The sequence below is a fragment of the Triturus cristatus genome, chromosome 7, assembly GCF_964204655.1.
Source record: "Triturus cristatus chromosome 7, aTriCri1.1, whole genome shotgun sequence".
NCBI lineage: Eukaryota > Metazoa > Chordata > Amphibia > Caudata > Salamandridae > Triturus > Triturus cristatus.
The window spans coordinates 1,265,263,988-1,265,336,076 of NC_140590.1; positions in this window are offsets into that span (position 1 = coordinate 1,265,263,988).

Consider the following 72,089-nt stretch of genomic DNA (forward strand, 5'->3'; position numbering starts at 1 on the left):
AATGCTGGTTCTGTTGAGGATTGGGGAAGCCCAGGCCGATTTAGTTCTCTTGAAGGCATCAAGGGCTTCACCTCACACTGTCCTGGCCAGAAACAGACACTGTGAAAACGGGGAGCTACCACAACAACTTTTTGAAAGGGGGAGTGTTCACACCAGTTCTTTTGAGCTTCAGCAGATCTAGGGGTGTGGCCGACAGCTGGAGCCTCACAGGCTTGGCCCGCCCCTGATTGTATGGTAACAGGACCTCGCTTGGGGGCTCTGCATGGGTGTATGAATGGCAGTGGGTGCCTCAACAGCACTCCTGCCTAGAAATGTAGCATTGTGTTATGCAACTGGTGCTTATGTAAAGCGTTCCAATACCCTGGGGCTACTTCACGCTATAAAAAGTTTCCGACTCCAACTTCTGGTGCAAAGATTTATAGAGCTCTAGGGAGATAGATGGAGTCCTTTGGTCTTCTCCGTTGCCTTGCAGCATGGCGCCCCCTTGTAGCGGAGGTGTAAGCAGCTGCATGCAATGGATTTAAAGCAGCTCTTCCCACGGTCACGGTGAACGAGGACTCCCCAGGTCTGAACAGGGTGCTTTTAAAGGCTGCTTTTCACACATGCACGAGTAGGTACAGGGATTCCCATTCCTTTTGTTCAGATAGTACGTAAAGCCGGCATTTAATAAACACTTCCCAGAGATGGCTAGACTGGAATAGCCCAGACAGAAGATTGTGTGCGGAAGCAGTGTGCAGGCGAGACAGGTAATTACAGAGTGCCCGAATGAGGAGGGCAGGGCGCCAGCTGCCTGTCCGCGAGACAGTAGCGTTTAAATCCCAAATTCTGGCAATGGTGGCAAAGGGCCCAGCGCACAGACGGACCAGACTGGCACTCAAGAGGAAGCAGGGTAAACTGTCTCCTGCCATAGAGACCTGAGCAGGGCACCAGCAGGCTAGACTCACAACACTGACGAGACACAATATGAAAGCCGTGCCGCTGCTGAGACGGCCACAACGTGACTAATACTCTGCTCCCGCCCATCCTGTAATATTGTTATAGATGTATAAACAAATCCTGCGCACACGTTTAGAAATAAAGAGACATTAACAATAAAGAGAATCAGGAGTAAGTCAGCATTGATGGTTCCCGAAATGTTGGTTTAATGCAAGTTTGAGATTTATTAGAGCATGCGGCATTTCGGCAACGAGATACCAAAGATCCGGACAAGCCTACACTAGGCTACCTTAACATGGACGCACCCGCCCGTGTGATTTCTATCAGCTTCTTTTCTGAAACAGACCATCTTTAATTTCGAATCCTTTGGAATCTTCACCGTTACTTCGATACTTGAACGATTCACCTCCATCAGCCCTGAAGAGTCACAGGCCACTACCTGTAGACGAAACACGTGTCGGCTGACGTTTGTGCTCTCATAAATCTCAAACTTGCATTAAACCAACATTTCGGGAACCATCAATGCTGACTTACTCCCGATTCTCGTTATTGTTAATGTCTCTTTATTCCTAAACGTGTGCGCAGGATTTGTTTATAAATTGTTTTGGTATGGGTTTCTAGCCCACACCTCACACTGGGGTTTTGGGTTTTCTCCTGACCTGTTTGCACCATGAAGCTTTTGTTCTTTGTTTTCTCTCTATACCCTACTGTTAACCTGCCTGAGCGCCAAAATTTCCTGTTCCCTAAAACCCTTTGCAGAAAATTCACAATATTGTCATAGATGGCCTGTGCCTCTTCCCGCCTCATTCATTCGGCGTCAGAGGAGGGTCGAGCCCTTCACCCACGGAATGTACTCCAGATAAGAGATTCCCTCCATCCCAGTCCTCCAGCCCCAGCTTGTACTGGGGGCTGCGTACAGTACGGCAGGCAGAGGAAGAATGGGCGCCATTGTGTCACCGTAAGCGCCCATGTCGAAAGAGCACACACACAGCTGCATGTCTCGTAAATGTTTATGCAGAAGGGGTGATGGGGCTTGGTGGGGTGATGAAGTTTGTACTAAAAACACTACCTCACATGCTCTCCTCTCACCCCCGCTCACCCGTGGCGCTGCATTCCTTTCATCTGGGGGCTTTAGGTTTCTGTCATTCTGCTGCAGGCAAAGGAAAAACCCAGTCATTGTAATAGGACTAAATATAACAGGTCACAATGTTACAAGCGCGGCCGAAACGGACCGCGCTTGTGCAATTACGTAAATAACAATGAAAACCAAAAAGAGTGCTTCCAGGCTTTTGAGGAAGACCATGTAACTCCGCCAGTAAACGATCCAATCCTGGTGGGCGGGGCCAATAGGAGACAAGGCGGCAACAAGGAGGGACTTAGAAGCCTCCTTTGCAATCAGAAGCTAGCGTTTTGCATTGAAGAGGACGCTGGCCAATTAAATAGATGGGCGGGGCTTCAACTCTGCCTCCGAGAGCTTTGGAATCTGAATTGATTACAAGAAGCTCTCGAATGCCAAGAGAAGCGCATGCGCTGCTTTCGACAGCCGAGACCTAAAAAGGGGATGGCATGGAGAAATGAGAGATTAACAAATGAGAGGAAAAGAGTGAAGAATTAAAAACTTTCTACAGCCAAATAAATATGCCATATATTTTTACTTTTAAAAAAAGAGACATGTTCAGTTCATAAACAGTTTTTCTTAAAGATGAGCCTCCTTCAAAATGACCTCGCCTTATCTGTGGCTGCCTCTAAGCGTGTTTTATAGTGGGATTACAAAGCTCTTTCGTACTGGAAAATAATTAACACAATACATATGCTCACGGCTAATTCTTCCGGAATGTGAGAGCCACCCAAAAAGCACGGGTCTGCTTTGCTGTTACGCCACCTGGTGGTTGCAATGTGTTAGGAACTTTCCAAGTAGGTTGAATTCACAGTACGGGGAAAACAGAATTGCTTTCTTATATGATGCAAAACGTAGAAACATATTTTTATGGCCTAACGTCCCCCATTTGAATCTCTAATTAAAATGTTTCTATTCGGATCAAGTATCTGCCTTATTTTTAACAAGTCATCTAGACAAAAAAAATAAAAACATGAACGGTCACAAAAAACATATGCACGTTTTTGTCTTTTTTTTCAAAGGGGAAAAGCAGCATTACGCACGAGGAACAAGATAAAATGCTTTAGATTAGTGAAAGGGGAGTCCCCGCATTTTACTTTGTAAATGATACTGTGCAAGTAATGCCAAGGTACGAATGATTTTACAGCGTGTTACGGCTGGAAAAAAGGGGATGGCTTGGAGAAATGAGCGACTAACAAATGAGAGGGAAAGAGTGAAAGTTAAAAAACACAAGCCCGGGAGTTGTGTGCGCGCGCGGGCTGCAATGTACTGGGGGCTTTACAGAGAAGTCATCACACTAGGAGGTAAAATGTCATTTAATTAGGCTAAACGCTTGAGTGAGCATGCTCATTAGTGGTTCTTGCTTGTGTTTCATTGTTTCAACTTATAACCTATAAAACCCCATTAAATAGTGCAGAACATTCTCAGGGACTTTCATTTTTAAGTGTTGTGAGAACTTGGAAAATGTAAACTGCAAAAGATACACGTCACATATAACACCATGCCCACATTCACATCTCGCCCCTTATTTCTAATTGCTCAACTTAACATGTTTTGGGCACAAAATGAGAGAACTAAAATGAGGATCAGAGCGACAGGAGGAAAAATTAAATGCCTTTATATTTTATGACTTCTGAAGAAAATGCATAACTTATTTGGACACAAAACAGTTAATTGTTACATTTGGCATGCATCTAGAAGTATATTCCCATCCAGAAAAAAAGCACAATGCGTTACAAGAGAATGCTAAAAACACCCTTGCCTTTCAAACTTCATGTGAAAGCATCAGGATTCTTGGTCTGCACTAAATAAATTCCATATGAGTTTTCAGGTGACCACATGACATCAAGGGTGCATGGTTTCAATCCCTGCGTCTCATTTACCAATCTAATGCCTTCTGGGAGTTGTAGTCTAGGTTCTCGCCCACTTAATGCATTTTAAAAACCACACCTGTAAGCAATGATTTGTAAAGGAAATCCACAGAACTGGAGCACTGCGGCGCTGCTAACATGAAGCAATCTCGTAACATTTTCCACACACAAGCTCTCCAGCCAGAAGGGGGATTTTAGAACTATTCATAACACAGAATGAATCCAGCGCTCGTTGGAGCAAGGAACACATTTTAGGTCTAACTTCCAGGACTTGTCTGCTCCGTAAGCCCTATGGGGTTCGAATGTAGGGGCACGGTTTGCTGAACTGTGCATTCGAAGAGAAGCCGTGGGGCGGACAGGAGTGCCTCTTCAGCACTGACAGCAGCTCCTTTTGCCTAGCTGCAGGCCCTCGGTTATCGGCCATCACCAGGCCTCGGGAGCAGCCCGTGGCAGGCGCCAGAGCCCCACAGGAGGCACGTGACCCGTTGCCATGGCCCTCGCTTACAAAAAGCGAGTGGACACTTAAGGCACCTCCCCGCCAATCATACTACAAGGACTTCACTTGCCAATCTACGTGTCTTGTGGAAATAAAATCTGCAAGAACATGGCTAGAATTAAGCCACATTCAGCACAGTACACATTTTCTGCACGATATTTATCGTAAATAATTTATGGAATTTTATGTTCAAAGCAGTACGTCCTTGATTATGTATAAAGTTTTGTTTAAAAAAAAAATGTTTTCATTAAAGATACAAGCCCGGGAGTTGTGTGCGCGAACGCTAAACCGAAATTTTTAAAAAAACACGCGAGTGGTGACGCCATCTGTGGGGGGGAGGGGGAGGGAATGGAAGCGCAAGCACGGCGGAGAGAGGCACACAAGGCTTAATGAGCCACGACACAAACCCACATGGCGGCTGCACGCTTGCGTGACCGCAAGCTTGAGGCCAGCAAAAGTCTCTGGTAGCACTTTGAAAAGCCCCTTACTAAATGTCTCGCAGAGCAGCACATGCACTGGCTCAGGCGAAACCTAAAAATGGAGGGGCAGATTTACAAGAAAGTGATGCATCTGTACAGATGCGTCACTTTCCCTGCGTCATCCTTAGAAACCCTTGCGCCACCAAAGATGCGCCGTATTTACAATACGGCGCACTATGGCGCAAGGATTGACAGATGCGTCAGAAATTCTCCCTAGATGCGTCATGTTGTAAAAAGGACGCATTGTTTGCGCCGCTGTTGCGTCAAAAAAGTGATGCAACTGCAGCGCAAAAGTCACGCAATGGTTTTGTAAATCTGCCCCGGAGATTAGAGGTCCACAACCGATACAGATTACTCTATCTCGGTTCCTTATTTCTTATTGTAATGTAATTAAACGTATTTAGTGCTTTCTATCCCTGGCGAGGCGCTAAAATGCCTGTGAAAAATGTATTTCCTTATTACTTGATATTTCACGATCTCTGTCTCGCCATGTGACAGGAGTAGACCGCAGAGACGCCCGCGCGCGGAGTTATGATTCGAAGCCATATCAGAGATTTTCGATTCTATAGTAAGCCCTGCCTCCTTTGTCCGCCGCTAAGCTTTCCTCCTCATTAGACAGCTTTTATTGGCGTAAATGAGGCTCTGCGACGAGAAAAACCTCTTCTCCCCACGCCAAGCCCTCGGCGCGGAGTCCCCCGGGCGCCTCGACCCCCTCCGTTCACAGATCGAGGCGCGCTCTTTCCTCCTTCTTTATTTACTAAAGTAGGGTTTTTGGAGAGGCGCCCGGGACCAGCGCGGTTTCAGCTGTCAGGGGTCTAATTAAAGCTCGCCTCTTTCCAGACAGGTTACTAATGATAGGCCCGGCTACACGGGTGGGGGAAGGGCACGTTAAAAACAGTAGGCTGGCCAGATAATAGTGGAGATGTCCTCGGTCGCTTGTTCCCTAGCCAAGCTTTTTTCAGTCATTTCTCACACCTCACTTCTTTCTGCCAGTGCCCCTATATTTTCCATCCTCGCCGCACAATACCTCTTCCCAGTACCTTCATCATCTCTCATCCCCCCTCGAGTCTCACATGTCTCTCCTCGAGCAGTTGCGCCCCGCCCCCGTCTTCGTCACATCTGGCTCCTCCTCCTGCTCCTCTACCCGCTATGTTTCTAGCCTTGCCTCTGTGTGGGTCATTCCTCATCCTAAAACACCTCCAGTAGTAGTGTAACATTAAATGAGCTCTCCCCCTCCCCCGCCGCAGTGTTAGGCGGGGGCCACGAGTATCCCATATCTCACAGTTATTCTTCTTCGTTGACCTTAAGTCGAATGGGCCCCATGAAGGTTTGGCGGCCCCGGACGGTCGGAGCCCCACTGCGCCGCAGGGGCTGCGTTACATCTCTGCCCTCCACTCGTCTCTCTCTCTCGCCACAACGCCTTATCATGCTGTCCCCGACCCTAATGTATGTCTCTATCGCATTTTGCCCACTATTCCTTTAATTCAGTTGCCTCTTTGTCAGTCCCCTCTGCCCTCTTTCCGCATTGTGTCTCAGTCCTCGCTCTCCCTCTCCGCTCATTGTGTCTGCGTTCTCAGCGTTCCTCTCTTTCTGCCTCGCTCCCTCGGGCTCTCCTACCCAGCTGCCCCTTTGGGTGTCCCTTTCATTAGACAGGAGGCCCTGCTGTCAGTGCGCGATTCGACAGAGCGCCCGCTACTATCAGTGCCACCGTTAGACGGAGCGCCCGCTGATATCAGTGCCACCCTTGAACAGAGCAACCGCTGATATCAGTGCCACCGTTAGACGGAGCGCCCGCTGATATCAGTGCCACCCTTAGACAGAGCGCCCGCTGTTATCAGTGCCACCCTTGGACAGAGCGCCCGCTGATATCAGTGCCACCCTTGAACAGAGCAACCGCTGATATCAGTGCCACCCTTGGACAGAGCGCCCGCTGATATCAGTGCCACCCTTGAACAGAGCAACCGCTGATATCAGTGCCACCGTTAGACGGAGCGCCCGCTGATATCAGTGCCACCCTTAGACAGAGCGCCCGCTGTTATCAGTGCCACCCTTGGACAGAGCGCCCGCTACTATCAGTGCCACCCTTGGACAGAGCGCCCGCTGATATCAGTGCCACCCTTGAACAGAGCAACCGCTGATATCAGTGCCACCGTTAGACGGAGCGCCCGCTGATATCAGTGCCACCCTTAGACAGAGCGCCCGCTGTTATCAGTGCCACCCTTGGACAGAGCGCCCGCTACTATCAGTGCCACCCTTAGACAGAGCGCCCGCATATATCAGTGCCACCCTTGGACAGAGCGCCCTGTTATCATTGCAAACCCTTGGACAGAGCCAGAGTGGATGGTGCACATGAGCCAGGTGGCTGCGTTACATCTCTGCCCTCCACTCGTCTCTCTCTCTCGCCACAACGCCTTATCATGCTGTCCCCGACCCTAATGTATGTCTCTATCGCATTTTGCCCACTATTCCTTTAATTCAGTTGCCTCTTTGTCAGTCCCCTCTGCCCTCTTTCCGCATTGTGTCTCAGTCCTCGCTCTCCCTCTCCGCTCATTGTGTCTGCGTTCTCAGCGTTCCTCTCTTTCTGCCTCGCTCCCTCGGGCTCTCCTACCCAGCTGCCCCTTTGGGTGTCCCTTTCATTAGACAGGAGGCCCTGCTGTCAGTGCGCGATTCGACAGAGCGCCCGCTACTATCAGTGCCACCGTTAGACGGAGCGCCCGCTGATATCAGTGCCACCCTTGAACAGAGCAACCGCTGATATCAGTGCCACCGTTAGACGGAGCGCCCGCTGATATCAGTGCCACCCTTAGACAGAGCGCCCGCTGTTATCAGTGCCACCCTTGGACAGAGCGCCCGCTGATATCAGTGCCACCCTTGAACAGAGCAACCGCTGATATCAGTGCCACCCTTGGACAGAGCGCCCGCTGATATCAGTGCCACCCTTGAACAGAGCAACCGCTGATATCAGTGCCACCGTTAGACGGAGCGCCCGCTGATATCAGTGCCACCCTTAGACAGAGCGCCCGCTGCTATCAGTGCCACCCTTGGACAGAGCGCCCGCTGATATCAGTGCCACCCTTGAACAGAGCAACCGCTGATATCAGTGCCACCGTTAGACGGAGCGCCCGCTGATATCAGTGCCACCCTTAGACAGAGCGCCCGCTGTTATCAGTGCCACCCTTGGACAGAGCGCCCGCTACTATCAGTGCCACCCTTAGACAGAGCGCCCGCATATATCAGTGCCACCCTTGGACAGAGCGCCCTGTTATCATTGCAAACCCTTGGACAGAGCGCCCGCTGTTATCAGTGCCACCCTTAGACAGAGCGCCCGCTGTTATCAGTGCCACCCTTGGACAGAGCAACCGCTGATATCAGTGCCACCCTTGGACAGAGCGCCCGCTGTTATCAGTGCCACCATTGGACAGAGCGCCCGCTATCAGTGCCACCCTTAGACAGAGCGCCCGCTGATATCAGTGCCACCCTTGGACAGAGCACCCAGATATCAGTGCCACCCTTTGACAGAGCGCCCGCTGTTATCAGTGCCACCCTTGGACAGAGCGCCCGCTGTTATCAGTGCCACCCTTGGACAGAGCGCCCGCTACTATCAGTGCCACCCTTAGACAGAGCGCCTGCTGAGATCAGTGCCACCCTTGGACAGACCGTCCTGATATCAGTGCCACTCTTGGACAGAGCGCCTGCTGCTATCAGTGCCACCCTTGGACAGACCGTCCTGATATCAGTGCCACTCTTGGACAGAGCGCATGCTGAGATCAGTGCCACCCTTGGACAGACCGTCCTGATATCAGTGCCACTCTTGGACAGAGCGCCTGCTGAGATCAGTGCCACCCTTGGACAGACCGTCCTGATATCAGTGCCACTCTTGGACAGAGCGCCTGCTGCTATCAGTGCCACCCTTGGACAGACCGTCCTGATATCAGTGCCACTCTTGGACAGAGCGCCTGCTGAGATCAGTGCCACCCTTGGACAGACCGTCCTGATATCAGTGCCACTCTTGGACAGAGCGCCTGCTGCTATCAGTGTCCCGCATACAGTGCGCCCCCAGCTTTCTTCATCCTGCACACTGCGGCCCTGCTGCTAGTGCTCGCTGTATCAGTACAGACCACCCCACTGCTCCCAGAGTCCCCCAACCCAGATCTCATCTCGAGCCCCCCCCCCCCCCCCCCCCCCTGTTTCCGGCAGCAGCCTCTCGTAGACAGCACTCCCACCTCTTGCACGCGCGCCCCCGCCTGCTCAGTGGTACAGCGCCACGTCTCATTACGCTCTCCCCCAGGCCCTCGAGGCACATGCCCACCCCTCGCTCATCCCTCACTCATCAGTGGCATTATTCTAGCCCCTGATTGGCTCCCGAATCGCAGCAGACCTTCGTGAATACCAGAGCTGGCTCCACAGAATGTCAGATGTAATTAATAAGAAATGTAACTCTCAGTGCCTGTCCCCTACTTCTTCTTTCACCCCTTGTTTTCCTACATTTTTCTGTCTGCCTTTCTCTCTTTTCCACTAAATAACCTCGTGTGGGGTTAGCTAAACAAACGTGTCATTATGTCTCAGGGCACTGATGTATAAACTAAGATTGGTACAACCTATGCTAACCCTGTACGTTGAAATTAAATAAAAAATATATGATAGCATTAAATATACCTCAGAGGAGAGGCCTCTAAGAGGATAGAACTGTGCGGCGGGGCTAAAGGAGGCGGTCTCCCACACTGAAGAAGGAACAGTGAGTCCACTTACTTCGGGGTATAGCGGCGGCCGTCGCTCCTACTACCCAAGAGGGAGTTCTGTGGCTATTTACTTCATTTAAGAAGGGACATAAGGCAGGCCCCTGCGGCTCAGGATGGCACCAGACCTTCAGGGGGGCCTCATTCAACCCAAGGACACTAAATATTTGTGAGATATAAGAGACAGGGTCGCTCATCACATTCTGCTGTGGTGCCTTATGTGGCCTTACGACCCTGAGTTGGGGAATTGTGGAAATAACGTCTGAACGCGCGTATTTCAAATTGTGCGTCCCAGTGGGGTCCCCGATTCCACCTCCACTCAGTTTCAAATCTCAGTGCTAGAGTCACAGGAGGAGATGGTGGGTCTGGGAACATTTAAAACACAAGAACCATCTCCCAGAACTATGCTATGGCACCACAGTAAATATTTCTTATTATTAATACATAATAACTGTAATATTGGTGAATTGCTCACACGCTTTATAATAGGCAATACTACCTCTAACGAGGCATGGGCATTTGACTAGATACAATTACAATCGGGTAATATTCATTTGCAAGGGGGGCGTGGCCTCAGGCAAATGAGGGAACACTTTGCCTTTGCACCTATGCTGTGTCACAGCTGTGAGGGTAAGAGGGACAATGGTTCCTTATGACGTGCTCAATTTAAATATGAAATTTAACACATATGTAATCAACCAATCCACAAGAGGTGTCAAGGTTGTAAGATATTCAGAATCAACAAAAGAGCAACTATGAGAACTTAAAAAGTTAGGGTAGCACAGAGGAAAAAAGTGTTTCTTTTAAAAGAACCCTCACTCACCAACCTGGTTGGTGACATGCTTCATCATCAAGTTCCCACCAAGGAGGCCGAGTGCCTCCCTGGTGTGCTACGACGCCTGGTTTACAGCGGAGCTGGTCTTTTTGGGGCAGGTCCAGGGATGTGAGTGTTTGGGAGTGAAGTACAGTTTAAAAGGTGACGGGTTCTATCCAAAAATGAATTTTAATGGTGGAGAAACCAGTGACCGTTAAAAGAGAGTGACGGATGTTAGCTGGCTGGTTAGGTTCACCAGGACCATCCGGTTTGATAAAGTGAATATAAACAAATGGTCGACATGTTTCAGCTTATTTTTGCACGTTCGCTAAGCTTTCTTCAGGACCGAAAAAAGTTCTATGGCGGTATGCGCTCGCTAAGGCGCATCCTAACCTATGGAACGAAGTAAATGGTAAAACTCACGGTTCTACCACAGTGGACTTCCTGGGATTTCCTAGGCCACTAAACTATAGAAAGGAGACTTGCTTGGCGTCATGGGTCCGGGAGGGGGGATCAGTATGCTGATAGGATTTCTATGCTCACATACTCCCGCAATGTACCTAACGCTGTCCTCCTCGGCCCGGATCTTTGTTGTAAGATAACAATAAATGAAGAATAATACCACCTGCAGACTTTTCATACACATGTTAATATTGAGTAAGTCGATGTCAATATGAACAACAATACATTCATGTATGAAAACGAAATCGCATCTTTATTGATGAATTCACTCACTGTGAACTCTACATCAACCCGACTCAGAAACATAGCCAGCATACAAACACGCAAACAGGAAATCCCAGATCGATCCCATAGATAGGTGCAGTGATACCACAGTGGTTCAGGGAAATTGGCCCCAATAAAGCGCACCTAGCCGGAGGAGTGCACATGTTCCCAAAACACCATAAATTAGGCCTGTGCGGAGTTTTCTATGTGGAACTCCCCGAAGTGACTGAAAAACTCTGCCATGCTATGTGGCGTTTTATTGAAAATTGCACTTTTATGTTGAAACCCTTCATATGCAATGTTCTTTCTGTTTGTGAAATGTTCATTTGTTGATTTATCTGTACATAGTGCTGGGCTCATTGTTACGTAATCAGAAACAGTAAACCAAGTGTATATTTTCCCCACAATTCAGATCGAAACCAGAGAGTCCTTAAAAATAAGAAGCTAAGGTATCTTGTCCCCTAAGACTATCAAACCGATCATGGAGGCACCATTAAAACACATGCAAAATCAGTTCCCCACACAAGCTAAAACACTTAATAAGGGTTGCCAAGAATGGCATGCACACATGAAGGCACATACATTTCCCTGGGCAAAGGGGGGAACTTTTGACACTAACGTACTTGAACACATGGGAACATACATACAAACCAAATACACAGGTCAAAAGAAAGATAAGAGAGAGGCATTATTAGAACTGTGGGCCATCTTCGAGGAGGCCCTAATCGACAGTACTGCACTACCGATAGAAAACAAGGTGACAGCACCCCCTCCACCATATGCAGGTATGGAGGTGCTCTCGCCCGTTCTCCTCGCATTAAGATACTCTAATCCTCTAGTTGAAGAAGTAGGTAGGCCACCTACCGAACAACAAGTGGTTAGGCTCATCGATGCAAGACTAACAGGCCAGCAGGCCAGAGCAGTCACAGACCAATCCCAGTCTGGTTCAAGGGCTCACAGAAGTTTGACCCCCATCCATTGCACTCAACACATAGAATCCCAGCGGTGTGGACAGCACACACCCTCACTGATTTAGGCAGCCACACACGCGTGGCAGGGAGAATTGTAGCAGTTCTAGACAGTGAAATCTCTAGCAGGAATGAGGAAGGGGACCCCAGTCCTCTGGGGTCCGATGACGAGGGTGAGGCTACAGGTCTTGTCCAGTCAACCAATGGAGAAAGATGGGAGCCGATGCTCGAGGCAGAAGGGGCACACAATGACATGCGCCTTGCACTGTCAACCACTAGCCAACCAGAGGAAGAAGCAGTAGTCATAGCCCTTGTGAACAATATACCATACAACTTTGTAACAGACACAAGAGCACAAGGGACCGCTGAGCCTCCCCAAAGGCGAGGTCGCCCCACGCTCCACTGCCTCCTGCCTCCTGACCTGCTTCCTGGATTGCGCCCGATTGCCGCTACTCCTCGAGGGCGACCCAGCCTTCGCTGAGCCACCCACCTCCTCTTTTCCCGCCGATTCCTGCCGCCGGATTTTCCTTTTCCCGCCGCTGCCTCCCTGCGGCCCCGCCCCCCCTCCTGCCCATTCGCCGCCCCGCTCCCGCCACCCAGCTGACCCTCCCTCCCGGCTCCTTACTTAAGGGGTCCACACCAGAGACAGGTAGCGACCGCTGAGCCTCCCCAAAGGCGAGGTTGCCCCACGCTCCACTGCCTCCTGACTCCTGACCTGCTTCCCGGATTGCGCCTGTTTGCCGCTGCTCCTCGAGGGCGACCCAGCCTTCGCTGAGCCACCCACCTCCTCTTTTCCCGCCGATTCCTGCCGCCGGATTTTCCTTTTCCCGGCGCTGCCTCCCTGCGCCCCCGCCCCCCCTCCTGCCCATTCGCTGCCCCGCTCCCGCCACCCAGCTGACCCTCCCTCCCGGCTCCTTACTTAAGGGGTCCACACCAGAGACAGGTAGCGACCGCTGAGCCTCCCCAAAGGCGAGGTCGCCCCACGCTCCACTGCCTCCTGTCGTACTTTAGAATTTGGGACCGCGTAGGAGGCAGGGCCCTACCCCTGTCTATCCCGGTATTAGCGAACCGCGAATGGTCAATGCGGTATGTACAAGTGCTTTGTGTAACGTTTCAGCTATGAATGCACTATGTATACGTTATTATACATCACTACGTGGGTTCCATCTTAGAGCGGTGGCCATCTTATGGTTGCCCTCACATAGGCTACATAACATGAAGCAAATACGGGCCTTTTAGAGCACATGTGCCTTCCTTTGACTTCTCTGTGACCTGGGCAGCTTGGCTCCGCTGCCCCAGGTCAGTCCGGTCCCACGAGCTCCCCGTCCTTCGGCCACCTGTGATTAGCATCAGGGCTTGACACACCATAAAGCCTTTTCATCCTACACAAGCCTCCAGCTAATCTCTTTCACACCTGACTGTTCCTGCTTTATGGCTTGTTTTCCAAACAGGAGATGCTCATGTTTATTGGGGCCTATCGATATCTGATGTGGGATCTGAGCCTTGCTGGGTAAATAATTGCGGGCTGGCTTAACTGGAATGTGGGATGGTCATCATGACTCTGCTTTTTCGTTTGTAATGTATACCTTTATATGGCCATATCGTAAACCAAGGAATGTGTGCCTGAAGCATGATATTTTGTATTTAAGGAGAAGCCAGTTTCTGTAACTTTTAGCAGTCTCCTGAGAACATACACGCTGTTGTACTTCTAGGATACCTGTAATTGGTCTGCAGCCAATAAACTGATCTTTGACTTCACCTAGAAGACTCTGTGTTTCTGTAGGTCTGAAACAGGAAGAACCCGAAGTCATAGGGTGTGTTCCCCTGCACCGCTGGGCTTAAAATTCCCAGTACTTCAGTTGGCGCCCAACTCAGCGCGATTTCAGCGGTACCGGTCCAAGCCAGAGGTTCGTGAGGAGCTTCGTGTGGAAATTCTGGAGGAAGGCCGCCACTTCATCGACCCCTGCATGTCGACGTGGTCCGAAAGTCTTTTCTGCGAGGTTCTCCGCGTCCCCACGGCTACGAAGGACTGCTGCCCTGATTAATCGCCCTGTTTTGGACCCTTGACGATTTTGGTAGAGCGAAACAACCGAGAGAGTCTTCTGGTGAGGCCATCGATCATTGATATTCAGTTAAGTATAAGTGGAGCATCTCCCAATTTGTTTGGTATCCTTCGGGATAATTTTGATTTGGAGTTTGCAAACCCCAAAGCCAGAGGACTCGTGTATTCACGAGACTATCGTAATCGATAATCCTTTGAAGTTGGGAACTAGACTAGTGAGCGAAGATGCCTGGTGCTAGTGTATTTGGTAATTGGTTTTGTTTAAGTTGTAGAAGGGATTTCCAGTTAGAGGATTCATGTCCGGTTCCTCCAATTGGAACTCCAACTTATGAGCTTTATGTAAAACATGGCGTGGGCCCCATTGCATATAATGAAGTATGGATCCGATACACCAGAAAGGACGGTGTTTTAAAATGGCCCCAAAATGGTAGTTTCGATACAGATATCTTAGATAATTTGGAGGTTAAATTGTTTAAAAAGAAAGCCCGGCCGGCGATGTTTGATTCTTTCCGCCTATGGCGAAAGGAAGCCAAACAGAAGGAAATTAAGCTAGCAAAGAGGAATAAGAGAGAAAGAGGTATGTCAGTGATGCAAGCAGCTGTGCAATTTAAAGATAATGAGGAGGAACAAATGAATGAGCAATTGCACAGACAGCGCAAACTAGGGATCGATAAATGTTACCCTGTTTTGTCACCCCTTGTGCAAGATGAGACAAAAGAGAAAGATTCCCTAATGTCCCATTTGTTAAGTTCACCACCCCCATATGCGCAAAATGCCACAGCACCTCCACAGCTTGTAAATGTGCAGCCTCCAGTAAATATGCCGCAAGCCTTCCCACAGCCGCCAGCTCCTCCTCAGCTGGCTCCTATCCCTGCAGTGCAGCCCTCTCAAGGGCCGCCAGTTTTGTTACCTGTTACCCCCGCACTTCCTGCGACTTTGCCTGGCACGCCAGCGGCTTCCCCTGGCGCTCCTTCTTACACTATCCAGGTACCTGTATCTGAATCTGTTTTTCTTCCCTCTGTCTATCCCCCCGTTTTCGCCTCAACTTCTCCTTCAGCACGACAACGACTAGCTAATGTAGTTACTAGTTTAATGTCGCCTCTCTTTGGGTCATCGAGTGCGACTCCTGGCTTACAGCGTAAGCAATTGCGCAGTCAGCTGCCTGGTCCTGACGAGAAAGAGGTGTTAGATCATCTGGCGCGTAGGTGGATTGGTTTCCCTTTACTCTATAATGTGGAATCAGTTGTTACCGTTTTTCACCAATGGGATGCCCCAACACAGAGGTATGTCTTTGACAAAATGTGTGAATTCCTCTGTGAGGAATTGGAGGATAATGGTGCAAACCCAAACCCACAGGAATTGTGTTGAGTGCGATTTGATTTTGAAAAAGGTACAATTGTAGGCCCCAATGTAGATAAAGCAGTTGCAATTTTACTGTCCTTCAGAAATGGTGATTGTCAGCAATCGTTGTTTGAGCAGGATTTCCCTGTGGGGAAGAAGGTAAAAGCACGCCAATATCCAATGCGTGAGGTTCCTCCAGTTTGGAGAACTGGTGATTTAGCTGCTAACCCGCCTGTTCAGCCATATTTTCAGCGTGTTTGGGTGCATGTCCCATGGAAGCGATCTGAGGTGTTAGCGCTTAAGCAGACATTGCCTGACCCCCGCAAAAACCCTACGGTTATTATAAGGAGTTATCATGTGTAATGAATTTGGCTGACATAGATATGCTGTTTGGGAATGTGGTTCCACAGCCTTTATGGGATCCATTCGTAATGTAGATCATGCTGCAGAATTGGGTAACACATGGGCTAATATCATTGCTGCAGATGCTGGACAAGTTGGTGGCGCGAAGCCTGACCCTTTGGTAGCAGAACTCCCTGGTAGAATTATCACATACATGAAAACTATAATGCCCGCGATGCGCGTAAATTGGGATAAACTATCCGCATGTAAGCAGAAGAACGATGAGACAGTGTCCGATTTCTTTACCAGGTTTGAAGAAACGTTTATCGACCACAGTGGTCAAGACATGAGCACTGAAGGTGGCCAACGGTTATTTGTTGATAAATTTGTGCAGAATCTACTTCCCGAGTTGTGTAAGAAATGAAAAGACTCAGAAAGTTCCTGGGCTGTTTCCTCTTCAGCGCAAATACTGGCTACTGCACAGTATTATGAGAATAGAGACAAAGATGAGAAGGATAGAACAGATAAGAAAACGAAAGAACTGAAAACAAAGGTCCTCTTGCAGCAGGCCTATCCACCACGTGGAGGACAGAATAATTATAGGCAAACACAAGGTATCTATCAGCAGCCCCAACAATTTCAGAATAACCAGCAAATGAATGGGTATTATCAACCACGAATCCCTGTAGGTCCCAACCAATGTTCATATTGCAAAGAGGAAGGCCATTTTAAATATAGTTGCCCTAAATTAATGCAGCGTAACAGTAATGCGTATGGCGCAAGAGGTAGAGGTGGTCAGCAAGCTCCTAGAGGCAGAGGGCGTGGAAATGTTCCCCAGAACGCACGTCCTCTTCCGCCTCAAAATACCATAAATAGCTTTGATCAGCAAGCCAACGCGACTGGTAATACAGCTCAGTACTACAATAATGATTATTATGCAGAAGATGACAATGTAGAAGATAATGATTACTAGGACGGCCGTAGACAGAGAGAGGGAGTTGTTTCAGTGCCAGTGGATCAGAGCGGACCTTATGTTAAAGTAACTACAGCAAATGTAACGGAGCCCTTTCTGCTGGATACTGGTGCTGCAAAGAGTTCAATTATGCATTCAAAACTCCCTGGCGCGCCTTTGTCTGGCGAAATAAATGTTTCAGTAGGTTTTTCTGGCGCCCCAGTTAGGAACCCGATTTCTAGTCCTATGTCACTTTCTGTTGGACCTTGTGAGCTAAAAGCACCCCTCATCCTAACGACAGGTTGTGGTGAAAATTTGCTAGGATTAGATTTGCTAAAAAGATTGCATGCAATGCTATATTGTTCTCCCTCAGGAGTACAACTTACATTAGGTAAGAAAGTGATTTCCCCAATGTATTTGTCTAAAAATGCAATGCCACCTGAATTATCATCCCTTCCGGATGTCCTTTGGGCTACTGGTCCCAATGATGTGGGTCTTTTGGAAATACCGCCATATGTGGTCACTTTAAAAGCCAATGTCAGATTGCCACGTATTCCCCAGTACAAGATCTCCAATGAAGGTCAGAAAGCATTGTTAGCAATTGTCAGTGATTTGATTAAAAAGGGTGAAATTGAAGAGACAAGAGGCAACGTTTGCAATAGTCCTGTTTTACCTGTCTTAAAACGAACGGGCCCTTCACAGCCACCTGTTTACAGATTTGTGATTGATCTTAGAGAGGTTAATAAGATTGTTGTGCCACAGTTTCCAGTTGTCCCTGATATAAATGCCTTGTTAACCATGATCCCAGCATTCGCTGCATGGTTTTCAGTGATCGATCTGAAGAATGCTTTCTTTAGCATCCCACTTGCAGAGGAGAGCAGAGACATTTTTGGCTTTAGTTTAGGAGGTCGCAGCTTCCGCTTTAAACGCGCTCCCCAGGGCTACTGTGAAAGTCCATCAATATACAGTCAAGCTTTAAAAGCGCAGCTTGATGTACTGGTTTTACCCAGTGGCGCTATCGTTATTCAGTATGTTGACGATTTACTAATCGCCGCGGATACTGAAAAGATTTGCAAAAACGCTACCTTGTCATTGTTGCGTCATTTGTCTGCCTTCCATCACAAAGTGTCTCTCTCAAAGCTGCAATATTGTCGACAAGAAGTGACCTACTTAGGTCATCTCTTATCGAATGAGGGAAGGAAACTGACCCCAGAGAGAATTCAAGCCATTACACAGTTGAGTGTGCCAAGAACACAGAGAGAAGTGCGTGCTTTCTTGGGCATTACTTTATACTGTAGGCATTGGATTCCCAATTTTTCCTTGTTGGCAAAACCTTTGTTAGCATTAACATGCAAAGACACACCGAATCCTATTCCATGGTCTGAAGAGTGTCAGAAAAGTTTTTTGGAATTTGCGTAATGCATTGTGTTCAGCTCCTGTGTTGGGTACCCCTGACTACAGCAAGCCTTTTACATTGTATGTTCATGAGAAAGATGGTTGCGCATTATCAGTGTTAACACAGCCCTTTGGCGATAGACCGCGTCCATGCGCATATTTTTCGTCAACCTTGCACCCGGTAGCGAGGGCATTGCCAAGTTGTCTGAGAGCCACAGCCGCCGCAGCTATGTCTATTCGACAGTCTGCTGGCCTAGTAATGGATCATACATTGATTGTTATGGTTCCACATGCTGTGGATACATTGTTAAACAGGACCAAGACACAACACTTAACTAGTGCGCGATTATCTGGTTATGAGCTGACACTGTTAGCAAATCATATACACATAAAGAGATGCAACACATTGAATCCAGCTACACTATTACCAATCCCAGCAGACCTAGATGAGATTGAGCAACATGATTGTCTGTTCAGAACAGAAGAAGAGACGAAAGGGAGAGTAGATCTTAAAGATACTCCCCTGACTGAGTGTGATGGTACTTTATGGGTGGATGGTTCGTGTTTCAAGCTTCCGAATGGTGATACGACTGCTGCATATGCTATCACGACTTTGCACACGATTGTGGAAACTGCACGTGTGCCACAGAATTTGGCTCAAGCAGCAGAACTGATTGCCCTTACGAGAGCATGCGTGTTGTCTGAAGGAATGAAAGTGAACATATATACGGAGAGCCAGTACGCCTTTGGCGTGGCGCATAATTTTGGGCGATTATGGAAAGAACGTGGGTTCCTGACTTCGCATGGAGCTAAGATTCAGAATGGCAAGTTGGTGAATGATCTTCTTGAGTCGCTGACCCTACCGTTGCAAGTTGCGATTATGAAATGCAGTGCGCACAAGAAAATCACTGATGATGTTGGTCGTGGTAATGCGTTTGCTGATGAAACCGCGAAAGAAACAGCAAAAGATGTAAAGACTCGAATGTATGTTGCAGGCCCTGCAAGATGGGTTGATGATGTTGGAATGTGTGAAAACACAATAGAGAGTGTAAAGTCCCTTCAAGCTGAAGCCACAGAGAAAGAGTTGAGCAAGTGGAGAGAAAGTATGGGTAAGTTGGATGAGAATGGTTGTTGGATTGATCTGTCAGAACATAGGCGATGGTTGTTACCTGATGCATATGTGCTTCCAGTGGTTACTATGGCACATGGAATGGCACATATCAGTATGAAAGGAATCTGTAAGTTGTTGGCTCCAGTATGGCAGAATGCTGGAATTCCCAAGTGTGCAGAGAATGTGGTCAAGAATTGTATGGTATGCTTGAAGTACAACCCTGGTAGGGGAACCCCAACTCCAGCTGGTCATTTTGCGCCTCCATCATATCCATTTGAAGTTTTGCAGCTAGATTTTATCCACATGGAAAGGTGCAACACTTGAAATATGTATTGGTGGTTGTCTGCGCTTTTTCAAAATGGATAGAGGCCTATCCCCTAAAAGACAACACTGCTCTATCCACAGCCAAAGCCCTTGTGAAGGAATTTTTCCCTAGGTGTGGAATGCCAAGAATGGTGTGGAGTGATAATGGGAGTGAGTTTGTGGGTCAAGTGATGAAGAATGTGTGTGAGGGATTGGGGATAAAGCAGAAGTTCCACACTGCAAATCACCCCCAATCAGCTGGATTAGTAGAGCGCTACAATGGCGCTCTAAAACTCAAGCTGGCCAAAATTCAAGCGAGCTCCGGTCTTAAATGGCCTGACGCTCTGCCTCTAGCACTCCTGTCCACCAGAATGACCGTACACTCACGAGTGGGACTTAGCCCATACAAGGTTATTTTTGGCCGCCCGGCCAATGTATTGGGTGTGCCAAGACCGGCGAAATTCAGTGAAATCGAACATCCAGTACTGCTCGATTACTTGTACGAATTGACGGCTAAATTGCGTGTTTTACACCAACAGGTGCACGATACTCTTCCCCAGGCCTCTGAAGCTCCAGGACACCCTATCGACCCTGGCACGTGGGTTCTGGTGAAAAATTTCCAGCGCAAAAGCAACGATGAGCCTCGTTGGATCGGCCCTCATCTCGTACTTCTGTCTACAAGATCAGCTGTTCGAGTAAAGGGGAAGAAGAACTGGATCCACGGCGCCCATGTTAAAAGGATACCTTTGCCTCTGCCGTATGACCAGTGGGTCCAGGAGGGTATCGCAGACACTGAAACAGACACTGTACCTCGTTTTGTGCCGTTCAGTGATGCACGCATAAAAGGCACAACTTCAGTACAACAGAGTGACGATATTTTGCAAGAAGCTGTGCCACCGTCAATTCAATTGGACACTACAGAGCCTGAACTCTTGTTTCAAGATCAAACAGTACCTGGCCGTCTCCACTATAATCTAAGACCAAGGCCTATGGACAAATAAATATTCTTTTTCTTTTACCTTTTTATTTTTTGATAACCAGAGCTCTCCCATCTGAAGGACTTTCTTGATTTTTGTTTTTCGAACCACCATCCGGGTTCAGCCGCAGGGTCGCGGTGCCAAGACTTTGGGGTACAGGCCGAAGACGTTAGGTCAACGGTTCTGGTTGGTCTAGGGCGTTCCCTGGACTGACAGGCGTACTCCTTAGCAGAAGATACTCACCCGCCGCGAGCGGCACGATTTGAGGATGGAGTTTTTCAAGATGGAGAGACCCGCTGAGGAAATGAACTTTAAAGCAAGAATGTGTAAAATAATGAAGAGCAAACGTTTTGTATTTTTATGTCTGTTTATATTATGTAGTATGGTAGTGTTTACCGTAGGATTTGTACTCTTCTCCTCTCAAGAGCCCATTGCACCCACTGTACAGCCTATACCTCCTCCTGAACCTGCCTTTTCACCCTCTGCCTGAACACGAACAAGCTAGACGATCAGAGTTTGTGAATAACTCGTTTATTCAGCTCCTACATCAGCACCAACTAGTTATGAATACCACCAATTGTTGGGTGTGTGGTTTAATGCCACATACCATTAATAAGGGTATTCCTTACCTAGTGCTGCCGTTTAGTTACAATGGATCGTCATGGGCATTCCAGACCATGTTTCTCTTTGCTCTAGATGCCTACTCCCCGCGACAACCGTGTTCCATCAGACCTAGCACCAATAACAAAGCTTTAATGAAAGGAGTTACCGATATGAGCAGAGATATCGATGCATACTCATCTATTCCCAAAGAAGAGTTGAGAGCTTATGTAGGGTGGAACGCGACGGAGTATAGTATTAGTCTGGGTGAAAGACAGCGAAAAATCTCATCCCCAATCTGGGTCGTACCCCACATAGGTCGGTTCTGTTTGCAAGGTAATGGTCAGAATCCAAGAGCTCAACTGGGGAGAAGTGACTGTACTGAAACGTACACCTTTCCGTCACAGTTTTCCCCTGCGTTTTTGGCTGCCAAGGGTACATATTTTATCTGCAATGACCGAGCATATACATGGTTGCCCCCTGATTTCTCGGGCACATGTTATATTGCAAATCTGCTACCGCCAACATTTACTGCCGCCTCTGACTATCACAAGACCAGAGTTGTGAGAGGCGTGATTAGTAAGGAGGATACTGCCGGTCAGGAAGCGGGAGATTTCTTTTTGGGTTTCCTGCCGTTTTGGGGACCTATGGTCAATAGTAGGAACCTGAGACAACTGACTCGTGTGGTTGAATCCACTGTTAATGTTACGGCTGGTGCCCTGGGTAATTTGACAGCTGAGCTCCAAGCGGATCGCCTCATGACTTTGCAGAACCGCATGGTTCTAGACGACATACTTGCAGACCGCGGTGGGGTATGTAAGGTTATCCAATCTAGTTGTTGCATTTTCATACCAGACAACGCTCCAACAGTTTATCAAGCCATCTCCAAACTGCATAAAGTATCTGAGTCCATACACGTGGATAAAGGAGATTGGTCACTGGTGGGGTGGTTCTGGGAACTGATATCTGCCTGGGGTTGGAAAGTTCTGATGGTCATTGGAATGATCTTAGCCATCCTTTTCCTGTTCTGTCTGTGCATACAGTGTGCTCCTGCGATATGTGGCCTCTGTGCTACATTATGTGTAAGGAAACCTGTATCGAGGGACGAGCTAAGTAATAGGATGATGCTACAGCAACATCTCCATGACTTCATGAATATTGACCTAGACTCGGATTGATGTGAGTATAGTTATTGCCTATGTAAGGGCAAAAGGAGGGTCTGTCGTACTTTAGAATTTGGGACCGCGTAGGAGGCAGGGCCCTACCCCTGTCTATCCCGGTATTAGCGAACCGCGAATGCTCAATGCGGTATGTACAAGTGCTTTGTGTAACGTTTCAGCTATGAATGCACTATGTATACGTTATTATACATCACTACGTGGGTTCCATCTTAGAGCGGTGGCCATCTTATGGTTGCCCTCACATAGGCTACATAACATGAAGCAAATATGGGCCTTTTAGAGCACATGTGCCTTCCTTTGACTTCTCTGTGACCTGGGCAGCTTGGCTCCGCTGCCCCAGGTCAGTCCGGTCCCACGAGCTCCCTGTCCTTCGGCCACCTGTGATTAGCATCAGGGCTTGACACACCATAAAGCCTTTTCATCCTACACAAGCCTCCAGCTAATCTCTTTCACACCTGACTGTTCCTGCTTTATGGCTTGTTTTCCAAACAGGAGATGCTCATGTTTATTGGGGCCTATCGATATCTGATGTGGGATCTGAGCCTTGCTGGGTAAATAATTGCGGGCTGGCTTAACTGGAATGTGGGATGGTCATCATGACTCTGCTTTTTCGTTTGTAATGTATACCTTTATATGGCCATATGTAAATGTAAATGTTGTAGACTTGTAAAGCGCACAGCTGCCCCAGCAACGGGGCGTCCCGGCGCTGTAGACCGCTGGGGAACCCGTCCTGGCTATCCCTGTGAGATGGTCCCTTTCTGGGTATCTCCAAGGTGTAACCAGGCATCCCCGGCGTCTGTGGGGGGCCGTTGTAGAGATGAGGCAAGCTTAATGCCCAGAGTTGCCGAGTGTGTTCCTGGTTAGAGTAGGTACCGAGGCGAGAATTATCGAGTCCGTTTTGACCCTGGTCCACGACCCTGCCGCGTCGGGAATTGAACCCTGGTCCCTGGCCGATTCTCTGCTTACGGGTCTGCCACCTCTAACCAGTGAGCCACACCTCTCCATCGTAAACCAAGGAATGTGTGCCTGAAGCATGATATTTTGTATTTAAGGAGAAGCCCGTTTCTGTAACTTTTAGCAGTCTCCTGAGAACATACACGCTGTTGTACTTCTAGGATACCTGTAATTGGTCTGCAGCCAATAAACTGATCTTTGACTTCACCTAGAAGACTCTGTGTTTCTGTAGGTCTGAAACAGGAAGAACCCGAAGTCATAGGGTGTGTTCCCCTGCACCGCTGGGCTTAAAATTCCCAGTACTTCACTCCTGCCTCCTGACCTGCTTCCCGGATTGCGCCTGATTGCCGCTGCTCCTCGAGGGCGACCCAGCCTTCACTGAGCCACCCACCTCCTCTTTTCCCGCCGATTCCTGCCGCCGGATTTTCCTTTTCCCGCCGCTGCCTCCCTGCGGCCCCGCCCCCCCTCCTGCCCTTTCGCCGCCCCGCTCCCGCCACCCAGCTGACCCTCCCTCCCGGCTCCTTACTTAAGGGGTCCACACCAGAGACAGGTAGCGACCGCTGAGCCTCCCCAAAGGCGAGGTCGCCCCACGCTCCACTGCCTCCTGCCTCCTGACCTGCTTCCCGGATTGCGCCTGATTGCCGCTGCTCCTCGAGGGCGACCCAGCTTTCGCTGAGCCACCCACCTCCTCTTTTCCCGCCGATTCCTGCTGCCGGATTTTCCTTTTCCCGCCGCTGCCTCCCTGCGGCCCCGCCCCCCCTCCTGCGCATTCGCCGCCCCGCTCCCGCCACCCAGCTGACCCTCCCTCCCGGCTCCTTACTTATGACGCCCCCTAAGCGAATGTGCGCCGAAGGTGCGCCAAAGGTAAGCCCGTCTGCGCCCGTCCGTGCCTGGACCACGCCCAGTGCCACACCCCCTGGCCCTCGTTGCCGCCAGCGCACCCGACTCACCTACGACGCTACAACCCTCCTCGCACTCAACGCCGGACAAAACAACGCCTGCCACCACGCCACCCCGAGACGCACCCACGGACCCTTCTCCTGCCATGCCTGCCGTTTCTCCTGCCTCCGACCCCGCACCGCACCAGCCAAACCGAGCCCCAGCAACAACCATCTGAAGTGCATCCTGCTCAACACCCGCTCCATCCACCGTCACGCCGTCGAACTCTGGAACCTCCTCGACTCGACATCACCAGACATCGCCTTCCTGACGGAAACCTGGAAGAACGCCTCCTCAGCGCCCGACATCGCCATAGCCATCCCGGACGGCTACAAGATCACCAGGAGGGACCGCGTCAACCAGACAGGAGGTGGCATCGTCATCGCCCACAAGAACACCATCCGCATCATGACCAACTCGGATGACACCCTCACCTCCGCCGAACACCTCCACTTCCAGATACACACCGACCCCAAGACCACGCTCAGGGGAACCCTCGTCTACAGACCACCGGGACCACGCACACAATTCAGCGAAGTCATCACTGATTTTGTCAGCCCACACGCCATCAACTCCACCGACTACATCCTCCGAGGGGATCTCAACTTCCACCTGGAGAACAACAAGGACCGCAACACCGTCGCCCTGCTGGACAACCTTGCCAACCTCGGACTCAAGCAACTGGTAACCACCCCCACCCACTGCACCGGCCACACGCTTGACCCAGTCTTCTCATCCAGCAAGCACGTCGCCTTCAGCCACTCCACCAAACTCCAGTGGACCGACCACAGCTGCGTCCACTTCAACTTCAGAAAAACGACGACCCACCACCACCCGCAACAAGCCCCTCGAAGGAACTGGAACAAGATCACTAACGACCAGCTCACCACCTTCCTCAGCCAGAACCCCCCCACCAGCTCACTGGACCCCAACGAAGCCGCCAACAACTTCACGCAGTGGATCACCAACTGCGCAGACGCCCTTGCACCACTGAAGAACCCACCCAGCAGACACGGCAGCAAGAAAACCTCCTGGTTCACCGACGAACTCATCACCTCCAAGAAGAACTGCCGCTCCCTGGAGAATACCTGGCACACCAACCAGACCACAGACAACGTGACGGCCCTCAAACACGCCACCCGCAAACACCACCAACTGATCCGCGCCACGAAGAAGACAGCCTTCAAGGAACGATTGGACAACAACACCCGCAACAGCAAAGAACTCTTCACCATCGTCAAAGAGCTCTCCAACCCCGACGCCGGAAACAACTACATCACTCCCTCGCAGGACCTCTGCGACTCTCTCGTGGCCTTCTTCCACGACAAGATCGCCGACATACACAACAGCTTCGGCCCTCCAACCACGAACCCCACCACCGAACCGATGCCCCCCACCGCCACCCTCCGCACCTGGACCCCGGTCAGCACCGAAGACACAACACGCACGATGAACACCATCCACTCCGTATCCCCCACGGACCCCTGTCCACACCACATCTTCAACTCGGCCGACCACATCATCGCACCCCAATTCCGCGACATCATCAACGCCTCCTTCAAAACCGCCACCTTCCCGGATTGCTGGAAACACGCCGAGATCAGCGCCCTGCTGAAGAAACCTACAGCAGACCCCACCGACCTCAAGAACGTCCGCCCCATCTTGCTCCTCCTGTTTCCCGCCAAAGTCATCGAGAAGACCGTCAACAGACAGCTAGCCGCCTTCCTTGAGACCAACGGCTCCCTCGAACACTCGCAGTCCGGTTTCCGAGCCAACCACAGCACGGAGACCGCCCTCATCGCAGCCACAGACGACATCAGATCCCTACTGGACAACGGGGAAACAGCGGCCCTCATCCTCCTGGACCTCTCCGCAGCATTCGACACTGTCTGCCACCGCACCCTGGTACAACGCCTGAACAACACCGGAATCCAGGAGAAGGTCCTAGAGTGGATCACCTCATTCCTCGCCGGAAGAAGCCAGAGAGTCCGCCTCCTCCCGTTCCGGTCCGCGGCCACTGAAGTCATCTGCGGCGTTCCTCAGGGGTCATCGCTCAGCCCCACCCTCTTCAACGTCTACATGAGCCCCCTCGCAGCCATCGCACACCAACACAACCTCAAGATCATCACCTATGCCGACGACACCCAGCTGATCCTCTCCCTCACCAACGACCCGGACACCGCCAGAGCCAGCCTACACGAAGGGATGAAAGACGTCGCCGAATGGATGAAGAACAGCCGCCTGAAACTGAACTCAGACAAGACGGAGGTTCTCATCCTGGGGTCATCACCCTCCACCTGGGACGACTCCTGGTGGCCCCCTGCCCTGGGCGCCACCCCCAAGCCAACGGACCACGCACGCAACCTGGGCTTCATCCTGGACTCCTCCCTCTCAATGTCCAGACAAGTCAACGCCGTCTCGTCCTCGTGCTTCAACACCCTGCGCATGCTGCGAAAGATCTTCCGTTGGATCCCCACCGAGACCAGGAAGACGGTCACCCAGGCCCTCGTCACCAGCCGGCTGGACTACGGGAACGCCCTCTACGCCGGCACCACCACCAAACTCCAGAAGAAACTCCAACGGATCCAGAACGCCTCAGCTCGACTCATCCTGGACATCCCCCGTCACAGCCACATCTCCGGACATCTGAGAGACCTTCGCTGGCTCCCTGTCAGCAAAAGGATCACGTTCAGACTCCTCACCCAGGCACACAAGGCCCTCCACGACCTGGGCCCCAAGCTCCTCAACAACCGCCTGACCTTCCACCAGCCCACCCGCCCACCCGCCAGCTCCGCTCCGCCAGCCTCGCTCTTGCCGCCGTCTCACGCATCCACAGAGCCACCGCCGGAGGAAGATCCTTCTCCTACCTAGCGGCCAAGACATGGAACTCCCTCCCCATCCACCTCCGGACAACCCAGGACCATCTCGCCTTCAGGAAGCAACTCAAGACCTGGCTGTTCGAGCAGTAACGTTCCCCCCCCAGCGCCTTGAGACCCTCCGGGTGAGTAGTGCGCTATACAAATGCCGCTGATTGATTGATTGAAGGTCATGCCGAAGGGAACGGATGGTCCACAAATCCAAAGACACCATGGTTATGCAGGGATTCTCGGGTACGATGTCAAGGATCCCCTTAAAAAAACTCTTTGAACTAAAGGTAGGAGGGACTCGAGTAAGAGGATAGGTATTATATTCCCTCACATCCCCGACTAATCTATTAGGACAAGATCTGCTGGCCAAACTAAGAAAGACCATCCAGTTTACCGATAATGGGACCATGACCTGCTTTTCCCCAGGGGCTCCCACCCTAGGATCTGTAGCATTGAAACACCCCCTCATCACAAGTATACCAGCAAACACACCACCTACCAACCAGACCACCTTTACTGAGGCATTTAGGAATAGATGGGAGGACTCCTAGGTGTAGGTGAACTTGTGGCAATGGGCGTGTCGTGCACACAACCTCCTAGTTGAGAGAGCTAAACAGCCAAAAACCTTTGCAACTAAAGGGTAGTTAAGAATGAAGACAGTCATAATTATGCTACACACACATCCACTGGGTTCCCTGGGAAAAAGCAAGAACAGGAGGTTAAGCATGTAGGGGCAATGGCCGTAACGGCTTGATCCCATACAGAGTTTGAAAAACCGAGCTCAGGCAATACCGCCACCACAGTCTCTCTGCACCTGGGTGCAGTGGAGACGAGGTTGCCTGGTGCAATGGGGTACGTCCACCTTGCCTAAGGACCCCTCTCAGCTTTTAAGTGAGATACCTGAACAGGTAGTTTTCATAAAGAATACTGCTCACAAGGAAGACAGAAACCCACCGCAAAGAAAGATCCCCGTTGATCGCAGGGAAAGGAAGGCTGAGTATGAGACAAGCGGGCAGGCACATTCACATCCCACTCGGTGACCCACTCGGGTGATCCCCGAACAGGTGCAAGCCCAGAGATACACTGGTAAATTGGTCCAACACAAATTGAAAAAGACCGCCCTTTAGGGGGCTCCGTTGGCCGCAAATGTGCAAATGGCACCATTCTTAAAGGGGGTTCCAACGCAAATCCCCGAGGGTTTTAACCTAGCTATAGCAGTAGAGGCCAGGGAGATTGGCAGCAACCAGACCATAGGGAATGGTACTATTGCGACAGGATGGGCCACCTGGCAGACCGATGCCGGTTAAAAGCATACCACGAACAGAGATCGATGGGCCAGGGTCAATCACCACAAAACCCTAATCTCTAAAATCAAGCTAAGGAAAATCAGAATACACCTTAGATTCAGCCACGGGGAGGCCAGTCAGCTGCTGCACCCTCACAACAGGGATCAGGTAATTGGACGAATACGTGGCAACAGCAGACAGGGAACTCAGCCCAGCAGGGACCGGGACCAGAGCCTCGGCAGGGAGGGGTAACTGTCTTGGGAGGTTATGCCCTCACACAAACACAGAATCCAAATGAGCAGTAAGATAAAACCCCAGTGTAAAATACTCTCTATTTGCCCACATCCCAAGAATTAACAGTACCAAAAACCAGAAGAAAGACCAACGAGACAATGCTGGGAATACAAACTTTTACTTGCATCTGGGTATTCAAGGCTGCTACATATGCTCTGTCGATCAGGTATACTCACCAAAGTTCACCAATAAGGGCACCTGCAAGAGCCACGGCCCTACTCTGTTGCTGATTCTCCAGGGTAGGATTGGCTGGCCACACCCCAGGGGGAGGGCAGTCTGACAAGGTGGTGGGGCGACTCCCAGAATAAGCACATAAAAACCAGGCAGCCAGGTTTCCGCATCCAAAGTCAAATTGGACGGGTTCCAATTACTAAGTCGACATATCCTCATTCTCGGGCACTTCTGGGACCCATGTTTTCTGTATGGTGTGTAGTTCCAGCAGCGCCCCAAAAAAAGTAGAAGCCTCTGACAAGATAGAGGCCCTCTTTCAGTTCTAAAACAATGCTGTCCTGAAGTGGCTGAATCCAGTATTACCGCCTCGTCAGCCCTCCCTGTCCCAGTCCTAACTACATGAGCATAGCTCCTCCCACCAGAAACTCCCAAGCAACTTAAAACCCATCCCTTCCCTCCAGGCCACACCCATACCCTGAGGCATATAATCCCGTGACCCGCCAGTCCACCGCCTGTTTGTTTTTTCTGCGGTATCACTTCCGGGCAGACTTCGTCGTGGGAGGTGCTGGAACTGGCCTCCTGTCGGGTAAGTGTGAGACGGGATGTTCAGCGCCCGTTTAAACCCCTTATGTGCCTTTTTGTAATTATGTGCATATACTTTCAGTCCCTGCTTTGGCGGGACCATGGGGTTGGGGGGTCCGGACTATCTGGTGTGGGGTGGTGACTCCCTGCTGCGGCCTCCCCTCTTCCGGGTTCGTTCCCTGCTCTAGCGGGAACACCCGGGGAGGGAGGGGAGGTGTGTGGGGCGCAGCTTGCTTTTCTGCGTGCCGAGAGCGTGGCGGTTTGGCTTCTCCATGAATTCCCTGTCACGGTGCTCGTGTTGAGCCCGTGTTTTCCCGTTTGTGGTAATTCCTGCTTTCCTTCGTGGACTCTTGAGTTTGGTTTCTTCAGTGGGGGCCCGATGTTTGTGGATTTCAGTTCTTATCTCCTGATTAATTCAAGCCAATGCGTTTATTTTGAGGTGTGCTCCCTCTACTGGCAGATCGGTATACGAATTGCCTTTTTTTGAGTTGCTGGTTGAGAGTTGCTGGGGCTTACTCGGGTCTTTGACTCTTGCTATCATGGTTAGATGTTCTTCTCCTGATGATTGAATGGAGCTGCTTTGAGGGCGCCCTGGTGTCCTCGAGTCTGTCTCTGCTGTCTGTGGGGGTCGTGTGGGGTTTTTGTGGCTCTAATCACCTGCAGATCTGCTGGGGCATTGGGGAGTTTCTTACCTCTGTTTTCGCTGGTTCCTGGGGCGGGGGCTTCTGGGTTCCTTCGTATCCTTAAATTTGGGCCCTGTTCAGTCTTTTCCTTTTATAGGTTTGTAGTGGTCTCTGATTGGCCGGTTTAAGGGCCGGCCTTCGGTCCTGTTGGGGATTGGCTGGGGATCCGCGGGGCATTCCCTGGTTGGCCCTTGGGGATTTTTTTCTTTGTTGGTCTGGGTATTTCTTGGGGTCTGGTTCTCTGTTCTCCTGTTCACAACATGGAGGATGGAGGTGCGTACGTACGTGAGCTCGGCTGTGTGGATGAGGTGGTGGTCGCTGGGTCTTCCACTGCTCCTTCCTTGGCGGATATTCAAAAGATGATTGAGGCTGCTGTGGCGGCGGCCTTTGTGGCTCGTGATCCCAAGGGGCCTAAGAAACAGAAATTGGATGCCTCGGCGGAGGTCGATCCAGACATTGACTCTGATGAGGAGGCGAAGGGTCGTTTTGTCCAGGGGTCAGACCTTCGCTGTGTTCTGCAGCATGTTCGAGACAATTTGGGGTTCCCTGGTCTTGTGGCGGGTGGAGAGTCTGAAGACTTCTTCGCTAATTACCTGAAGAAAGAACCTGAAAGCCTCCCCATTCATTCTTCTGTGCGGAGGGTGCTGGAGGGGGAGTGGAAGGATGTTGACAAACATGCCTTTCCCCGGTTTCTGGCTAGGAGGTATCCCTTACAGGGATTCACAGAGGAATTTCTGGTCGTGGTGAAGGTGGATTCCCTGCTTGCTGGTATGGCGTTGCAGAGCCTGGTGGTGTCTGAGGATGCAGTTCCTTCTGATCCTGGGGACAAGCGAGTTGAGGGGGCCTTGAAGCGGTCCTTTGCTGCCTCTAATCTTGCAGTTAGGTCTGCAGCTTACACCAGCTATCTTGTTCAGTCGCTTCTTAAGGACTGCCAGGGTATTTCTGAGCAGCTCATGCAGGATGAGGATCCCTCAGAGTCTTTGTCCATGTTGGAACAACAGTTGCGTTTCTTGGCAGATTTGTCCTTCGACTCCCTTAGCGCTGCAGCGGCGGCTGCTGGTGCCTCTGTTGCTGCTAGGAGGCAGTTGTGGCTTAAGTCTTGGAAGGCGGAGGCTGCTCAGAAGACGGCTGTGATGAAGATTCCCTTCACGGGCTCTAAGCTGTTTGGGGAGCCGTTGGAGGCTTTGATAAAGAAGACAGCTGAGGACAAGAAATTGTTGGCTCCGGTCCGCTCTTCTCAGAAGGGGAAGTTTGTGGGTTATAAGCAGGCTTTTGGGCAGGCGTTTCAGTCTAAGATGGCAGCCCAGCCCTTTCGTGGTAGTGGACGTGGCGTCCCTTCCTTCCACAAATCCTGGGGTCAACAGGGTGCTTCCTCTTCTGCAGGTCCCTCCAAGTCATGACTATGTGGTGAGTTCCTTGGGGGTACCTGTTGGGGGTCGCCTCACTTCTTTTTTTCCAGTCTGGGAGGTGTTCGTTCGGGATCAGTGGGTCCTGCAGGTGGTCCGGCTGGGCTACAGGATAGAATTTGGAACTCCTCCGGTGGATGTGTTCAGGACTACCCCTGTTCCCAGGTCTCAGGCGAGATGTCGTGCTCTGTTGGACGGAGTTCGGGACTTGGTGTCCAAGGGGGCTGTGGTGAAGGTCCCTGTGAGTCAACATGGTCGGGGGGTTTACTCAATCCTATTTTTGATCCAGAAGCCAAATGAGGACTTCCGTCCCGTCCTGTCCTGGATCTGAAGGCGGTGAAGTTGTGTATCCCTCATCGGTCCTTCAAAATGGTGACTCTACAGTTGATTCTTCCCTTCCTGTCAGTGGGGGATTTCCTGGCTTCTCTCGATCTCCGGGACGCATATTTTCATGTGCCAGTGCACGCGGATTCGTAGAGGTTCCTGCGTTTCTGTGTGGGGGTGGATCATTACCAGTTCCTGGTATTACCGTTTGGCCTGTCTGCCTCTCTGAGGGTGTTTACTAAGGTGTTGGCACCCTTGGTGGGTTTGTTGCATGCTCGGGGTATACAGGTGTTCCCTTACTTGGACAATTGGTTGATTTCTTCCTCTTCTTTCCATCAGGCTCAGGCACATTCCCTGGAGGTTTGCAGTCTCCTTCAACAGTTCGGGTGGATTCTGAACTTGGAGAAGTCCCATCTTCACCCCACTCAGGAACTGCTGTTCATTGGGGGGGTGTTCAACACCAGGTTGGGAAAGGTCTTCCTGTCGGAACCACGCAGACTGACTCTTATGCACGAGCTGAGGAAGGTGTTGGGGGCTCAGTCTTCCACGGCTCGCCAGTAGTTGCGTGTTCAGGGGCTAATGTCAGCTACTGTAATGATTGTTCCTTGGGCCCGTTTATACTTGTACCCCCTGGTGAATCATATTCTGGGGCATTGGGATCCGGCCTCTCTGAATTACGAGCTGTTGATACCAGGGGGGGTGTGTCCATCTCCCAAGAGTTGTCCTGGTGGCTGGTGGATCGGAACCTCTTACAGGGCTTGCCCTTTGTGTCCCAGGAGAGGTTGGTCCTGATGACCGATGCCAGCGAACTGTGTTGGGGTGCGGTCTTGGGTCAGGAGTCGGTGCAGGGTCTTTGGTCTGTGCCGGAGGCGGAAATGTCCTTGAATTGGAGGGAGTGGAAGGCGGTTCAGTTGGCGTGGACTCATATTCTGCCTTGGGTCCTCCAGATGGATGTTATGGTACGGTCAGACAACACGGTGGTGGTGTGTTATATCAACCACCAGGGGAGCGTGAAGGTGGCTTCCCTCAATTTGTTGGCACAACGTATCGGCCTGTGGGCGGAGTCTCACTTGTTGTCTCTGAAGGCTTTACATCTACCGGGGATTTTGAACACGGAGGCGGATCGCCTGAGCAGGGTGTTTCCCTCCCTATCGGACATGTGCCTGTCGCAGGATGTGTTTGGTTGCCTGATGGCCCGGTTCGGGGTCCCGGTGGTGGACCTGTTTGCAGCCCCGGGGAACGCCTTGAGGGAGAGGTTTTGTCCTCTGGTTCGGTCTACCGCGGTTTGGAGGGTGGATGCCCTGTCCTTCCAGTGGGAGGGGGGCCTGATGTATGCCTTTCCCCCTATTGCTCTGCTTCCGCGTGTTCTGCTGAAGGTCAAGCTAGATCGGGCTTCGGTGATCCTGGTGGTTCCGGATTGGTCCAGGAGGCCTTGGTTCCCTCTGTTATTGAAGTTGGCAGTGGGGCCTTGCTGGAGGTTGCCGGTGGTCCCTTGTCGTTTCCCCCTCTGTCTCGGGAGTGTCTGGTCCGCCTGCGACTAGCGGGTTGGCTGTTGAGAGGATGAACCTTGTGGCTTTAGGGTGTTCTCCTTCAGTGGCGGAATTTATTCAGCGGTCCAGGCGCCCTTCGACTCTCAAGTCCTATGCCAGGCATTGGGTTTCTTTTCAGTCTTGGTGTACGGCACGTGGGTGGTCTGCGTTGGAGGTGGATCCAGTGCATGTCTTGGAGTTTATGAAGGATGGGTTTGACTTGGATCTAGCTGTGTCCTCCCTGAGGGCTCAGTGGGTTGCTGTCCTGGCCTTTCGGGGTTTGGTCTCTGACCCGGTGGTTCCCCTGGTGTCCCGCTTGTTGCGGAGTTGTTTCCTTCAGAAGCCTGTCATTCGGTCCTTTGCTCCTAGTTGGGATCTGCCTCTGGTTTTGGGGGCTTTGCAGGGGGCTCCCTTTGAGCCTCTGCATGAGGTGTCTTTGAGGTTTCTGACGATCAAGGTGTTGTTCCTTGTGGCTGTTACCTCGGCTCAGCGGATTGGGGAGTTGGTCTCCTTGCTTTGTTCGGTCCCTTTTTTACGTTTTTTTCCTGATCGGGTGGTTCTGCGATCTGATCCTTCCTTTGTTCCCAAGATCCCTTCCTCTTTTCAATGCTCTGCGGATCTGGTTTTGCCTGTTTTCTGTCCTGGTCCTCTTTCGGAGGTTGAGGTGCGGCTGCACTGTTTGGATGTAGGGAGGGCTCTGGAGATCTATTTGATGCGTACTGAGCGTTTTCGTAAGGTGGAATCCCTTTTTGTGACCTTTGGGCTGGCTGGTCAAGGTCTGAAACCTTCTGGGGCTACCCTCAGACGTTGGCTGTGGTGGGCTGTGGGTGCTGCGTACGAGGCCTGTGGGGTGTTGGCTCCTGGATCTGTTCAGGGGAGATCGACTCGGGGGGTGGCGGCTTCCTGGGCTTGTTTTCAAAGGGCTTCCATGGCCGAGATCTGCAGGGCTGCTACCTGGAGTTCTCCTCACACCTTTATGTCCCATTATCGTTTGGTGGTAGGGGGAACTGATTCTGCTGGGTTTGGGGACGCTGTGTTGCGTTCTGCTCCTGTGGTGTGACTTTTTCTGTGCTTTAATAAAGTCTGTTTTTGCTACTGAGTGAAGCAGATTCTTGCTTTGGTATCTGCTCATGTAGTTAGGACTGGGATGGGGAGGGCTGATGAGGAGGTAATGACCGGTTACTCACCGGTAATATTCATTACTCCGAGTCGTAGCATTCCCCGTCCCAGTCCAGGTTCCCATCCCTCCCTCCCTGTTCGGCTTCTCGTGCTTGGTTGGTACAGGAGGTGGATTGGCGGGTCACGGGGTTATATGCCTCAGGGTATGGGTGTGGCCTGGAGGGAAGTTAAGAATGGGACGGGGAGGGCTACGACTCAGAGTAATGAATATTACCGGTGAGTAACCTGTCATTCCCACATGCCTAGGAGAGTGAAGGCTCCACAACCTCCACAGCACATACATAAGAGTCAATAAGTTGTGAAGCGCTCTCACGGCTTCAGGTCCATCGAGAGGTTTGTCAGGTCAGCCAGGTGTTCCAGAGTTGCGAGGCAGTATCGGTTCAGTCATCATCACTAGGCAAAGTTTGGCAAGGATTCTTGGCCTAAGCCACGGGCCCCGCAAGTCCTTCTTATCTTGGCGATGGTTTTTATTTTTTCCGCTGGGTTTTTCAAATATCCAAAGGTTGGGCACCATGCTATACCTCTAGCACATACCTCTAGCAAGTCCCTGGCCACAATCAAGGAACTCTAGATCCAAACACAACTGGGAAGACTTGGTCTGAGGGAGAGGGGGGTGCCTGGAAGAGAGGAACAAAAGGGGGTGGTGATGGACGGAGCATCAGAACCAATCAAACACTCACACCCAGTCAACAGATCTGGGTTTGATACATCACCGTTCTTTAGCCCACTCTGCCAACCCAGTTCAGACATGGCCATATGCAAATCAGTCGTACCCTGTGCCTCATGGGAACAGTCCAGCCCGAACTGCCAAGCCATGCCTTCCCTGGACCGGAAACAAGCTTCCTAGGACCGGTTTCTGGCATTTCAGCCGTCTTCAGCCAGGCTTGCTTGAATCCAGTGACAAAGTGAGCAAGGGACTCACGTCTGAGCATACCCTGCCAACTTATGGCGAACAAAGCGGTACAAAAGGGGGTGGTGATGGACGGAGCATCAGAACCAATCAAACACTCACACCCAGTCAACAGATCTGGGTTTGATCCATCACCGTTCTTTAGCCCACTCTGCCACCCCAGTTCAGACATGGCCATATGCAAATCAGTCTGACCCTGTACTCAGACGTGAGTCCCTTGCTCACTTTGCCACTGGATTCAAGCAAGCCTGGCTGAAAACGGCTGAAATGCCAGAAACCGGTCCTAGGAAGCTTGTTTCCGGTCCAGGGAAGGCATGGCTTGGCAGTTCGGGCTGGACTGTTCCCATGAGGCACAGGGTCAGACTGATTTGCATATGGCCATGTCTGAACTGGGGTGGCAGAGTGGGCTAAAGAACGGTGATGGATCAAACCCAGATCTGTTGACTGGGTGTGAGTGTTTGATTGGTTCTGATGCTCCGTCCATCACCACCCCCTTTTGTACCGCTTTGTTCGCCATAAGTTGGCAGGGTATGCTCAGACGTGAGTCCCTTGCTCACTTTGCCACTGGATTCAAGCAAGCCTGGCTGAAAACGGCTGAAATGCCAGAAACCGGTCCTAGGAAGCTTGTTTCCGGTCCAGGGAAGGCATGGCTTGGCAGTTCGGGCTGGACTGTTCCAATGAGGCACACGGTCAGACTGATTTGCATATGGCCATGTCTGAACTGGGGTGGCAGAGTGGGCTAAAGAACGGTGATGGATCAAACCCAGATCTGTTGACTGGGTGTGAGTGTTTGATTGGTTCTGATGCTCCGTCCATCACCACCCCCTTTTGTACCGCTTTGGAAGAGAGGAGGCTGCAAAGTTCACCACAGCTATTGGCGAGAGTAGAACGCAGACTGTGCTCACCTAGCAATTGTTTAACCCACCCAGCCTCACATACACCATCTGGAGAAAGCAGCAAGCCCCCACCTCGGACCGACAAGATGGTGATATGGGGTATATGGGAGCCACAGAATGACTTTCTGACCCCCCTTGCCTCATGATAATTTAAATAGCAGATTGCGTAAGATCTGGGGAAGTCAAAAACCCAACAAAAATAGCACAAAGTTAGCTAAATAAAGAGAAGCCTCTAGAGATAGTGTGGAAGTGAGATATTTGGCATGACCTGGGAATGGCACGTTGCATGCCGCATGCCGAGAGACACGTGATCTCTGGGCCATGTTACAGCCACCACACAACACTCAACAACAAGATGCCCCCTCCTTGTTCAGTCCAGCGCATGTGTAGATTGAAAAAAACCTGCACCAATGGCACCCCAAGGACGAGAAAGCAAGAGACACTCAGTTGATGGACGGAATGCAGAACCAATCAAAACATTCACCCTCAGTCAAGAGATCTGGGTTAAATCCATCATTCTTTTGCTCACCATGCCACCCCAGTTTAGACCTGGCCATATGCAAATCAGTCTTGGCGCTGTACCTCATGGGAACAGTCCAGCCCGAACTGCCAAGCCTGGTCCTCCCTGGACTGGAAACAAGCATCCTAGGACCGGTTTCGGGGTTTCACCCCTCTTCATCCAGGATAGCTTGAATCCAGTGGCACAGTGAGCCCGGGACCCACGTCTGGGCATATCCGGTGCACTTAGGACGAGAAAGCAAAAAGACACACAATTGATGGACGGAATGCAGAACCAATCAAAACATTCACCCCCAGTCAAGAGATCTGGGTTAAATCCATTATTCTTTTGCTCATCATGCCACCCCTGTTTAGACCTGGCCATATGCAAATCAGTCTTGGCCCTGTGCCTCATGGGAACAGTCCAGCCCGAACTGCCACTTGTCAACATAAAGATAAAAAATGTCTGCCTGATGTTTTGGGAGGGAGTGAAAATTGATATTGAGAAAGGGAAAATTATTGGTAAGAGGCGGCTTATATTTCATGTTAGACTGTGTTTGCAGATGAGTTAGAGTGTTGGATGATAAAACATTACGTAATCTGCATAAATTAGTACGCACGGTAAAGTTGCAGCCTGGGCATGGGACAATAGTACCACCAGTATTAAATCGAGTGCAATTGAGCTGTGGATTGGTGCGGAGGTTGAGTACTTTATAGTGTCGCAGTTAAAAGAGGCAGTGGTCGTGGCCCCGGGCCCTGGCCAGACGGGCTTTCCTTTGGCGCGCCAGTGGCGCGTCCGCTGCGTGCTTGTGCCAAAGGCTCTTTTTGTAGTGCCCGCCTTGGGAAGGGACCAGAACAACTAGACCGTCCCTTTCCCCAAAATGGCAGAGGCGTGTAGCCCAACCCGGAAGGGAGTTGGAAATGGAAAAATTACCCCGAGACCTCTCTCCACTCAAACAGTCTGCTCTGGACTGCGGTGGACCGTGGGGGTCTCCTGGTAAGAATCGCGCTGATAACAACAGTTCCTAATGCGTGCAAAAGTGCAAGACAGATTAAAAAATGCCTCCAATTCCGCAAATAACAATAAAATTCTGCCCCTCAGTAGTCTCAAATATCCTTTCTAAATGATTCCAACATTTTAAATATATAGTTCTAAAAATAGCAGCAATTATAGGAAAACTCGTTAAGCTCACGCTGTTGGGTGTTAATTAGCACAAAAGAAAGCATTAGTATCAATTACTTCAGCCTCTGTAAAGCCTCTGGGATTCCACTGGACTCTCTGCACATTATACATCATTTTGGTATAGTATATAGAGAACCAGCTTCCTATAGACAGGGTCTCAGGAAACTGGCAAAGCCCATAAAACCCTAGGAAAAACTGATACATCCATCCCCATAATCACAAGAATACTCCATAAAACACAAATTCAAGCTCCCAGTAAAGCACAAGGTCTCATGAAGTAGATTAATCCACCTGATTACCCATAACCCACCTTTTAGCTTTTAACCATCAAAAAGATACCATGACCGGGGCCACCTTCCGGTGCCCCAATAAAAAATTGGATTAATGGAGTGTGGCGAACACACCCCTGTGGGAAATACAGGAACACCGAAAAAAACTATTATTAACCATGGTGCACATGCAATGTTTTTCTGAATTAAAAAACAAACCAAGGTCTTACCCAACAGGTGGGCAATCGAACCACCAAGTGTACCACCTTTCAGCTGCCACGTCACCACCCTAACGCAGATCTAAAGAATGTGAATCAAACTTATGAAATGTACTGCAAACTGTTTGATCGAACTATTGAACGAAAACACCCAATAACCAAAAGACCACATACATGTCCCCTGGATCCATATCCAATACCTGCAGTATTCCATCTCAAGTTATGTATTTTTGCACTTTTATGTGCCCTCTGTCTGGTTTGGGTGCTACTGCACCTATTCGTTGCCAAAGAGCAACCTGGCAAGATGGAGTCTGTTCAGAAACGATCACTATGCTTGCGTAAGGATCTCTCCCATGTCACTTATAATTACACCGAACCAAACACTAGTATTCTACATTAGCTACACAGCGCCCTTTTATGCAACACGTGGTATCGGCACATGACCTCCATGGGCTCTAAGACATCAGCCAGGTCATATTACGTCTGTTCGCTGATACTGCATGCAGTAGGCGCAGATAGGCTTTACTTGTCCCAAGAGGTAGTCCCTAAAAAAGCAAAGATACTTCTCTACTTATACCTATGAAAAATCAGGGCTAAAAACCAGCCCAATAATGTAGAACCCCACAGAGTAGTAGTGAATCTGACAGCATATAATTTTCAGGTATAAAAGTACAACGGGACGCACTGATCTTGGCACACAGCCCACCCTCCATCATGTTCATCATAGCCAAAAAATACTGATGTTGCATCACCATGAAGCGATTAGCATTTAGGCCAAGGTCAGTAGTGTTGAGAATCTTAAGTAGTTCCCATCTGTTTATTTGTAACCAGTGGGTGTTCTTTGTTTGCAGGGTGGAGAAGGGTATGGACCCTCCCATGTTTACTTAAGTGTCAGAAAACAGTTTGAATTCTTCTGGAATGTCCTTGTACTGAGCCCAGCCAAAGTAATCAGCAGTGCTTTTTTCTCGAGCCTGTTGCATGAGAGTTGTTTTCTTTTGTTGCGGATGTTGGAACAACTCCAACGGACCTTCTCCAGGGATGACCAGGGTTGGGGTGTGTCTGGTTATGAGGCAGAGAGGCCTCACCATCCGGGCTACGTTGAGTGTAGGCGAACTCGCCACTCTGCCAGTTGATATCCATCAGTGCGGAGTTGCCCTATTGCATGACTGGCACGTGCAGTGTTGCTCCACAGTTTTCATTGATGCCAAGTGGGATAATTCCTGTGCCTCTGAAACACAAAGAATATAGTGTAAGTTTCCGTACAATTAGTGATTATTCCTTCGCTTCTAGCCACGTGTACCTATCTATCTCAGTGTCTTTCCTAGACTCATTTTCACTTGTATCATCAAAGTGGATTGTCCTGCACTGGAACTCCATGCCTAGGGTCCATTTGTTATTAAAGAAGGCTGTCTCAGACACGGTAAGGGCCACCCCAGGACCACAAATGGAGGCAGGAGCTGACATGTTTGTGCACCGGTGCGGTGGTTTGGCTACCTCCAAGAACCCCTTTTCTGGAAAATCTTCGGGGCCAAACAATGTCTTTCCCTATGGTTCCCAGCCTGTGCATCCAGTGTAGTTCAGTTTGAATATCGCTAGGTTCGATGAGAAGGTACAGTGTGCTAGAGTTGGTTTCGTACTGGGCTACATTTACTACTACTCTATAGGGTTCTACCCTGCTAAGTTGTATCTTGGCGCGTATCCTACATAGGTACAGGTGGATGAGACATTTTGCTTTTTTGGGGGCTATTTCTTGTGATAGGTAAAGTCCATCTGTGCCCACGGCATGGTGAATCAGCGAGCAGACATAGCACAACCTAGCTGACGTCTGGATACTCACAGTGATCATGTGCTGATACCATGTGTTGTTTAAGAGTGCGCTGTGTTGTGAGTGTGGAATACTTGTGTTGGGTTCAGTTAAGTTAGGTGGGAGAGGTCCCTACGCAAGCGCTGTAGAAAAGTCAAGGTAGGCTCCATGTGACTAGGCAGATTTCTTGCTACGGATGGATGCAACCACACCCATATTAAGCAGATTGTGTACAAAGGTGCAATAATACATAACTTTTAGAACATTTCAGGTCTTGGGATGGTGTCTGGAGAGCTTGTTTGCAACTTTCTGACATCCGGGGGGTGAATTTGCTTGGCACAGTGTAAAGAGTCTGTTTGTAGAAAATGTCTGTAAAAATAGTCAGTGGTCTTTTTGGCTTGAAACCTCAGGACTTGTTGGGATTTCAGATGATGCTACTAAAGAGAAGGTGTGCTGCAGTAAAGGTGGTGCACATAAGGCTTGATTGCAGACCTGTTGGATAAGAGCTGTGTTTTGTGGGTTAGCTTTTAGAACAATATACATCATTATTCGGTCTTGGAAATTCCTTTACCTGTCCTTCTTGGGGAATATTTGGTACATCCATTTTGCACATCCTTTTAGTGGGGTACTGGAAGGTGGTTCCAGTTGGGGAGTCATTTTAGGAGACGGTGAACATTTAGTCATGGAGCACCTGAGTATTTTTGTGGGTCATTTGGTCCACCCCCTTGGCATGACAGAGGTGAGCGTTTTAGTGGAGTGATCTTTGTGGGTGTGTGGATGACCCTTTTTGCTTAACTACTGTTTTCTGGGCGTTGTCTTCCCTTTAGTACCCTACTTTCACTAAAATGTGTGTGCGTGTGTGTTTTATGGATGTAGATGGTACCTTTTGACCTACACATGCTGAACGCCCCGTCAAAGGGAGGAGGCGTGTCGTAATTTGTGGGTTGTGGTTAATTGCAATGTGTCCTGAAGACACATGTATGCCCCTCTGGTCCCTTCACGTGTTGTATAACGAGGTGTTTCCTAATGAAGTTGGGTGTTTTGACTACTGCCATTTTTCTGGAAGCTTTGTTTTTGGGTTACTTTTGGGCTGCGTCCTGCAGGTCAGTGGGCACCTTCCTAAGGTCTCATGTAGTCCAGGTCTTATTGTGGCATACCGATGTGGGTTGAGAAGCTGCCTTGTGCCCCCTGTGTGATTTGAATATGGCAATGACTTGGATTGGGTCTATTGCCCCCTTGGATGTTTTTTGTGAGGCTCTGTATATTTTATTCGACAAGCAGGATGCGGTGGTGAGCATATCTGTACACCTTGTGCGGGGATATGTGATGGTCAACTACAGAACCCCTTTCCCTCCCAGCACCCCCTTTTTCTCGGATCCAGGATGCTTTAAGTCTGCCGCACTCAGCGAGAATCATGGACTTTTTACTCAGTGACATGTTACTCCTCTGTTTTGGAGGGACATGATCTGATGAGCAGACCTTGGATGTTTGGAAGCATTAGGGGAGAGGAAGCAAATAGCTTGCTTATGATGGGAATCAGGTGGGTGGCTGGGACTTGTCGTGCTGCGAGTAACAAACTGAGATCGCTGATTGTACTAACGAATTTCCCTACTGACTTGGTGCCAAATTGTCGCGCATTTGTGCATGGACAACGGAGTCCATGGGACATCTCGACATCCCACATATGTGGAAAAGCCTGGCTTCTGACACTTGGACCGTTGCCTCGTTTTGGAACTGAAAGGGGGCCTCCACTAGCTGGGGTCCTTTTGATTTCGTAATAGGAACCCGACCCAATTAGACTTGGCTGAGGGGACCTGGGTGCCTGTCTTTATGCACTGGTTGGGGGCTGCCCTGTCCCCTTGTCATACCGTCCTCACCTGGGATTGGTCAGCCAACCTTATCCTGGGGGACTAGCAACTGAGTGGGGCCTAGGCAACTGCAGGCACTGAAAATGGCAGAATCCAGTGTGGAATCCTGATCGATCGAATGTATTGCAGCCCTGGGTTTCTCCTGAGCGCAAGTAAAGGCTTGAGTTTTCTAATGCTGAGTCATTAGTCTTTATTGTTGTGGTGAGTTTTCTGAAGTGGGAATGAAGTGGATGTGTCCTTTAGGGGCTTTGGATTTACTGCGTTTTCAGATTAGGCGATTGTGTTAAGGCATTACCTCCCCAGACAGTTACCCCTCCCTGCCAAAGCTGTGGCCCTGGTGCTTGTTGGGCTGGGCTCCATGCCTGCTGTGGTTGCCATGTGTTTGGTCAACCACCTGGGCCTTTTGTGGTAGTGTGTTTACTGACTGTTTTACTTGTGGCAAAATGTGCTCGGGTTGAATGGGGCTTGGTTTTGTGGATGGGGATTTTGTAGGTAATGGCGCAGGCCTATCGATCTTTGCTCGTTATAAGCTTTCAGGTTGCATTGATCAGCCATGTGGCCCATTCGGTGACAGCAGTAGCACTCTCTGAGGTCTGGCTGCTGCCAGCCTCCCTGACCTCTGCCACTAGGACTCAGTGGAAACCCTCTGGGGTTTGGCGGCAAAGCTCCCTTCAAGATTGGTTCAATTTTCATGTTTGCGACCTTCTCTAGGCCGGTCTTTTTTAACTTATGTTGGGCCAGCTTAGCAGTGTCTCTTTGGGCTTGCTCCTGTTTTTCCCTTTCCTTTTCCTGTTTCTTCCTTTAGTAATTTAATATATGGGCCTGTATTTCCTGCCAAGGTTTGGTGTCTAATCCTACTATGATGTCCCGCCCACTCTGTAGTTCAATAGGCAGTCCCTTTTTTAGGATTTTGTAGTGGAATGTAACCTGGGGGCCTGTATCGGTTCATGGCTTTCCTGTCTCTTGACCCCACAGTTCCTCCCATTCTGTCTGGAAAGTCAGTCACTGTTTCCCCAGGTTTCATGCTCTCTACGTCTGGAAAAATTTCCCGCAGGGCATCCAGATCTGATCTCTAAATGAATTGAGTGCAGACCCATCATGCTTGGTGTTGGTCAGCGTGACTGCTGGAATGCGGGCTCAGAATAACACTGTGTTGGTCTGCCTTCCCGATGAGGCTGCTGAGCAGACTCTTGACATCGCCTATTGCAAGGTTTATCCCATGGTGTTTTCTCAAAACAGGAGATCCATTTTCCGGTGGTCATGACTCGTAAGGCCAATGGGGATGCCAGACTCCGCATTGACTTGATAGAGCTCAACAAAGCGGTGGTAGTTCACCACTATCTGCTTCCTAACATAAGTGAAATGTTGTGCTCTCTTGAGGGTGCAAAGCATTTCTCCACATTGGATCTGCCTTCCATGAGGTCAAGATTCATTCTTTGTCTCAAGAACTTACTGTCTTTATCACACCATTTGGGACCTTCAAATTTCTAAGAATGCCTTTCGGGCTCATCTCTGCTACCTCAGTATTCCAGAGGGCAATGGAGAGCATTCTGAAGGATATTGAAGGTGTCAGAATCTATCAAGAGGATTTTTGTTCTTTGGGTTCAATCTTGGAGAACACGATGAAAGATTGAGAGCAGTGTTAGGGAAGTTGCTGGAGGCTGGTCTTACTCTCAGGGCAGACAAGTGTAAATGTAATGTTCAAGAGATGGAGTATTTAGGACATCTGGTGTCTGCATCTGGGATTAGACCCAATGCTTCATTGGTTTGGTTAACTCTATTTGTAATCTACTTAATCCTAAAAATAAGGAGGAGCTGTTAAAATGTCTGGGTATGACTGAATTCTAAAATAAGTTAGTCCCTAATTTTGCAGAGAAAACCGCTGTATCAGAGCACTACTCAAGAAAGGGAGGGAATTTGTGTAGTGCCAAGCTTGTGACAGAGAGTTTGTGAGCCTTAAAAACATTTGTGTGAAGCTCAAAATCTGGGAAGCTTTGATCCTACGAATTTTTTTTCTGTGATGACAAACGCCAGCTCGAAAGGGTTAGGTGCTGTATTATTGAAAAAAGTGCATGGTAAGGAGAAAAACATGTTATTTATCTCTAGACCATTGGAAGGAGCTGAATGTAATTATTTGGATGTAAGGAACAAAGCTCTAGGTGTTTATTGGGCTGTGCGCAAGCAAAGGAAATTTCTGTAGGGCAAGAGCTTTGAGGTGTTAACTGATCATAAGCCGTTGAAAGACATTTTACCAAGAAACTCATTGATTTTGTGTCACATTGGATAAGAAAGTGGGTGGTAGCATTGCAGGAGTCTGATTTTGTGGTTTCTTATTTACCCGGTTCTAATAAAGTTTTAGATCATTGTCTTTCCAGACTGGGTGGGAATGGAACTGATGTGTCAGAGGAAGATGACAGCTTTGGCGGTAAAGAATTTGAGGAGGAGGTCAATGTCTGTGTGACCAGTGAGGGTTTGATTTCTGAGAGTGAATGGAGAGAGTGTTCGATTAATGATCAACAACTGTACAGGTTATGGACGAAAGTTTGATTTAGCTAGGGTGAGAAGAAAGATTGTGAAAGTGAACTTAAAGGATATTGGCAGGTCAGAGAGGTGTTAGTTGTGGTTGATGGTCTTTTTATACGGGGTAGTAAATTAATTTCCCTTTGCAGTCTGAGGGACAAATTGGCGAGGAAATGCTCAATCTAATCACATGGGTATTGCCAAAATGAATTAAAGAATCGAGAAGCCTATTGGTGGCCGACCATGGATATACATATTGAGAGAGTGGTTAGAGTGTTTGCAATGCTTTTGTAGTGATAGTATTTTGAAGTGCAGGAGGCAACCTATGGTAATAAGAGAGCAAGCTCGTGGTCTGGGGTTGGATATTGCCATTGATCTCAGGACCGGCATGTGTTGTTGTGTCTTGATATATTTTCCAGAGTGCCAGAAATCAAGGTTGTTAATTCGGTTGAATCAGTGGTAGGGATTGAGTTCTTTGAGGAACTTTTTGAACGCGAGGGTCTTCCATTGTCCATTTTGACAGACAATGGACAGGTTTGCAGGTCGCTCCCCACGCCGCAACAGCACCACCTGTTGTGCCTGTGTTCCCTGCTCGCTGCTGCTGCCACGAGTTCGAGGCCCTCCTCCACCCGCAGGCTACCACCTGCGCCTCATCCCTGGTGGCCAGTGGCTGACCATAGGTCTGCAAGCACTGTATTGCTTCTGTTGTATTGCTTAATTGTCTAGTTTTTTCCCTCCTTCTGTTTTTATTGTTTAATTCTGTGCCCTGTGCCTTCTTTGCCCTCTGTCCCCTCACTGCTCCTTCCCCCTCTCTCACGCCACTGCGTCCCCTGCGTCCCCGCCCCCCTGCTTTGTACTGTATTGCTTCTGTACTTATTGTTTAATTTGTTAGTTTTCCCTCCTTCCCCTTGCATTCTGTGCCCTGCCCTCCTTTGCCTTCTGTTCCCTCGCTGCTCCTGCCCCGTTTTTCCCGCCGCTGCGTCCCCTGCGGCCTCGCTCCCCCGCTCGCCCATTCATCCACTCCCTCCTCCCAGCTGCTCCTCCCTCCCACCGCCCCTTCTTATGGTGGCCGCGCAGCGGATGCGTGCAGCGGGTGTGCCGGTCATGCAGAAGGCGTGCCTAAGACAAGCCCGTCTGCGCCCGTCCGTGCCTGGACCGCGCCCTGCGCCAAAACCCCTGGCCCCACGACCACCACGACACCCGACAACGCTACGATGCCAGCACCCTCCACGCACCCAACACCAGACTATCACACACCTGCTTCAGGACTGCCCCGAAGCGCACCCAAGGACCCTTTTCCTGCTGGAACTGCAGCTTCACCAGCATCCGACCCGCCTACCCACCTACCAGGAAAGAACCCAACTACCTCAGATGCATTCTTCTCAACACCCGCTCCGCCCGCAAACATGCCGTTGAAGTCTGGGACCTACTCGGCTCTAACTCCCCAGATGTCGCTTTCCTGACGGAGATCTGGCTGAACCCCTCCTCGGCACCCGACATCACCATAGCCATCCCGGATGGCTACGAGATCTCCTGCAAGGACCGCACCAACGGAATAGGAAGAGGAATCGCCATCGTCCTCAGGAACACGCTCAGAGTCTCTACCAACTCCGACGACACCCTCAGCACCACCGAACACCTGCACTTCCAGATCCACACCGATCCCAACACCACCCTCAGAGGAACCCTCATCTACAGACCCCCCCGGACCCCGACCACAGTCCACAGTTCAGCGACTCCATCGCTGACTTCGTCAGCACACACGCCCTCGCCTCCACAGACTACATCCTCCTCGGTGACCTGAAATTCCACCTCGAGAACAACAACACCAACTCCACCACCCTGATCGACAACCTCGGACTCAGACAACTCGTCGCAACACCGACTCACTCCGCTGGCCACATGCTTGACCTCATCTTCTCCGCAAGCTCCCACGTCTCCTTCAACCACATCACCGAACTCCACTGGACCGACCATCGCTGCATCCACTTCACCTTCCGGAAACCCACCACACACCAACGCACCCAACAGATCCCCCGCCGCTGTTGGAGCAAAGTCACCGAAGACCAGCTAACCAAGACCTTCGCCCGGAGACCACCCGCCGACCCCGACACCTCCACCCACAACCTCAGATGGTGGATCGACGACTGCGCCAACACCCTCGCCCTGTTCAAGAAACCCTCCAACAGTCACACCAGTAAGAAAGCCAGCTGGTTCACTGAAGACCTCCAGGCCTCCAAGCAAACCTGCCGAAAGCTTGAGAAGAAATGGCACCGTGAACGGACACCGGACAGCTACGCAGCCCACAAGAACGCCACCCACAGACACTATCACCTCATCAGATCCGCCAAAAGGGCCTCCTTCAAAGACCGCCTAGAGAACAACGCACACAACAGCAAAGAGCTCTTCAACATCATCAAGGAACTCTCCAACCCCAACCCCAGCTCCAACACCAACGACATCCCTCCCTCGCAAGACCTGTGTGACTCCCTTGCCACCTTCTTCCATCGCAAGATCGCAGACATCCACGACAGCTTCAACTCCACGACTGCCCGACAACCAATGAGACCTCCGCCCCCACGGCCACCATCCACAACGACCCCCTGCTCTCCTGGACCAACATTAACGACGACGACACAATCAAAATCATGAACACCATCCACTCCAGATCTCCGTCACACCCTTGCCCACTTCACATCTTCAACAAAGCCAGCACCACCATCGCTCCCCATCTCCGAAAAACCATCAACATCTCCATCGAGACAACGACCTTCCCGGAGAGCTGGAAACACGCCGAAATCAACGACTTACTCAAAAAACCCAAGGCTGACCCCAAGGACCTCAAGAATTTCTGGCCCATCTCCCGCTCCCATTCCCAGCGAAGGTCATCGAGAAGACCGTCAACAGACAACTGACCCACTACCTCGAGGAAAACAGCATCCTGGACCCATCACAGTCCAGGTTCCGCTGCAACCACAGCACCGAAACTGCCCTCATCGCCGCCACCGATGACATCAGAGCCCTGCTAGACAACGGGGAAACCGCGGCCCTCATCCTCCTGGACCTGTCAGCTGCCTTCGACACCGTCTGCCACAGCACCCTAAGCACATGCCTCCACGATGCTGAGATCCAAGAGAAAGCCCTGGACTGGACCACCTCCTTCCTCTCCAGCAGAACCCAGAGCGTCCGCCTCCCCTCTTTCCGCTCCGAAGCCACCGAGATCATCTGCGGCGTACCCCAGGGCTCATCCCTCTGCCCAACACTGTTCAACATCTACATGGCACCATTTGCCCACGTCGCCCGACTGCACGACCTCAAAATCATCTCCTACGCAGACGACACCCAGCTGATCCTCTCCCTCACCAAGGACCCCCACTCAGCCAAAACCAACCTCCATGAAGAAATGAAAGCCGTCGCCGAGTGGATGAATACCAGCCGATTGAAGCTAAACTCGGACAAGACGGAAGTCCTCATCCGCGGATCCACCCCCTCGGCCTGGGACGACTCCTGGTGGCCGACCACACTGGGAACAGCTACAACACCCACCGACCACGCACGCAACCTAGTGTTCATCCTCGACTCCACCCTCTCCATGACAAAGCAGGTCAATGCCGTCTCGTCCTCCTGCTTCAACACCCTCCGCATGCTCCGCAACATCTACAAGTGGATCCCCACCGAAACTAGAGGAACAGTCACTCAGGCCCTTGTCAGCAGCAGGTTGGACTACGGAAATGCCCTCTATGCAGGAGCCTCGGTTAAACTCCTGAAACGACCTCAACGCATCCAGAAAGCCTCTGCACGCCTGATCCTCGACATCCCTCGCCGCAGCCACATCACACCCCACCTGAGAGACCTGTACTGGCTCCCCGTCAACAAGAGGATCACCTTCAAGCTCCTCATCCACGCACACAAGGCACTCCACAACACCGGACAAGCATACCTCTACAGACGACTCAGCTTCTACACCCCCAACCGCCAGCTCCGCTCCGCCGACCTCGCCCTCGCCCCAGTCCCCCGCATCCGAAGAGCGACCTCTGGCAGCAGATCGTTCTCCCACCTCGCCGCCAAGACCTGGAACACCCTCCCCATCCTCCTACGGCAGACCCAGGACCTGCTAACCTTCAGAAGACTCCTCAAGACCTGGCTATTCGAGCAGTAGCTGCACTTCCCCCCCCACGCCTTGAGACCCTCACGGGTAAGCAAATGTTTTGATTGATTGATTGATTGATGGAGTTCAGTTTACCTCAAGGGTGGTAGAAGAGTTTCTCAGAGAGAGAGGTATCATGCATAAGAAAGCGACGTTGTACCACCCAGAGAGTAATGGTGTACTAGAAAGGTTTGTAAAGGTACTTAAAGAAACTTTACAACAAGTTGTTGTGTCTGAAGTAGATTGGAAAGCTGCTGTGAGGAAAAAAGTACGAGAAATGCAGATTTACATGGCACTCCTCATATGGTGTGGCTTCCTTTAGTTTGTTCAAGGGCAGGGTTGCGAATATTGAAGTAACTCCCTTGTTGGTCACTACAAAAAGAAGTGTTGTGGATGATGGTGTGGGTAGCAGAGAGGGGTGGAGAGAAAGAGAGAGGGTGAAGATGGAGAAAAGAAGGTGTGGTATGAAAAGAGAAAGGCAGTGAAAAGCACCATAGTGAGTGTGGGTGATTGGGTAAGGATCAAATCACCAAGGAAAGATGGGAGGAAGTCCAAGTTCAGTCAACCAGTGAAGATTATTAAAGAGTTGAAGAATGGTGTAAAAACGCGTTATCATAAAATATGAAATCTTAATAGAGTTGCCAAATGTCAATCTAATGGGGTTTGTGGCACAGATACACGTGTTATGCAAGAAGAGGTCTGTAGGCTTCTTCGTGCAAGACGGATTCCACTTCATTTGCAAGACTGTGTCTGCTAAAATGTTTTCAGCATTTTCTGTTTATCTTGCCATAGTTGTATTTGTTTGTACATATACAATTTGTTGTGTTAATACAAGGGAGGTGATGTGGTGTTCTGTATATATCTTTGATGGGGTAGTGTGGGTTTCTAAGTGATGATGTAAGGCATCCATCACCGCTTCAGAGGAGTTTGTTTCATTTCAAGGAAGAAGTCACTTTTACACACTCTTCCATTTAGTTCCGACCATGCAGAATGCTGTTGCACTTGAGGATCAAATACCAACCAGCTTTCTTTAGCAGAAGATAAAGGTCCCCTCCTCACGGAGGTTTCTTAAAAACCTCAATCACCTGCCTGCATATATATTTTTCAGCGGGTTCATTCTGTAGACATGTTGAACCAAGGGGGCTGACATGGCCTTGCATCTTATCAGACACTCAGACACCAAATTGAATATATCACAATATTTGAACTACAATTGGAATAATGTCTGTGTGTGTCACCTTGCCATGTTGGAAAAGTTTTGCTGCATCTATACTGTCACATGATTTTATTTTGTCCTAGTAGTGATTCCAAGTGGTTTGTTTTGTTTTGGATGCTGGTATGAACCAAATAGTCCCTCGGGGCTTTTCCTTTCTTAAACAAAAACATGGGAAGTTCAGTTAAAAGCCTGATAGACTGGATCATCTTTGTGATAAACTTAGAGGTAGCATTGCTTTGTCTGTGGTTTTGTTGTGTTTCGTGGTCATCAGATACTCATGAGGGCAGTACCATGCCCACTTGAGGGATGTTTTAGCAGAATTTCTGAGCTAGTATTCTGCTTCCCAAAAACAATCATCACTCTACCTACAGTCTCTGCATGTACGCAGAAATTGGCCAAAGCGTAAGCCGTCTTTAAGTGCATTTGGGTGGTTGCTTGAGTACTGCAGTAGTATGTTGCATTCAGTAGATTTGCAATATAACCTTGTGCCTAGGCAACCATTTTGAACTGTAATAGTGAGGTCCAAGAAATCAATGGAAGTCTTATTATGAGAAGTCCAAGAGAGTTACTCCACTCCACTCCAAAAAGCCAAGTAAGGTGTTTCATCACCATACAAAATTAAAATAAAAAAGATGTCATCAATAAATATTTTCCATAGATGCATATGGTGGTGGGATGGGTTAATTTCAGGACTGTGTATATAACTGCTTTCAAAGTCATCAACAAACAAAATGGCAAAGGTGGGGAGGGCAAAAGAAATCCCAATTGATGTCCCTTTGGTCTGCAGATAGAATTTGCCATCAAAATATTTTTTTGTAAGTGCTAATTCAAGTAGTTCAGTGATGCACTCACTGGGAACAGTGACAGGACCAGTGCCAGTGTTCAACACATCATTCATGACACTAATACTCTCCAATTATGAGACGTTTGTGCACAGTGAGACAATGTTCAAGCATACCATTAATTCACTTTCTGGGTCAAAATCAACATCTTCAATTAGTTTTATCATGTCACCACTATCTTTATGTAACTCCTGTCAGATGTACAAACTCTTTCAGGAAGCATGCAATGTATTTCCCTAGGGGTTCATATACAGTCTCCCATCCAGAGACTTTTTGACATATGTGCAAAATTTTGGGATTTGATAATCAAACACAAACTGGTTTCCAGTCTCAAAAACATCATTTTGCTATGTAAGAAGTACATTTCCAGCTGTAAATTTTGCGATGCAAATGAAATGTGATTCTGTCTTTTTCCGACTCCAAATAATGGTTTGTTATTAAGAAATCATTATTAGCCAATCTCTATTCTTATGTTCATCACATTCGCAAATAAAGACTAGTCACAGAAACTCAATTTTGCACATGCAATATACCACCAACTCAAACCAGATGGTAACTGAGTGCAAACTCCAAAAGTTGACAGAATGAATCTGCGGTTTTCCAAAATGGCTGTTTGGTTCGGTATGAGGTGGCAAGTAAAATGCATATTCTGTCTGATTGTCAGAGAAGGAGGAAAAGGCAGGAGTTGATCTTCAGACTGAGGATTACACTAATTGACCAAACGAGGAAACATATTTGCAATGTACAGGCTAAGTAGAGCTGTTATCTTGGAGCTCATACCTGATTTAAAGCCTCACTTTGAGAAACACACTTTGTGCATTAACCCCTTCTGTGCCACGCCCTTTCCCCCTCCTGTGCCAGGCGTTTTATTAGTGGGTGGGGTTCATGACGAGATAGTCTCGTCATGGGCACAGCGCGACCGTGCTCCATGACGAGACTATCTCGTCATGGGCACTGAAGAGGTTAAGTCCACCTCATACATATACAGGTGTTATGTAGTTTGCATATCTTAGCCTCTGGTAGAACCAAGGTGTGAATGCAGCAGCTGGTGGTGTGTCTCAGAGGGCAGTTTCTTATTTTTTTTTATTTTTAGATGCAATGTTAACATGCATTCTTACCTATATATATCTTCCCAGAAATGCACCTGAATTGCACGGCAACACAATAGAATTCCATAGGATTGCTAACTTTCTGTATGCCATTGGATGCATAGATGGTACACTTGTGCCCATATGCCCATCATCTGACATTGAGAATGTATTCAGGAATCAGACAAATACTCATTCCCTGAACATTTACGCGGTGTGTGATGCAGAAACTGTCATAACAGTTAACGTTGCCGGATTTCCAGACAACTTCCATGACTCTTTCATATTCCGACATAGTGGAATTTACCAAAGGCTACAAAGAGGAGATTTTGATGATGGATGTTTATTTAGTAAATATAACATAGAGGTTATGTGTCAAGTCAATTTCATAGCTACATATATTTTGTACATTTGTAGGTGATAGTGCATATGACTTGCGGCCATGGAGAATGGCACTATATCTGCCCGATATTACTCCCAATGGACGTCATTACTGTGAGGCACACTGTAGTTCCAGAAGCATCATAGAATATAGTTTTGGACTACAAAAAAGACGCTTTAGATGTCTGCATAAGAGCGGTGGTGCCTTGCAATACTCTCCAGAGATCTGTTGCATAATTGTAGCAACATGTGCTATCCTATACAATATTGCAACAAAGAAAGGACTGATTGTAACAGTGTCAGAATGTGACTCAGATGAGGAAGAAGAGCCAATACCACCCCCGCCCACACATGAAGAAACCCATGCTGAAGAAGGGTGTTTGAGACATGCCATTATAACCAATATGAAAATATGTAAATCTTATATAAATAATTAGAAAGAGCCATTGTAGGTTGTATAACTAAATATACCTTTATTTTCAGGAAACAAAATGTATATCTCAAAAGCTGCTTCTCTTTCTAGATATTTGTTTTGATAAACAAAATGATCGGAAACTTAAATGCAATGTTAGACTGTAAAAGTTCACCCTTTCCAAAGCTGGTGTTTATTGCGAACTGATGTTTTTGCTCCACCAGTTTCAGAAGCACCACTACGACTCCTACTTTGCAGCAGATTTAAACTAGCTGAGATGCTGCTGACACTTGATTGATCCTCACCTTCTCCCTCTCTGTCTGCCACTTGCAATGCTAGTTGTTTCCATGGTCTCCACCGCATTGGTCATCTGTATTATGCCTCTTTCCATATCCTCACAGTTGTGCCCCAGTTCCACCTGTAAGCTAATGGTGTGGTGAGATAAGTTGTTTGTGGCTCGCGCTAGATGATTGTTGGCACAAGTTAGTCCATCAATGCGGGATGATATATGGTGCTCCTTATGCCTTTGCTGGACGCCTACGTGGTGCAGTGCCTGATGTTAGGTTGATGGCATCTGTGAGATTTGAGAAATTGCCATCTAATTGGCAGCTAGGGTACTTTTGGCACATTCAACCCCAGATGTTATGGTTTTATCTAAGGTTGCCAACTTTTGGTTCATCATTTTGATAAGGGGTGGGTGAAACTCGCAGAGTTACATAAAAACTCCACGTAATTCTGCGGAGTTCATCCCATCACTACTTAAACCCTTTGCTGAGAGCACCAAGTACTGATCGGCATGAATAGCACTCGTTACAATGCATGCGTTTTCAATGCATGCCATTACAATGCAAATAGTTACAACAACGCGTTGTTACATCGCATGCCATTACAACACAAGTCGTTACAACAGCTTGCTGTAGGGGGGGCGCTGGAGTTTGGAATAGTATAATTTACTATTCTAACTCCAGTGTGTGCAACAGTAGGGAAGGTGTTGGATTGAAAATCCAACACCTTCTGCTCCCTACAGCAAGTCATGGAACGACATGTGTTGTAATGGCATGCGATGTAACAACGCGTTGTTGTAACGACTTGCGTTGGAATGGCATGCGATGTATCGCATGTGTTGTAAATTATGTTTCCAGATCGGCGCAGAACCCTTGTGAATGCCCTCATCACAATAAACAGTCCAACTTTATTTTTGTTCATCCATTTCATGTTAATATTTTCACAGTATAGAAATCAGAGATGCTGGCATGAATTACATTGAAAAGTTAAAAGCAACTTTTTTCCCTTTTGAAACACACTGCTGACAAATGACTTCTCGCTGCCACACGTGGCTCTGAAATATATATATCCCTTCTGCGGCAATTACACTTCACTCAAACGCAAATCAAAACAAGCATTAGCATAGCCAATAAGTTTCACCTTTGGGACCTTGTAAGTGTTTAGTTATCCAGCACAATATCCTTGGTGCAACAATATCAACTGTTGCATGGCTAAACACTTATAAGGTCCCAAAGGCGAGAGCTATTGGCTATGCCAATGGTTGTTTGTACAGGGTGTCACCAGTTGGTTCCCCTGCCCCTCACCTATTCAGACTTCTGACGTTAAGGACAACAACAAAAAAAACACCCGAGGCTAATGAACTCGATTTCATATAACCTCCACGCACAAAGCTAGTAAATTACTGGCTCAGACCACTGTGGGCACATATCTCTATGCTTTTAGTTTTATTTCCTGAATGTGCCAGTCTGCATACAGACTAACCTTCTCTCCTAATGCCCTCCAAGTGACTGTCGCACTCAAGCTACTCTCTACTGGACCCCATTGAAACCGGATTTCTCCTTTCAGTCATATCTTGATGCTGTAGGGAAACCCCGTAGGCATGTGTTGTGCCATTTTAGAGGGAGCTTAGAATCGCATACAAGTTTAGCAAATCCTCGGCCACCGCAAAGCGGAGCGAGATTCAATTGCTTAGGTTACTGTCTTCTAGCAGGAATTTACACGCCTGGCCCTGAAACAAACTCTGATGGGTGCCTTTCTGCACAAACCAACCACCTACAAAGCGCAGCATACAATTGCATCGTAACTGGGCACTCAGCCTTTCATACTTCTACAGCCTATAACTAAAGGCCGGCGAGTGTTTTCCTACGTTTTTTGTGCTACCCGGCCCAGGCCCCTGACATGTAAGCAAGCGTGCGGCTCTATTGTCAATCTGGTGAAAGTTGTAAAGCGAAGCTGCAGGGACTGTAAGATAGTTCTCAGCTTTCATCACAGATCCGCAAAGTGCGCATACGTTCCAGTTGTGCTTCTAGAGACATTCCCCAATACAGCCTGGCCCCTTGGCTATTGGCGACGTGTGAGATGCTTGCGGTTCGGCCCGCCAGTGCGTTCGTTCTGATAAAGCTGCGAACAATTTTTAAATTTGAGTGTACAAACTGACAAGCAATGTTTTACTTTGCTCCTTCCTCTAAAAACATCTACTGTTGGTCTCGGGAGCAAGAATAACTAAACTTGGAGGAGGTGGGCAGTGTAGGGTTGTCACCTGGGCAGTTTTATTTACCGGCATGGCCAGTATTTTAACCTAAAGCCGGTATTTTTTTCTTCTGGTGTGTGTATACTCAACATACCCAACGTAAGAAGAAAGCACTTTAAAATGCATTCCAGATGCCGTAACTGATAGTTTAAGTAAACATAGGCAGGTACGCCATGTTAAAAACAAGACACCAGCGCGGTCGCGAAAGCCATAGCAACTGTGCTGGGGAAATTAGTACAAGTAACCTGATACTGGAATGCAGCCTGCCATGCAGCTGGCACACTGCGCACCACTGATGACTGCGCTCGCTCCCGAGACACATAGGCTATGGGAGGGAACATTTAAAGAAAATGCGGGACCTACCCACGCCTTTGGCCATTTGCGTGCTTTCTTTTGTGAAAGCCTTACGCAATGGCCAATCAAATGTGTGGGCGTAAAAAAAACACACAGGAAAAGCTCTAGGGAGTTGGAAGTGCTTACAAGAAGTCTCCCATAGTGAAGCGCATGCGCGCTGCGCTAGGCTTGACCTAAAAACTGTAACCGTTGTCTCATCAACTGCTGGGGCATGCGAAGTGCATTAATTCGAGCTCTGTTTTTTCGACAGACTTAGGCAAATGTACTCATGTAGTTCTTTAAAAATAAAGCCTCTATGGCGGCTGGTATGGGCATGTTTAGTGGTGTTTAGAGTAAGTGTTTGTATTTAGAACTCAAGGTAATGCATCATTCCACAATGAGCATGCTGAAATAAATGTTTGTCTTACTGCGCCAGTCCTAATACCTTTGTTCGTTTTTATGTTCTGGCTTGGCAAGATTTTATTCACTCAGCTGTAGCATTATCTCAGCATAAACACTGCTGACTTCACGAAGTCCAGAACTGTTACAAGGTAGCCACTAAAGCATTCTGACAGGCTACAAACACTTTGTAGTCTGGGCGGACAACAAAGCGGGACCTGCACTGCGTGTCTAGCCATTGTACCTTTTTTCGTATAACAGTACGTGCTTTGTCAGCAGTAGGGTTTTGACCCTGGTAACAGGGCAGCACTGACACAAAGAGAACATTCACAAAAAATCTGTATGCCGAACTCGGAAGCTGCCACTTACACTTTATGTGGATTAAGAAATTGACCCCTGCAAGTCGCTTTCTGGACTAATCTTGATTTAAGCACGAGTATTTGTTAGTGCCTCAACTGTTTTTGTGTATATCCTATTAACATTTAAGGACAAATTATGAGTTTTGGTGGTGAGGCGTGGACGAAACGCCACCGCCGCATCCCCACCCCGCCGAGACTAGCAGCCGCCTGCCAGATTACGACTTAAACATCGTCTGGCGGGTGGGTTCCATGGCGGTCCCGCAGCGGTGTCTCTTTTAAAGGCAGCAGTGCCTTTGAAAAAGCCACCACAATGGGACTGCACAACAAGATTCTTGCACTGCATGGACTCGAACATTCATGCCGTGCAGGAACTGCTATGCGTGCACACAAGGAGGCACATGTTAGGCCCCCCTGTGTGCATCCATATACGGCGGAGGCACAGAGGCCCCTGTAGAGCCCCCTCTCCACCATGGTGTACATGGAGGAGAAACCTCCATGACAACGCCGACAGAGAGAAAACTTGTAATATGCGTGGCGGGACCTCGGTGGGACCACAGAGGTCCTGCCAAGCATATTGTGGCCTCTGACTGCCACAACACCGCCAGGGAATAGCAGTTCACTGGCAGCAGCATTGGTCCCATGGTGGTCTGACCGCCCTGTTCGGAATGGGGCAGTAGGATCGCGCTACGGTGGTGGCTGGACAGCCACACCCCACCGAGTCTGGCGGTTCTCGGACTACCAGACCTGTAATCAGGCCTTTGTGTGCACTTTTATCCTGATTCTCTTTGGAGCGCATTGCGAACCAATCACAATGCTTCAGAACACCCTTGAAATGGTTATTCAATGCTTGCTGCAACAATTCTTTTCATTAACCTGCAGAAATATGCTCCTGTCTTAAGGATATTTTGTTGTACTGCTGGCTTGCGCTCGCCTGATTCAGGCAGTTACCAATCAGTGAGGGCTTTCTTGCCAAAACAGCATTAGCAAAATTAATGTCAGACATAATTACCGTGTCCCATATATCATGTGCAAAAATATCACCCTACCGTGTGTACAGTTTCTTTTGTTAACTCCAGCGGTGTGATACTTTTGTAAACAATATTTAGGATACAACATTTCTGTCAGATAATATTTTGGTTGGGATATTCTGGAACCATACCGAGTGAGGAATGACCATATTGAAATATTGATTGGGTTCACTTGCGTTTGCGACAAACATGGGGCTAACCCTCAAAAGATCTAACTAAACATGTATGACTGAGCACCACATTGCAAAGCTTAGAAGTTGCAGAGGGACAAAGGAGAAAAGAGAAGGCAAATCCAGGCACACTGCAACTTTCAGTATCAGAGAAGACAGGGAACCGGTTTCCGTGAATTGCCTTGTTGCTACTAGTTTGTACTAAGGTTATTTGACAATATACTACATATCGTAAGACAAAGCTGGTTTGCTTCTTTTACTTATGCAGCACTTAGTCCTAGTTTGCAGCAAAACCCTATGTTTGCATTTTTGTGCTACAATGTAGGAATGGCCGCTGAAAAAAAATGCAAGAAAATAGCAAACACCTATATGTAATATGGTGATAAATGGCCCCTTGATGTCAATTAGCACCATGCAGGCAGTGCATGTAGTCTGTCACCAAGTGTGCACTTCACCTTGACACATGACATAAAAACACAACAACACCTTTACCAATGATGTACACAATGTAACCTCTCTCCAGTCCCTCACTACGTTTTGATTACAGTAAATGCTCTATTTTTACTCCACAACAGCCAGTTGCACTCAGCTGGCCTCCAGTCAATGCAGAAAAAAACATCCTCTCTTCCTGATGAGTCTTGATTGTCACTGATCAGGCCCTTGTTCAAAACAAATGCAAACTCTTCAATGCACAGAACTAATGGCTCAAGGGCATCCAATGGGGCAAGTTCTGACTCAGATAATCAAACAGTCACATGAGCAAATCACTGGATTGCTTGCAGATACCGACCAATGGATACGTTGGGAGGCCCCTGTGTTCTATAATGTATTTTGAATTCTCTAAAATAGGGCTTAACTGGCCATATAGTACTGAGGGAAAATGCCTGGTAGGCTGTTGATACACGGACTTTCCTTTTGAGGTGGACGGACAGAGGCATCATCACCAGTGGCATAATGCATAAAGCACAATGATGGGTCAGTCCTGTAGAATGTGGCGAGAGGCACATGAGACTCCAATAACTAACAGGAATGAATAGGCCGCAGGTTGAATGATCCCCACTGAAGGGTGGGGGGGCCCATGAGCAGGGGCGGCTACAGGGGACGTTGTTACACCCCTGATCATCAGCGGTCTAATCTGGCAAATAGTACTGAGCGAACACACACAGTTTCTTGTAGACACTTATATAGTTTTCTCCTCCAAATGCTCCTGGAGATGTTTGGGACTCTGTAAGAAAGTGGAGTATTATTTGAGGAGGGCGGTTGCCCCTGGTAGTCATGGCAGAGAGCATACAGGCTAAACTTAGGGTAATGGGTTAAAAACGTATGCATTACGAAAACTGTTATAAAATCAAACCACTAAATGATAAAAACCCCAAACCAAATTAGAAAAGTGGAGCAAAATGTAATTAACCAAATTACACAAAAATGACAAACATCCAATAATGCGAACCGGAGATATGAATTTTTAAGGTTTTAAGAAAAATAGCACCAAGAGCACTATGTTCCAACGATGGAAGCGGTAGACAGGGAGCCAAGTGTGATTTCAAGCTGATCATGATGGAGCGCGGGTCAGATACCCCAAGCAGATTCGCCCTGGTCAAAGATTTTACCTTCTGACTTAGTCTTTTATATGGAGATCAAAATACTCTAGCGGAGTGAATCTGAAGCTGTACCTGAGGAAGGTGCATCCAAATTGGGCATCTTTGCTGCACCATTTCCCTGGTACCCACGGGGGTCTTTTTACCCACTTTTCAGCTTCCTGTGCAGCTCCTCTGGATCATTTCTAAGGCTCCAAGACTTCAGGGACATAACATAGAGGTCAGTACTCACTTCAGCAGAAGGGAACAGCAACATCCAGTCCATACACAGTTGGTACTGGTCAAATGGTCAATTCAGGAAAAAGGCCTCCTCTGTAGTCACTCAAAACCAGTTTTGGAGTAGCTTCCCTCTAAGCGGGTTCAGAGACAGCCTGGCTAGTGTGGGCCTTGGAGACAAAGGCTTCCCCTTCTTCAGTCTCATCTTGGACTGAACTATAAATGGGTAGGCCTCACCTCTGCCTTTTTTTCAAGCTATTAAAGTTCCTGGGTCCACTGAAATGATCCTTTCTAGGCTTATAGGAATGAAATGTCCCAAACCCAGTCCATCCTGTCTCCAGGTCTATGCCATTGTTCTACTATGAGAGTAGTTTTCACACCTCATTAATGTCTAGCACGTGTTTGGCAGCTGCTAGCAAGTTAATGCAAATTACCCCCCAAAAGGTTTAAGCAGGGAAAAGGTACATTTCTAACAGTTACTTTTAGTAAATATTTACTAAAAATCCAACTTCAAAAATGAATGTTACTTTTAATAAATATGAAAGCTTGTCCTTGAATGGCTATTTTAACTGTTTTATGACAAAAGTTACAGATTACAATTTATAATGTGTATCTTCAGAGGACCCAGCCACAATCCTGCCTTGAAAATATCTTTTGAGGGCTGGTCAGTGGAGGAACTTGCAAACTTTAATTCACTCATGTTCTACTTTTAAATATCAGGCGCTCTACCCTGTGGGCGACCAGGTATACTTAGGGGTGACTTAGTAATATTAAAAAACAGGGTTTCCCGCCTATCAAAAAGGATAACTTTAGACAGATTTGACAACAGGTTTTTAAGCTGCTGCAGTCAGGCTACACATGGTAGGCCTGAAGCCATGTTTTACATGCCAATCATGCAATTAGCACCATAGGTGCTGCAGTCAAAAAGAGGCATTTAACTTCCAGACCCTAGATGTATTCCCTTCACCACATATTGGGGAATTATAGGCAAGTTCAATATGTCAATTAGGGGCAAGTCAATTAACCCATGTGTAAAGCAGGAGCATTGGAACTTTACTTCAGTTTAGCAGGAGTAAAGTATAGAGTTAAAAAAACAGCAAAAATATGGTACAGAAATAAGTGACAAATATGGGGTGACCATGCAGAAAAGGCAGATTTGCTCGAGACTCGCTTACTGTGCTCACTTGAGGTTGCTATTAACACATGATCCACAGCTGTTTTTTGCTCCCAGCTAAAAACTATGCCAAAAAATCTATGAAACTGTCAATTCTCAGGCAGAGCCTAGCCACCCAAGTAGGAGCTCGATGAGGAGCATCCAGGAGCTAAGCAAGTTCAGGTTGGAGTTTGAAAAAGCAATCTCAGAAGGCCACATCCTCTTTTGTCTACCTCACCTTTCCAGACTCTAGCACATATTCAATTGCTTCTTGTTAGGACATGACCAGCTCTCCCATGGGATCACGTTCGATAACATGCAACCAGTAATGGTTACTCTCTCTGACAGAAGATTGGCTGTTATCTACAGCTTTTTCAACTTTAAATCCTACTGAAGGGGGTCTCACTGTCTTAGTGTGTTTTTCACCAGCCTGCTGACAGACAATCTCATCCTGAAATTGTATACATTCTTTGTGAGTGAAACCTTTGTTAAGAACAACTACCTACACAGAGTTTCTGGATGCATAAAACCTACTTGTTACACTTTCTACCCTTAACATGATATATCATATTAATTGCCACAACAAACAGGTCTGCTTGCATTCTGCTACTTAAACAAGCATTGGAGAAACCAGTAGGCCTGGCTTTAATATGCCAACACTTGTGTCCACAGGCACCCATAAATGCTGTTTGTCACTTGAAAGCTTGCTTTATTGCATTTGCAATGATGTGGAAAAGGCAATAAAAGGGATTCTGTAAATAATGTATATAAGTGTTGGAGAAATGAATGTGTCAAACCAAGTGATAATTGAGTTGTAAAGTAGTCCCTCATGCATTCCAATACAAGCACTTCCTGGGAGGCAGAATGATACATTAAACAGTCGAAAGCACCATGTGCGAGGATAATTCTCTTATAGTTGGAAGCAAAGTTCACTGTGAACCTGTTATAAAAGAAATTGTAACAATACAATATGTAGACAGCTGCACTGTCAAGCCAGACCTAGAAAGCACACCTTCACACCACTGAGTAGCATTGCATTGATCAGTGACAGACTATCAAACCACAAATAATGTGTGCACAAAATAGTGTGTCAATAATATCAAGGACTAACATATCGAGCAAGTAAGTGCAGATCGGTAAGTATAGATTTACTGTTCTTAACTCCACATCTACGTATCTTGAAGATATATACATTGGCAAAGTACATATATGTGGGAGTTGTATATAGTAAAACTTTAATTACCTATAGAAATTTACATTCACAATATTTTTGTCTTGATATTTTTGGTACAATGTTTTGTCCCATGAAACTTGTGTTTTCTATATTCTGTCTAAACACCGCATTCTATAGACCTTTTACTATTTCACCAGTACTCACAAAACCATCAGAAAAAAACCATCATATTGCAGCTGTATGCTTTCCTAAGCAGTGATAACACCCAGTCCCCCATTTTTCAGCTCCCAGACAGTGCTTAATTTGTTAAAGAAAATAATAAGTGCCAGGGCTCTCACCAAGAGACTGCTGCAGCTTTCACCGCACATTGCCCCCCAGCATCGCGAATGACAGTACCAACACAATTAGTAATCATCATACTCCTACAAATGTGTCAATTCAGCCTATTCCAGGCCCCCAAAGCTATAAGAATGGCTTGGGAGGCAGTCAATAGTCATTTTTAAAGTATATTGAATGCATCAACAACTGTGGTTGTACTCATCTTTAAATTAGACATACAGCGCTATCGTGTGGCAGTGTTACAAGCCCCCGTGTTGACAATAAAGTGCTGGTGCGGAGCACCAGAAACCCCAAGGTCAAATTAACCACTGCTCCAAGACAGAGATAATAATATTTGAGGCAAAAGACAGATCTCTACTAAGTGCATGAAATCACCTACAGTTTTCGGTCTCGACCCACAACCAGCTGATGTTGTGATGCCTCCCTGGTCATACAAGTCAGCTCATTAGTCAAAAAACGTGTTTTTTCATCTAAAGAGGGTAAAGCCCATTATCTTCTGCTAAGTAGTGAAAAGCCATCGTTGGTGGTGGGAATTACAACAGATCCTTCAAGCTTTTGTGGCGTGAATAAGGAAATTTCGCAGCACAATGAAAGGAAACTTTACAGCATACTATTGCAAATGTTACATTTTTGTAGCACTTTATTTCACTGACCTATAAGTATGCATATGTTTAGGTTGTGATTTAACTTGAAGACATTTACCATATGTGAGCAGATGCCTTTACAGAGTCCAATCAATATGTCTACCAAGGGCAATCATGTCATGAATACAACTTCCTTCTACTTCTGGCATTCATAGAAAATCCCTTTTCCATTGATTTGTAATCTAATAGTTCCAATTTTAGAAGAGAAAATCCATATCCCAGAATGCTGCATTTGTTGCTGTTTTCTTTAAACCAAGAGTGGCTAAAGAAGTCTCATCACACATTACTTTGGGCTCCTTAGGAGCTCTAATTCTGCATTTGTGTGCCTAGGATGTGCCATCTATGGCTGAACGCAACTGAATAAATGTGATATTGGGGACGTAAACTAGGGCACTGATCTGAATACCATGTTCTTTCTTACCCACATACATTGACAGAGGTGCTCCTTATCCACTGCCTGATTGTGCTGCTGGGCCTCAGATGAAAACCTAACACTCATCTTGTGCAATGTTCATTATCTGAGCACAAAATATGGCGCATAGATAAAGAGCATAAGAGCAAATGGTTTGTGGGTGTTTATTACTCTGCCCTGGCTTGTGGGCCGGATAGACTGCCTAGGTAAGCAAATTGAGATGGGCCTAGGGTCCTTACTTCCCCAAAGCAACTCCCATAGCAGGGAGGAAGCGGGGCAAGGCCATGGCTGTGCTGGCAAAAGTGGTGGTGGAAGTGGGGGTGCTTCATCCCGCCACCCTCCATAGCCTTGATGGATTTTAGATGATAATTAGCTACAGAAAGGCCTTTATTTATTGGTCTTCTAGATTTTACCATGCATTCAACTAAAAACTGCATCTAAAATCTGCTCTTACTCTGCATCTTGCAACATGTGAAGTAGAAATAAAGCTCTCCATAAGTTGCCTAAAGCTAACCTCATTAGGACTGGAGGGCCTTTTTTTCTCTGTTCAGGTTTCAATTCTCCTGAACGCTCTTCCCCTTGACAAAAGGCTCTTCCCGTTCCTATTTTCAAGAGAACATTGAAGACCATAGATGACTTCATTTACACCAATCTTATGTGTGCTCTATTTTAAACTCATTTTGCACAGGTGTTTCCTGCTACCAATCACAGTATATGATGGTGGAGAAGTGTGGCTCAATGGTTAGAGCGGTAGACCTCGATGCAGAGCACTGGTCCGGGACCAGGGTTCGATTCCTGTCGCGAAAGGGTCTCGGGCTATAAATTCCGCGGACCGGATATTCTCGCCTCAGTGCCTATTCTAATCATGGGTCCCACGCTGCAACTCTGGGCAATAGCTTGCTTAATGTCCACAATGGCCCCAACAGCGCTGAGATGCCTGGCCTCACCATGGGGGTGCCCAGGAGTGGACACTGTTAAATGGTAGCGGCAGTCATAGTTGGTAACCTTTCAAGTATTGCCCGGCGGTAATCGCCTCTTATACCATTCGATGATAAATCAACAGAGAGGCAGGCGCCAGAGACTGGAAGGCAGGAAACAAAGTTTTATTTTCTCCGGAGGAGAACACATCAGGTCAGACAGCAAGGTATCGTCACGAGGTGCTCTAACTGCATCTCAGAGACCTGGTCTCTTATACACACGTTTATGACTTTATTGCAGGTTTATCATACATGGCACATTCTTGAGATCACTTTGATGCATGAAAGAACATCCTCAGAATCCCCACTTTAAGCTCGTTCCCACACATATCTACAGTGGAAGTCCCCACCCCACACACAGTAGGAGATGGCTATCACACAGCTGGACATTCCGCCAATTCCCGGGGGTGTGTGCGACTGGTCGGGTCTCAGGGGGTGGGGGGCCTTGATCTACTGTAATCCCTTTGATGTGGGGTGTTTCCTTTACAGTAGGGGCAATAAAACTGCGTCCGCAGGGCTAGGTGTTGGCCTGGGATCAGTTTGGACGATCAGGCGTGGAGGAAGGGGTTACCGAAAGGATGTATGACCATGTAAGGGATGTCGGTCAGGCGTGGGATGTGGTTCCATGGCAGGGTCGCGCAGAAGGAGAGGGTTTTATGGCCCATGTATGAGAGAGCGGGGGTGGCCGGCGCGCGGGGGATGTTCGCAGCGCCTGAGGGGCGCGCTGGTGATCGGCGATGAGCGGGGAGAGAGAGTGGGGTGCCTAAAATGGCTGCCGTGCGTTTTCGGTGCGTGGCGCTGGGGAGAGGCAAGATGGCGCAGATAATGTTCAGTTGCAAACTAAATTTCCACAGTCCTCCCTTTTAACATATCTCGCCAGCTTGTCTGGCCGACATTCACCTTCGTTAACCTTTTAGCCATAATATCGTAAATGTTTTCATGCGTTCCTTAAAAGTACAGAGTCTTAGGACAGGCGGGAGCAATCTGACACAATTGTACATAGTTACATGTGGTTGACGTGACAGTCGAGGAGGTAGCGTATACAGAATTTCATTAGCTGCATCAGATATCAGACACGGAGATAGGTGGAGGGGAACTTGCTTGAACACACACTCGATACTTGAAAAAAGGTTCGGTAAAACAAGAGATAATTACGCTCATTTACTTAAGGCCTAGACTTCGCGTGGATCAAGCTAAACAGCATAGTCATGTGTACGGTTGATGCTATACAATTGTCATTTATAATAAGCTAATGTTTCCTCATTTATTTAGTGTGTAGCTGGAAGCGACCGATAAAAGATCTTGGAAACTTGATTGGGAGGTAGTCAAATCAAAAAGTGGTTGGGAGAGGAATACAACTCAACATGGGTTACAGTCAGGGGGGGGGGTTTCTGCTTTCCAGTGTCTTATTGCAGTGAGCCATCACTGGTAAGCTCTCTCTTCTTCTTTCGTTGGCACTGTTGAGCACCGGCGGTGGAGCTAAGGCCCAGCTCAAATCCAGATTTTTTTTTCGCGTTGCAGGGTGTGATCATCCTTTGCTCTTGGATCACAGTCCTGTTCTGTCCTGTCCCTTGACTGGTCTTATCGTAGGTACCTTGAGACGGGGTACCCGCTTCTCATTTTTCTTTTGTACGGTCAATGTAAAAAAAAATAGGGGTGCTTTTGGGAGGCCGAGGGAAGAGGGGGTGGAGTGGGATCGGATCAAAGGGCGGACCAAGGAGAGCAGAATCTTTCAGCATTGGGCCCATCAATCGGGCCCGACGGGTTGGGACTTCAGGCACGAGCTGATCAGCGAGCAGGGGGCTTCGGGATAGCCTTTCGTTCTATTGCTTTCCATGCTGTGAATGGTGCCTCGTCCCGCATCCCTTTGCTTCGTGGCTCCCCCTTGGTCGATGCCATAGATGTTCCATGGTCCGTAGCCAGGCTGTGCGTCACGTCCAACCCCTCTCTTCCGATGGCCGCAGGTTATCTTTGAATGAGTACAAGAAACAAAATCTTAGAGAGTTGGCAGGGAAGACATTTACACACTTCATCCTCTCTCCCAACCACCGAGTAGTTGGGGAAATGCTTTTATCGGTCGCTGCATGATTGATGTCTATTAACTCTTATGTCGGTGTGTGTTACTAATTTATTAATCATTGCTGTGGTGCAGGTTTCTGTGGGTGTTCCTGTAAATTTCCATCGTCTGGCCTGCTAGGTGTCGATTCCTGTGCCCTATAATCGTGGCAGGAAGCCTGACATCTGTCAACTTTCTGGTCTATCAAAAATTCGAACCGGCTTCTCCGGTAGAGACTCGTTCTTCTTAACACAAGTTCTGTTAATACACATTTTCCTCCGAGGACTGCTAAGTTTATGAAAAAGTGTGAGGTGCTACTGTCATGGATTCACAGATATCTATTTCGGGGAGGGACACAAGCTAAACATTTTTCTTGCTGGAGACAATAGGTAACCCTCATCAGCTTAGGCGATGTACCTTTAGAAAATAAAGTCATCAGCTGTTTTGTTCGAAATACTCTGGGACGGCTAGTACAGAGCTGGGGTGATTCTGGGAGGACGGGGTGCTTAGACATTCTAGTTCGGAGCAATTGGGCGGGGGCAATTCTGGGCGGTGGAGATGGTGTCGTTAGAGCTCTAAAAACGAAAACCACTGACATATAGTCCCCGTGATGAGGGCCAGATTGGGAGACATCAGTCGTCTTACCTGTCCTTTCTTTCTCAGCCAATGAAGTTCAACATTTTGCAGAAAGGAGAGGTAGTAACGTGGTAAAGTACGGTCGTTTTTGTTTCTGTCAATTTGTTCGAACACCGCCGTGTTTTAGGCCAATTATATATCTACTGGGGTGGTACAGTGTCGTCATTTATTTAAAAAGAGGGCAAGGGAGCCTTCAGCGAGGGAGAGAGAGAGAGAGAGAGAGAGAGAGAGAGAGAGAGAGAGAGAGAGAGAGAGAGTGAGAGTGAGAGTGAGAGAGAGAGAGAGAGAGAGAGTGCATCATTTTTTTTTTGAGAGAGTACATTGTTTATTGAGAGAGAGAGAGAGAGAGAGAGAGAGTACATCATTTATTGAGAGAGAGAGAGAGAGAGAGAGAGAGAGAGAGAGAGAGAGTACGTGCGCATCAAGTAGGCTATTTGATAAACGTGCGACATAAAGAGAGAGAGAGAGAGAGAGAGCGATAAATGTGTATGATTATAGGCTACTTGGTGTGCACACAACGCAGAGCAGCACGGGTCAGTTTTACGTAAAGAAACATAGGCTGGAAAATCATAAATTCATCGTTCACGTACACACAAATACCAGATAGGACATGACAGTACACACACCAAGCGCAGAAACTGAAGACGAAGACACAGAGCTAATTAGGGAAAAGGGGGCCTTTCTTTTCCTGTCCCTTTTTCTACGCGTGCTGTGTATTTTTCAGTATTTTCCGTAATTCATTTTGGGGGGGGGGGGTCGGACTTTTTACTCCCCTCCCTTTGGTCGATAGACAAGCGTCTCAGTCCATACGACGACGTTCTCTCCAGCGACCCAGGCATATACAATACGTACACATTCATACCGTACAATCAGGGCACATACGCACAGTCATACCATACAGTTTTTCACGTTCCCAGTGGTGGTCTGTGCTTCACGCACCATCCCACAACGTTTGTGTATGTTTTTCCCTACATTGAGCACGGTGCGGTCCATGTTCACTCCATTCTCCAGTCGGAATTCCGATGTGGCCTATAGGGAAGAGAAGAAGGGGGGGGGGGGTGCGCAGCATTCAAAGTACATTAGCGCGCGTAGACACGAAAAAGTTCTACTTACCACATACCAGGCTAGCCGCAGGAGTGGGTAATACCACAGACCTATTATTCTTTCTTTCGATTATACAAAGATGCTCTATTTCATTCATCTCCTAAAGTCGGGTTCCCTGGTCGTACATTTATTTCTCAATCGGTCGTATATTATGGTGCAAGATACCGTACCTTGCATTCGGCATATACCTTAAGCTACAGTCGACCATTTTCTGACAACTCTTGGAAAAAGACAGGTGTGACGGGTACAAATTCCGTCACTCAAAAAATTCAGGCAAATAGGGTCTGCATTATCTGCTTTCTATTGCTTGGGAGTAACAATCATTTATTCAAAACCTTTACCAACCTAGATGATTTGTCATGACGCTGATTCCGTAATTCCTTTAAGAAGCCCTTTATTTAAAACAATGTCAGTATACAAATACGGGCCTACAACCGCTACAGGCCGGCCACGGTGTGAGAGGCGTCGAGTATCATGAGCAACACTACTTTAGCATAAATTCAGTACTCTCCCCGTCCCTCCGACCATCATGTGTGGAAACATCGCATACATATCTTTTTTTAACATAAATGTCAAGTAACCGGGACGCCATAAGGAGTTGCAGGCCCCTCCTACATTGGCGCTATTTTGGGGCGAGGTCGGGTGGGTCCAGTGCACAGTCTAAGTCTTCCCACTAACTAGCTGCCGGACCAGAATCCCTTTCGGTAGTTCGAGAACTTTCGTTAGCGTCAGCTTGCGTCAGCATGGCGTCACCGCGGTCTTGTAGCAATGCCGTGGTCCGTCCTTGGGGCGGGACAGCAGGCGGGTTCTTCCGCCGACGCCTTGAATCAGTCTTTCTTTTACGGCACCAAACGGAGGCAAGATGGCTGCCGCCCAGGGCAAAGACAAGTTAATGTGGAATAAGCAAGCAAATAGCGGCGGTTGCCCCCACCGGAAGTCCACGGGAGTCGAATGTCAATGACTCCCGCAGAATCTGCAAAGTTGAGAGGGTGTTTTTCAAGGGTGGGGCCCACGCCCGAGCAGACAAGCTTCCGAGTCCAGAGCCGTCTTTCAGTGGGCCAGGCCTGAATCTGAAGAACCGACCGCCAGAGTACAGAGGCAGCAGCAGCAGCAGCAGCAGCAGCTCTTCGTTACAGCCACCGGGGTGGGTCCCCCGATCACTCGGCTGTGGGGGCCCACTTCTCGAGTCAAACGCTAATGGCAATCTTAGTGGACCCGCGCCTGAGTGGTTGCCCGGCAGGCAAGACGTGAATGGCTGTCCTGCTGCAGCTGGCCGGTGAGTGCAGGGGCGCCTACTCATCTGGACGGCGAGTGAAACGGCTGGGTGCAACTCAGCTGGCCGGCGAATGAAACGGCAGGGTGCAACTCAGCTGGCCGGCGAATGAAACGGCAGGGGTGCCTTCTCTGCTGGCGAGCCTCCACCTGGGGAGGCGGGGGAGGCCCGTCCGCGTCGCTTCCCCCCTGCCAGGGCACCCTTCGCTGCCGGTCGAAGCAGAGAATGGGAAGACCAGTACAACGTGGTGGACTCCACCTTGGCGCTGCCAGGGCCTCGGCGCTGCGTGTAGCCTCCGGCCTATTCGCACAATCGTCCGCCACTGATGCCGCCTCACAGGCCGATGGATTTTGCAGGTCTTTTATAGCCCAAAGCCAACTAAAAGGACCGCCCAAAACAGGCCAATGTTGCTATTTCGAAGAAGGAGGGGCGAGGACTGTCATGTAAATAGTTGTTTAAAAACGTGTTTTAATGTGTTTACTCTGTTGGCGTGTTGTTATACCTATAAGTTATTAAAATGTTATAATTATACTACTTTGTTGGAGTGTTGTATATATTTGCAAACTGGAAACGAGCAGGAAGATGTTACTACGCAACAGGAAAATAACATAGCCCAATTGTGCGCGATCTAGCCCAGTTCGGTGACGTTGATGGTGGGTACCAGCAGGCTTCCGTTGGTGCAGGATTTTGTCGCGTTTACTAGGCGGGGTGGGCATTAAGGCAGACATGTTTTAGGCAGTGAGAGCGGCGGAGCCGAGCTACCTCGTGGCTACCTCGACCGTGGGCTTGGCTCCTCCTCCTAGTTTCATATTCCTCGTAAAGGGCTATTTCCTAGCGTTTCTTGTGTTTGTAGGGTCAAAAGGATCCCATCAGCGGTCTACTGGTCTCACTAGATTATTTTTGTTCTTTATAGCGATTTTTATGCCCTAGCTTGCTGTAAGCTACAGCGACTAATCCATATTTAGTAAATATGTCCTTATTAGGGGTGTCTTCCAGTGGAGCTGGATGGTTCACCTCTAATAAGCGTTCCGGGCAGAACCAACTACCAATCAGTGGGGAGAAGATAGGCATGACGGGTTACAACGGGGACAAAAGTCTGCACTACCTATCTTTTCACTGCTTGCAAAGACTAGACAGAATATCTCTATTCCACGTTATTTGCAAGCAGAGAATACCTCCAAAGAACCAATATCGAACAACTAGTGTTCGGACAATCAATTAATCAATGGTGAGAAAGAGATAGGCACGACGGGTTACAATGGGGACAAATGTCTGCGTTACCTACCCTTCACTATTTGCAAAGACTAGACAGAATATTCCTATTCTACGTTATTTGCAAACAGAGAATATCTCAAAGAGCACTATCCTTCAAAACAATCAATGTTCGGACAATCAATCAGTGGGGAGATAAAAATAGGCACGACGGGTTACAATGGGGACAAAAGTCTGCGTTACCTACCCTTCACTATCTGCAAAGGAAGAGAGAGTATTTCTACTCTTCCCCGTTTGTAGACAGCGAATATCTCAAGGAGAACAATCAATAAGTAATACTAGTATTTTCAATCAATCAATCAATCGTGTCGCAATTTGTCGTGTTTCACGACCTTACCCGGACCGCATGGACAGTTTCCCGTCTTCCGCCTCCAGCGCCCGATCGTCCTCTACTCTCCGTTATTGCCGCGGCACTCCTGATGGTTCCCAGTCAGGACCGTAGATCACTCGAGAGAGGTCTGTTCGGAACCAGTGAAGTTCGGATGATCGGCTGCCAGACGAGGGTCTATCGGGCAGGAGCTCTCCCGATCGTTGCAGTTGTTGACTCTGTCGTCGGGACCTCTCCCACTGGATCCACGTGTCGCTGATGGGCCCCACGTTTGGGACGCCAATTGTTAAATGGTAGCGGCAGTCGTAGTTGGTAACCTTTCAAGTATTGCCCGGCGGTAATCGCCTCTTATACCATTAGATGATAAATCAACAGAGAGGCAGGCGCCGGAGACTGGAAGGCAGGAAACAAAGTTTTATTTTCTCCGGAGGAGAACACATCAGGTCAGACAGCAAGGTATCGTCACGAGGTGCTCTAACTGCATCTCAGAGACCTGGTCTCTTATACACACGTTTATGACTTTATTGCAGGTTTATCATACATGGCACATTCTTGAGATCACTTTGATGCATGAAAGAACATCCTCAGAATCCCCACTTTAAGCTCGTTCCCACACATATCTACAGTGGAAGTCCCCACCCCACACACAGTAGGAGATGGCTATCACACAGCTGGACATTCCGCCAATTCCCGGGGGTGTGTGCGACTGGTCGGGTCTCAGGGGGTGGGGGGCCTTGATCTACTGTAATCCCTTTGATGTGGGGTGTTTCCTTTACAGTAGGGGCAATAAAACTGCGTCCGCAGGGCTAGGTGATGGCCTGGGATCAGTTCGGACAATCAGCCGTGGAGGAAGGGGTTACCGAAAGGATGTATGACCATGTAAGGGATGTCGGTCAGGCGTGGGATGTGGTTCCATGGCAGGGTCGCGCAGAAGGAGAGGGTTTTATGGCCAATGTATGAGAGAGCGGGGGTGGCCGGCGCGCGGGGGATGTTCGCAGCGCCTGAGGGGCGCGCTGGTGATCGGCGATGAGCGGGGAGAGAGAGTGGGGTGCCTAAAATGGCTGCCGTGCGTTTTCGGTGCGTGGCGCTGGGGAGAGGCAAGATGGCGCAGATAATGTTTAGTTGCAAACTAAATTTCCACAACACCTCACATGGAAAGCCAGGAAGGGTTCCTTCAGCGGTACGAGTACAGCGCTGAGATACCCGTAG